Consider the following 71463-nt stretch of genomic DNA (forward strand, 5'->3'; position numbering starts at 1 on the left):
TAATTAAATTTAATAAATTTCCAAGTCAGAAATGGGTCTAACGTAAATAATACGAGGCTTTAGGGCTTCTTAGCCCTACACAACCCACAGATTGAATAAATTAACAAATTGAATAAATTGAATTGGAAAACTAAATTGAATCGAATTGTTTGATTAAATTTAATAAATTAATCTAATCAATAATTAAAAAATTAAATATAAATCATATAAACTAAGTTGACCGAATAAATTGAACAAATACAAAAAAATCAATTAAAACTGAACTAACCGATATATTAAATAAGTTAGAAGATAAACAAGACAAAAATGACGCCGTTTTATAAGCATAAAAATATCGTCGTCTACTCATCTTAAAGTTCGATCAATTCAATTAGTTTCGATAAAAAAATTGAATTGAATTAAAAAAAAATGAACTGAATCAATAATTTGAGTCGATTAGGTTTGATTAGTTCAATCAAACCGAATTTTTGCACAACCTTATCAGCAACACTTGCAACAAATTTCATATAAAATATTTTATAATTAAAATAAATATATTAACATATAATTTAGGTAAATTGTCTCATAATCTCTTGTGGTTTGAATCAATTGTTCAAAAGTTTTTGTGAAGGTCTCTGTTATTTAATTTTTTTGGCTTAAATGGCTCTCAATTAGTTTAATTAAAAATTAAGGCTATATTTTCTTTGTTTTTCAATTTTCAGTTTTGACTTTTAAATTCATTTTCAGTTTTCTATCTTGGTAGTTTATTTTTAGAAAATTGAAAACGCGTTTTCTTTATTATTTTGAAAAATAATTTCTCAAAATAAAAAATTAGAAAACGCGTTTTTTTTAAAAATTTGAAAATATTTTTTTAATGATATTTTATTCTATAAGTTTGACTATTCAGTAAATTATAAATATTTAATGTTAATATATTATTAAAAAAATATATACATTTTAAAGTTAATGAATTTTGTAATATTTTTTCTCATTATAATAATAAAATATAAATAAATAAATGTGTTTTGAGTTTTGAGTTTGTTTTGTAATATTTTTTCTATTATTTTATTGTTTTGAGTGTTTTCATTCAAAATAAACTCTAAACTAAAAATATATTTATTTATTTATATTTTATTATTATAATAAAAAAATATTATAAAATTCATTAACTTTAAAATAGATATTTTTTTAATAATATATTAACATTACATATTTCTAGTTTACTAAATAATCAAATTTATTGAATAAAATATTATTAAAAAATTATTTTCAAAATTTCAAAGAGAACGCGTTTTTTAATTTTTTGTTTTGAGAAATAATTTTTTAAAATGACAAAAAGAACGTATTTTTAATTTTTTAAAAACAGACTACCAAAATAAAAAATTAAAAATGAATTCAAAATTTAAAATTAAAAATTAAAAAATAAAGATAACACAACTTAGCTTTTTTGTGATGGGTCATTTGCATAGTGACTTTAATTAAAATTTAAATTAATTTAAATTTAACAATTTTCTCCTAATCTTTATCGCCAAATAAAAAAATTTAGAAAATTAAAGTAACTAAAAAAAACCCCAAGAAGAAACCCTAAAGTTGCAGGTGGCAACACCTGAGGAAGAAAAAAATGCATGTATATGTATTTTATAGCTTTCAATTTGTCAATATTTTAAGATAATAAAAATAATTTGAGATACAAAAAATTATATTATCTAATAATTATTGTATTAGTAAAAATTATTTTTAAAATTCTAATAAATAATAAGTGAAATTACAAAAAAAAAATTGAGATGCAAATGCAACTTACCCCCACGTCATGTCTTATGTATGCACAGGTTGGCGCGTTGGCCTTTCTTTTTAATTTATAATAATTCCACGCCTCCATTCCTCTGTTGTCCTTTTCGAAAATCACGTCTAGGCCGTGGCACCACAACTAATTCATGATTTCTCACGTGTCAAATAATGCACCTTTAAAAAAATATATTAAACTTATAGAAATACAATAATAGAAAATTACACAATCACAATACATATATCAACCAAATTATATTAAGAATTAATCTATTTTGCTCGATAGATCCATTGACAGAGTTATTGAAAGGTGCTAAAAAAACAAAAATATCCTATCATTGCCTTACCTTCTTGCTCTTCTCATCTCTGCTTTTTACATAATTAGCAAGCGACGATCGATGAAACGATTGTGAGGTCTCACCGATGAGGCAAAGAGAGCGACAATTGACGATTGTATCGACGGTCATGAGAAGGAGAGAGCAAAATGGGTAAGACAATTGTATGATTTGTAAATTTATAATTTGAGTGATGATATTTTTGTCTTTTTGACGTATTTCAATAACTCTCTAGATAGGTATGTCGGGCAATATAAAAGGGATTTTATATTAATTATATAACAAATCTCTTTGCTCATATTATTTATCTTAATAATTAATAATTCTTAATTATTATTTTTAAATAATGAATAAATGTGTATATATATATATATCTCTTAGAAAATTACACAAAAAGAATAAAGAGAATTCCCAGCTTCCAAACACGAAGGATTGGATCCGAGCTTGTGCTGACTGGTACGTACATGTATATATATAAGGAAGGAGGCATCCTCTCCCCATATGCCAAGTTCTCTGTTTTCTCTACTCTACCTCTCTCTCTGCGATACTCTCTCGATCCATCGATCGATCTTCTTCTGAAGAAGGTATGTTCCCTTTCCAATTCCCAATTACAGCGTCCTGCCAAACTTCAACCCGCCCATAGATCCATATCGATATATAGCTGTATATATAGTGTAGGGTTTGTTTCCGAAATGGAATCTACTTGGTGAAGTTTCCCTCTATCTCTGGTGTTGATTTAGTTCTGTGCATTAATACTTTCTTCTTTTTTCATTTCTTCTTGTTTCATCTGTTCTGAGCTCGCTGTTTCCTCTTTTGCATTTCATGATGGGAACGACCGAATGGATCCTTCATTTGTTTGTTGTTTTTTCGCTAGAGTCCCCAGATCTGTTGAGGTATATGCCAGTTGGTGCACGATCTGTTAAATGTACCGTGTGCCGGGGTTTTAGCTCAATGTGTGTGTTTTTAGTAACAATGATCGGTATAGAGGTTTGAATCAAGCGACTTTTGTTAGATCTGATTTAGTTACCATAATTGTGCCAAGCTAATTATGTGCAATTTAATTTTTGGGTCCTGTGATTTTTAAGAATTGGCATAATCAATGAACAGTACCTTGTTGTGGCGGATTTACTATTCTAAGAGACAACAAGTTCTCTGTTCTTTGATATTTTCTAATGTCATTTTCCACATTGAGCTAACAAAAAGACCAAAAAAAGACTTCGATTTTCCATTTCTTATCCGTGGTGAAATCTTGCTTTCTGGGGCGTACAGAAAAATCCGTTTGATTCTTCATGAAATCCTTTGGAAATTTAGGGGTTTAATTTCGCTAGTAATATTGAAGTGATGGATGATACGAGATGATAGAATCATTATATTATTATTCCACTAATCCTCTTCCTTCGAAAAGCAATAACATACAATTCATAGAATAGGTAGAGGAAGGAGATTTCGTTGTGGGTTAGAATTCTGTTTGCTGTGTTGTGTATTATTTATTTTCATTTCTCTAACTCTTGAGAGTAGAGGGTGAGTTTTACAATCACACCTTGAATCTAGAGAGATTTGTGTATCTTTTTCTCATATATGTTATTCTTTGTCCTGGTGCTAGATAGAAAAGGAAAATGGTCAAGATCTGCTGCATTGGAGCTGGGTATGTTGGGGGGCCTACCATGGCAGTGATAGCCCTCAAGTGCCCATCAATTGAAGTGGCTGTAGTTGATATCTCTGTTCCTCGGATTACAGCTTGGAACAGTGACCATCTCCCCATCTATGAGCCTGGTCTTGATGATGTTGTGAAGCAGTGCCGGGGCAAGAACCTCTTCTTCAGCACTGACGTGGAGAAACACGTACGTGAAGCTGATATAGTCTTCGTCTCTGTTAACACGCCCACCAAGACTAGCGGCCTTGGAGCAGGCAAAGCCGCAGATCTAACATACTGGGAGAGTGCAGCTCGAATGATTGCTGATGTGTCAAAATCTGATAAAATAGTTGTCGAGAAATCAACAGTTCCTGTCAAAACAGCGGAGGCAATAGAGAAAATTCTGACCCACAACAGCAAGGGAATTAACTTCCAGATTCTTTCTAACCCTGAGTTTCTTGCAGAGGGGACAGCAATCCAAGACCTTTTCAATCCTGACAGGGTTCTCATTGGAGGTAGGGATACCCCAGAAGGCCAGAAGGCAATCAAAGCATTAAAGGACGTATATGCTCACTGGGTCCCTGAAGAGCGGATCCTATGCACCAATCTATGGTCCGCAGAGCTCTCTAAACTTGCTGCCAATGCCTTCTTAGCCCAGAGAATCTCATCTGTCAATGCTATGTCGGCTCTCTGCGAGGCTACCGGAGCAGATGTGACACAGGTTTCATATGCTGTGGGTAAGGACTCTAGGATAGGGTCCAAGTTCCTGAATGCCAGTGTTGGTTTTGGCGGTTCTTGCTTCCAAAAGGATATCTTGAACTTGGTTTATATTTGCGAGTGCAATGGTCTTCCAGAAGTGGCAGAATATTGGAAACAAGTCATCAAGATAAATGACTATCAGAAGAGTCGCTTTGTGAACCGTCTTGTTTCCTCAATGTTTAACACAGTTGCAAACAAGAAGATTGCTGTTCTGGGGTTTGCATTCAAGAAGGATACAGGTGACACCCGTGAGACCCCTGCAATTGATGTGTGCAAGGGGCTATTGGGGGACAAGGCTCGACTGAGCATATATGATCCGCAGGTCACAGAGGACCAAATCCAGAGAGACCTTACGATGAACAAGTTTGACTGGGACCATCCTCTTCATCTCCAACCAATGAGTCCCACCACCGTGAAGCAAGTCAATGTGGTATGGGATGCCTATGAGGCAACGAAAGAAGCTCATGGCGTGTGTATTCTCACTGAGTGGGATGAGTTCAAGAATCTTGATTACCAGAGGATATACGACAACATGCAGAAACCAGCTTTAATTTTTGATGGTAGAAACATTGTGAATGTGGATAAGCTGAGGGAGATTGGTTTCATTGTCTACTCCATTGGTAAGCCACTGGATGCCTGGGTCAAGGACTTGCCAGCTGTGGCATGATGAAGATTCTCCAATCAATCTGATTCTTAGCACTTGTATTCTTGGTCTACCTTTAAATCTGTTTCTGATGCTTCTGGGTTTTGTCCGTGTGGAGGTTTATAGGTGTACTTTATTTACCAAATCAGAGCTTGTGTTTCCTTTTCTTTTCCTTTTTGTAATAGAACTTGATTTTTGTACTTCACTTTGGTTAACTTGCTATTGAACGGCGATATTATGAAACTCTCTCTCTCTCTCTCTCTCTCTCTCTCTGTTCTTAGTAATTCAGTAGGAATGGAGCTGCTAATAGTTCAGTATTATAGACTTGATTTTGTATTGGGGGATGTGAATTTGGCTTTCACTCTTTCCCTTTTCTTTTTTATTTTTTGTTTAAAATTTTGTCTAGATAGTGCTTAAATAACGTTGATGGATTGGATCAGATCTGTGTCAGCTGAAGAAGAAGGATGAGGAGTTTGTAGTTTGTCTTTTGATCTTTATTGGAAGAATGGTTCCATTGAAGACTCATCTTTTTTTTCTTTTGTTTTGTTGATATTTAAAATTACCTTTCTTTTTATAAAAAAAAAAGTTAGACGATTTAATTTCATACCATTCTGAAAGAATATTACTCCCACTTATTTGCAAATACCTTAGCTCCAAATTAGCAGAAACTATTCAAATTTACTATGATACTAGGCATGGTGCTTATTTGTTTAAAATTTATAATCACCAAACAACACTCTTGATGACATTTTTAATTTCTATTTAAAAAAAAAGACAATTATAACAAACACCGACTTTTAACTTGATCCTAACCTCTAAGTTAAAATTAAAAATAATTTTACTATTATATTAACACTCATTTATTTAAAATTTGCCTAATAAAGATTGAAATATAACCACAAAGAGGCGCCATTTGAAAATGAGTTTTTACTTAAATTATATTAATTTTTTTAATGTAAGAACCATCATTTTAGAAAAAAAACTAGATGTTAGACTTTTAATAAAATTGTGCATTTTATTAAAAAACTTAGTAAATTTCAGAAGATAAAATATAATTTATTATTTGTCTCAGAATGTTGCCAAATAAACACAATCACATCACGTGCCGAGATGCGAAATCTGAGTGGCATTCTCGAAATTACAAGGTAAAAAGCAGCCCCTTTTCATGACAGATGATTCAACGAAGCGCGAAAATAGTTTCCATCCTCGGATCACCGAACATTCTTATAAAACTCGACTCCCACGCTAACCATCATTTTCCCCGAATTCCCATCTCTCGTTTCTCATCCAATTTCTGTTCCAATTCCTGCCTTTTCTCTTCAGATCCATTCTTTTTGCGCTCAATTCCAATTCCTGCGCCCTCGATTGATCTCCTTTTCACGTTTCTCCGTGTCTTGTATTGAATTTTAGGGTTAGGGTTACGGAGTTTCTTAATTTTCTCAGCTCTGTCACTGTATCGATCCATGTTTTTGTGAATTCGGTTATTTTATTTTTCCATCGAAGTTCGAGGGATTTTTTTCGATGTGTAAATCAGTTTGTAGTAGCTTGTTCGGCTTATTGAAATTATTGTAATTCTCGTAAACTTGAAATTTTTAGCTGGAATAAAAAAAAAAAAAAAAATCTTTACTTTGATCCATGGAGTCTATTACCTGTCTTGTTTTGACATCCTGCAAATTATTCTTGTATTCCCTTTAATTATAGATATAGAATTTTTAATTATTATTGTTACTATTTATCTATATATTTCTTTTTTGAAGTTAGTTTCTTCATATTAAAATTTGATCATTTCATAGCCATCTATCATTTCGCATTCTGATCTGGACACAAAATTTCCGGAAATTGGAGGTAAAGCTAACTACTTTAGTTCAGTCATGCTGCAATTGGACTATTTCATAAGTCCATTTATTTAATACCTTTCCAACTACATGTCTAATTGTACTTTTGCGATTCCTGACTACTAAGTGTTAAAATGGCCATAGAACACTACAAAAAAAAAAAAAAAAAGCCGTTAATGGTTTGAGTTTACTATGGTTGCATGGGTTTTTAACCAGTACCTAAATTTCACATGATATAGCTGGTCTAATTATCTTTTCAGTTTACTTGTGAAGTCAATTGTTTGCATTGATGTTTCTTTTTTGGTCACATCTCTGTATTAGGGAAAGGTTGTGGTGTAGATACTTGTATGGTAGTCCTGTTCTGATACTTCCATTATTGTTGCATATTCAGAATTCTGATTCCCTTTTGATATCTGGGACTAAACTTTGATATTTTTTGTATTTTTCTATGCTATGAGTAAAGAGAAGATTTTGTATGGTCTTGATAACCACGGGTTGGGGGAGAAGAATTCATCATGCATGTTCATTTAGTGTGGGTGTCTTGCTGTTTTCTTCCCTGACTTGTAAATGGAATACACATATCTATGCCAAATAATGGTTAAATAAGATGCTTCAGTAATGTGATATATCCTATACTCGCTACTTATTCATAAGATATGCCTGTTTATGTCACTATGTGGAAATAAGTTGAATAGTAACTCATTATTGAAGGAAAAGTATCGTTAAGTCATGCTAAATCATGTATTATAATGTTGTAAGCTTGTTGTATGCTTACAGTGCCCTTATGCTATGTTTGGGACTAGGACTAGTGCCCTTATGGAAGGGAAAAAGAAAATAAATGTTTCTTCGTGTATCTAAAATGCTATACTTAAGACTCAACCAAAAAAAAAAAAAGGCTAAACAATAGCTATGCATAAGTAAGTTCACTTCCTTTTTATTTTCTTTTCCATTGGAAAGTCCTAATTCCTGAGATAGCATTAATATTTAAAGTAATCTGGTTAAGTTGGGCTTCATTTTGTGGCTTAATGGCAGAGTAACTGGAAGCAGCCAGATAAATTTATCTTGTGTGTGTGTGTGTAAAGCTGCTTTCTAGAGGTCAAAGCAGATGCTGTAATTCTCTATAAGATTGGGAAAGGTGCAGTGCAACTTGTGCTAATGAAAAGCCACACGTGTATCTCTTGACAACAAAATAGTGGACGGAAACTGATGTAGGCTGATGGCATACAAAATTTTAATATTTAAATATGGAAAAATCCGTTGATGTGAATTACTGGATTTAATAGTTTGACTAGGATGCTTGTAATAAAACTGTCTGTGGTGAAGAAAATCTTGCAACTCTTAAGTGACTCCTTATAATAACCACATCAGATTCATATTTTTTCCTAGTACAATATATTTGCCAAATATGAGACTGACTTGAAGTCCTTAAGAAGGCTTGAGGCAGAGAAGAAATGAGTTCCTCTTAAAATAAATGAAATCAAGTGGTGTTTTAGCAGTGTTTGGCTAAGATTGGTCTCCTACGAAAGACTCCACTATCTTCTGTAGGATTTGATTTCAGTACGACGCTGGCAATGTTTGTCAAGGTGGTAAACATGGAATAATAACTTGCATAAGATGAAGTGGGAGCTTCAATTTTGAATTAAGATAAAATATGTTGTCCATTATATTTGTTTGACCCTTGGTTCCCTTAAGTCATAATATTAAGTCTTTGAAATTGAAAAGTTCAGATATTCTCTCTCCCCCCTCCCCACCTTTCTTCTTCCTTTTTTTGTATATTATTATGTGGTAGGATAAGCCCCATCTTGCAAGTTATGGGTGTCTTTCCTTGTGTTGTTCATTTCTTTTTGACATCTCAGTTGGCTCCATGTTGTCTCTTGTTTAAACTGCAGGAATTAAGTGGTTTTATCTTTGCTGCATCTTGTGGATCTTGTTTTCTAAAGTTGTCTCATTTGGAAGGCTAAATGGTTTACAAACGACCTTGCCACGATGAGGAGTCTTTCGAGGTTGGTTTTAAGCACCCAAGACAAGAGGGACACTCAGCTCAGCAATCTCCCATTCTGGGCTTTTTGCCAAGTAATGATGGTCCAGCACTTTCTTCAGGTAACAATTGTTTGATTTTTTATTGCTAATGTAAGAAAAATACATTATTTAGGGGTAAATAGATTGAGTGTCATATATTACTCATGCTATAGTGTCAAAGTGAATATTTAGGTTTCTTTACTCATTTTCTTGGCACTTTCTATTAGGTATATTACTTCCACAACTGATATTTGTGTCTGAAATTATCTTTCTTATAGTCATGCTATAGATAAATGCTGTAAGGTCTTAGAGTATGTTGTTTCAGCCAACTGATGACCAAATAGCATTTCAAGGTTAGGATTGTTTTAGCATTTATGAACTCTTATTAATGAAGAAATGGGATTTGCATTCTTGTTGTTTTTTTTCTTTGTTGAATGGTTTTGTGTCATCTTGCTCTTGAATATTCCTTTTACAAACAACAACAACAACAAAATCATCATACCAAGCCTCAATCCCACTAGGTGTGATCGACTAAAATTTTTATCTCACCAATCATTTCTATCTATGGCTAGATGTTTTATAAGACCTTTATAACACATCATACTTAAGGGTCTCCCACCAAGTTCTTCTTGGTTTTCATCCTATTTTGCTAAAGACCCCTTTCTATCCATTCTTGTCATAGAAGCCTATGTTCTCATGTTAATCGTGCAGTTGCCACTTCAACCTTATAATAGAATAACCTCATGTTAGTCTTATCATTTCTTTTTTTATATCATGCTCATATTTTGCACATGTTGGTGTTTTACTACCCATGCCAAACAACAAAATTTGTCTTATCATCACCTTATAAAATTTTCTTTTTAGCCTTAATGGAATCTTATTATCACATTAAATCCTGGACACACTTTTTTAGTTTAACCATCTACAATTAATTCTATGGGTAACAGCTTCATTAATCTCTCAATCCTTTTGGATGATTGATCCAAGATGTTTGAACTATTTTTTTGGGGATTACTTGATTTTCGAGTTTCATGGTAACACCATCCATGCCTATAGTTTTACTAAACTTATTGCTTTACTTAAAATGTCTACCATCTAAAGTGTTTACATGTCTTGGATTTAGTATTCACACTGTCTTGTCTCATCCACCAAGACAATGTCACCTGCAAATAGCATATACCAAGGCAACTTTACCTGCATATCTTTAGTGAGTTTATTCTTTACTAGATCCTTGATGTAATCCAATTGTAACTGGAAAAGCCTCAATATTTTCTCCACATGTTTTCACATCTGTTTCAGCTCCATGATGTCTTGAATATCCTATATAAGAAATTTGGACTCCTTTCTTTTGTAGGACCGTCAATAAGATTTTTTTAGGGACTTTGCATAAGTCTTTTCTAAATCTATAAACGCCATACTTATGTCCTTTTGGTTATCTCTATATTAGGCACCTCAACAAGTGTATTGCTGCTATTGTTGACCTACTAGTTATGAGACCAAATTGTGTTTTAGACAACTTGCTTTCTCTTCTTAACCTTTGCTTAATAATCATATCCCAAAGTTTCATAGTGTGGTTCACTATCTTGATTCCTTTATAATTTTCATTCATTCTTATAAATAGGCACTATAGTATTCTTATAATTTAATATCTCCTTCATTCTTATAAATAGGCACTATTGTACTCTTTCTCTACTCAGCCAACATCCTTTTTGATTTAAAAATCACATTGAATAATTTTTCAGCAAAAAGGGTCACTTTAAATAATTTCATTAACTTAAAAGGTGCACTCTTCTCCCTTGCACTTCCATGTTTCTATTGGGATATTATTTGATTCAACTGATTTACTTCATTTATTTTCAATGCTTGCTTTGTTTTGTTTGGACATACATGTCTATAGAACATGCAATTTCTACATTCTTCAAAATTGCGAAGATGTTCCTACAGAACACTTGTTTCTCCACCTTCACTAAATAACTTCAAGAAATACTCTTTCTGTTAGGGTGAGGATTGTTCCGAAAAAACTGAATTTCCAAACTGAACTTATCTCGATTTCGGTTTTTGGGCTTAAATGGTTCAGTTCAGTTTTTTCCCCCCTAAAAATCAGTTTTCTATTCAGTTGTAGAAAAAAATTTGGTTAAAAACCAAAATAACCAAATTACATATATCCTTTGCAAAAGTACTCCTATATTTATAACGAATTCCAAATAAGCCCTTGTGTATAAATATGCTATTAGTGAACTGGGGTTTCTTTCTCCCACTTTCTTTCATTTGCAAAACCCAACACCCTCTTCTGTTTGCATTTGGTTGGCGTCTAGGGTTTTTGAGGCTGCAAACCAAAGTGGAGAATTTCTCTCTCTCTTTCTAACTTTGAGTTGGACAGATGATTTGATCTAACGGTGCCTCTGTCTGGATCAGAGAAAATGAGGGACACAAGAACAATCTATTGCTTCATACAAGATGAGGTGACATAAATGATTTTGGCGAGATACCGTTTCAGTCGTCATTTCTTCTGATTGACTGTTGCTTGTACACGTTCTCCTTTCTCAATATTTATTTTCTTTTCATCCTTTTCCAATTTCTGGATTTGCTCACATAGACGAGAGAGAGAGTGTGTGAATGATGTGTTCTGATTTTTTTTGCACTTTTAACAAATTGGATGGATTTCTGGAATGGATGGAATTGTATTATTTTTTGAAGCATTTGTAGTTCTGGCAGATTTTGATAAAAATCAGTTAATTTGGTATCCGCTTGGTTATTTCAGCTGTTTTGGTTAAATCAACCAATCGGTTAAATGGTTCTTTGGCTATTCTGTTCGGTTTTGGTTTACCGTACTAGCCATTTTGGTTTTTTCGGTTTTGTAACTGAATTGGACGTAGACTGACTGAATTTTCACCCCTACTTCCAAACTCTCCTTGATTGTCCCTTAGTCACTAATACTTTTTGTTTTCATATTTTATGCATTTCACTTGGCTCAAATCTCTTATTTTTTGTTCTCTTGCCTAGTTTATATATGTATCTCTTTCCCCATCTTTTGTGCTATGCCATCAGTATAAATTTTCTTAGGCTTTTTGTCCCTTTTTACAGAAACCATGATTTTATAAATTTTACCATCAGCATCTAGATTTGGACCATTAGATTGTTTCTAAATTTGACTGTTGAAACTATTACTATATGGATACCTGAGTATTTTTGGTGAGGCTTCTCTCACTTGTTCATCCTGTCTCTCTCTGGTTGTATTGTTGAAACTATAACTATATGGATACCTATGTTTATGCTCGCATTGCATCTTCATGACTAGAGTAGATCTTTTTGTGTTGCATTTTCAATGTATTTATTGTTTTGGGTTTTCAACTTGTATGTGAAGATGAAGGTCAGGACAGTGCTAGGAAATCTCAAGATGGAAATGTTGCTAAGGAAACTGCTTCTGAAGATTTCAATAGGGTTAGCAATGAACTTGAATTGAATGCTCCTGGCAGCTCCTCCAGTCTTTTTTGGGTCAATGGCAATGCATTCAATGAATATGCTGAGTCAGATGCTTCTGTTCATTTATCCTTCTTTCCACATTTTTTCAAACTTGACCGAGTAATGGAATTAGTTCAACCTCATGACATTTATTCATTTCTTCTTAATCATCCTCCTAGAAAACTAGTTTCTATTGGACCTGACCATCAAGCTAATGTTCCTGAAGGGGCCTCAAATAGATTCCATGAATCTTCTGCCAGTTTAGATCAGTCAGATCCACATATCATTCCTGGAGATTCTTCAGGCTCACGGGTGATGGATGATGATGACAATGAGGCAGGGCTGATAGGTACTTGTGTCATTCCCATGCCTGATATGGAGTCATCTGCATACAGTTGCTGTGCTGACAGGGGAAGGAGAAGCAACTGTAATTGTCTAGACAGGGGTTCTATTAGATGTGTGAGGCAACATGTCATGGAAGCAAGAGAGGAACTGAGAGAAAACCACCTTGGGCAGAAGGCGTTTGAGGAATTTGGATTTTGTGACATGGGGGAAGAGGTTGCGAGGAAATGGAGGGAAGATGAAGAGCATACCTTCCGAGATGTGCTCTCAAATGCAGCATCACAAAGTAAGAACATTTGGGACCATCTCTCGGCCACTTTCCCTTCCCGGACAAAGAAAGAATTGGTCAGTTATTATTTCAATGTATTTATGCTTCGAAAACGTGCTGAGCAGAATAGGTTTGACCCTTTGAATGTCGACAGCGACAATGACGAGTGTCAAAAGAGCAAACTTGTAATGACAGACAAAGAAGACGACACCGGGGGTGAATCTCTGGATAAAGCTCCTGCTCATTGTCAAGAGAATTCTGAAGAGGAATTCCTCAAAGGCATTGTGGAGGACAGTGGAGCAGGTACCTGTAAAGGTGACACAAACACTGTAGATACTAGTTGTATAATGAGCAACGAGGAAGGAGGATATACAGATGATGGTCTTTGAAGATAAAGATGAGGGGATGTAATGTGAAAATACGTAACAGAAATAAATAGAATGAGACATTTCATTTTCACGGCTTGCTATTACTTAAACATTGTAGGCAGCCGACTATTTTGAGTCGTTTCCTAAGCATTGCAGCTGGGGGACTTTGCCTGCCATAACATGCTGCATCATTGTCGTGTGTTTGTATACAGAGCAAAATGTCCCTCGAACATTGATTAAGAGTGGTACTACTAGCTAGTCGAGGCTTTGTCTTATTTTTCAACTCTTTAACATTCTGTTTCTATGTGTTTTATATTTATAGTAATTTTGCAACTTCATGAAGATGGAGGTGGTGTTATTAAGGAAAATTGTTTTGCTACAAGAGCAGAGCAAGTCTGGTTTGAATTAATGGCACAAAGTTACTCTCATGTACTCGCAAACTCTCAAACCCACAAAGATTTTGATTTTTCAACTGAAGTAATGCACAGGTGGTGGGGTAAATTATATCGTCACTCACTCAATTTTTATCATTAAGACAACTAAATTTTGATTTCTATTAAACTTCTATCCTCTTTTGTCCTCAAAATTAGCTTAGCTCATGACTAATTGTCATGAAGGCTTAAGTTCAAACTTTCTTATCCCTCTTGTTCTGAATATATTAACAATTGTTTTCTCAAGTTCAGTTACTTTTTTTTTTTTTTTTTTTTTTTTAAATTTCAACATTTTTTATTAAGGAAATTTGGTGTGATATATATGAATATAAATTTTAAAATTATTCAATACTAAAATTAATATAAATCCACAATCGGGTATTTTTTGAGGTATATTTTTGTATACCATATATCTGTTGACAAAAATTAAAAGAGGAACTGAATTTTATTACAAATTAAAGTTTAGTTGGGTGACAAAAATTAAATGGATTCACGAATTTTAGGGGCTAATTGAATAATTTACCCTGTACACATGGTTTACTAAATTTTAGTAGTTAATAGCTGAGTATAAATTTCTTTTTTACTACATAAGTAAACATTGACAATTATTATTTTTTAAGTGTACATCAATTAAAAGTGAACCATACAAAATCTTTGTGGGCTTACCCCCAGAGAGGTCGCAATTAAAAAATAAAAATTTTTAATTGACAAAAGTAAAATTTTTCAAATAATATCTTCCATTTTTATAAGTATCATAATTATATTAACTCATTAACTTTGGTCTAGTAGTAATTTTTTTATGTGATTTTTCATTATTAAAAATGTTTTTTTAAATTTAACGACATACACAAAAAAATTACATTATTTGACAAAATTTAAGTTTGCACCCCATCCTCGCCCAATTTGATCGCCCAATTTGATCATACAAGAACGAATTTGTGGCATTGTATTTATTAGTGGATTTTTTTGATGTCACGATTAATACTACTTGTACATTTAGGTTGACATTCATGTTAATATCCCATTAAACAATTATCAATACACTTCTCATTAAATCATTTTAGGTTGACATCTATATTGATACCCTATTAATTAATTACCAATATACCCTTCACTTGAATGATTTAATGAGGGGTGTATTGATAATGGATCAATGAAGTGTCAACCTGGATATGCAAGTAGCATTACTCTTGATGCCATACTTGACCAAATTGTTTTTTTTTCTAAAATTTTACTTGTGATGATACACAAAATTGTCCGCTAATATATTTATGAAGAAAACATACTAGATGGCAAGAAAGTCTTAAACTTTTTATTTTGGAGTTGATCTTTTGCCCCAAAAAAATGGTGAGACTATCCTAAGGCTGGCCAAAAAAACCATTCTGATGCATTTAGATATGGAGGAACAGTAAGAAAGCAAGATAACTTGAGATCATAATTGATAATGCTTATCTAGAGGAGAGATTATCTTCTATTTATAATAATTTAGAAATAATCCTTTGATTAGTATTAGGTTTTAGAGTGTGACTAGGAATGATAACCCTAGATAGATACGGAGGAATTAGGAGTAATGTTTATAGGAGAATAGGATTATTCTAAGTTTTTTTTTACAATTAAGACTAACTATAGATTAATGAAGGAAGTAATCTCGGATTATATTTGACTTTATCCTTTAATCTGAGGAGAAAATCTTAGTCGAATAAGATAATTTAATCCTATATTGGATTGGTTTAAGACTTTGTATTACATGTTCCTCTCTTTTTGAGGAGGAATATGGGTAAAATTGAATTTCAGGGAGCTTGAGATAGCGTAAGCGAACCTTAGAGAGTGGACTCGAGAATACTTTAAGAAATCCTGAAAATTTAGGGCTAGAATGAAAAACTAATAAATGTCAAGACATGTGAAAAAGGGAATTTAGGGAATTTATCAAAATAAAATGGGGTCCAAATGAGATAAATAAAACCAAATGGGGGTTACTTGAAATGAAGTGAAATAAGGTGAAAGAGGTAAATGTGTAATTACCCAAAAGTTGTGTGTGTGTGTGTTGCACCCAACATTCTTGCATAGAGAAAGAAAAGGAGAAAAAATAAGAAAAAAGAATGAAGGGGAAAGAGAAAGTCTTTAGAGGTTGTTAAAGAAAAGAATGGTCATTCGAGAAGAGCATCAGCCACTAAAAAAGGTTATTTGACAATTACTCAATGAGTTTAAACCCAAGGTTTCTCTGTTTTCTTCCATTCTTCTTCCGAAGTTATAATCATTTTTCTTGCATTTCTAAGACCTTTGAGATGGCTTTGCACATTTTATAGGAGCAAATGGTGTTAAAGAAACCAAAGCCGAAAAAAGAACATTTTGTTTGGCCTTTCGGCCAACCTATCATAGATTTTGGAGGTAATTTTGGTATGCCTTGTCTCATGATTTCACTAATTTGAGACTATAATATGATTCTACATTACATGTGTCTATCAAAGTAAAAACAAGTTAGAAATTGAGGTGTAACGTTAAAAGGGTGATGTGGCTAAGGGTTGAACTGTAATTCTAAAAAAAATACTATAGGCTTAGTTGCAATACATAGATTTATAAGGGTTGGAAGTGAAATACAATTTAACCCTAGGGGCCTTAGTGCAATGGAATGCAAGAGTTGTGAATTTTTGAAAAATAAGGTATTAATGCAATTACTAGAAACTATTGGGTTGAAGAGTAAATTGTTAAACGATTTGGAACCCTGTGCTATTAGAATGATTTTAGGTGTTTGAGTAAAATTTTGAAATGTTGGGGCATGACAACTAATTAGAAATATCATTCGTCTTAATGTCAATATTGCATGGTTTCAGCATCTTAGGATATTTCAGTAAAGGTTTTGACTTGTGTAAGTGAGATAAACAATGAACTTTAGACTTGGTTTGTTAGTATTGATATGTAATATGTAATTTCAAAGGATTACCATGACAACAAAGGAACATGAGCTAGCAAAAAATTAAAGAGATAGGTAAAGACTACCTAGGATGGACACTAGTTGGTGTGGTGCATTGCATATGTATTTGAATGGTTTAAAATGCATTTGTTTTGTTGTTTGTATACACATTTTGTTTGAAATGGGTTGATGAACATACGGGAGGACGATCTAGGTGTGTTGGCCATTAATGCTTACTTTAGCTATAGGAACTCTAAGATTGTGCTTTTGTAAAAGTCCTTAATCAAACGAAGGTAACTAGCCACTATTTGATGTAGTTTGAAATGACTATTCGAGGAAAAGGTTGGAAGTACAATAACTAGTTTGAAGCAAATCATTTGTTAGATCAACCAAGTCTTTAGTTGAGAGAAAATATTTTTCCATGTCACCAATGTGTTCATATTGCACATTTTTTGCACTCGTGCACCTATGGTATGCCTTATTGAGTTAAATGTACTCATGCCTATTTCTCCTTTATTTTGCCTTTTTTCCTAAACAACTAGTGTAGGAACCTCAAAAAGAAAAGAGGCAGTCACTAACTAACTAGATAAGTTAGATTGTAGGCATTGTCGAGTTTTGATGAATTGAGCGATAACATTTATTTACTCAATAAATGACATGTTACATAATTAATTTTGGGTTTGTAATACTCTAGGTGGAGGCTAATTACCAACCTAAACTAAGTTTAGGTTGTAAATGATGTATACAGGGCCTAAAGCCTAGTGAAATGTTTTACTTATGTGTTTTCTTAATAATGTGAATGATTTAGTCAGTTAATAGGTGTAAATATTATGATGTGCATGCATAGGATGAAATTTCAAAATTATTTTCAATTGTAGAATATGAAAAGCTCATATTCACTTAAAAGGCACATATGAAGGGATTACTTACTAGGGAGGATTCTTACATTTTTGCTGAAACTTTTCGTTAACTTGGTGAATGGGAGAACCATATCCTTAACTCCTAATTTGAGTACCCTTATTCCATAGTTCCCGATTGAGCATTTTCTTAAATGAATGAGCTAATGCTTCTTGTGATACCTTGGTATAGGATGGAGTGTCACAATTAGTTTGCCATTGCGTCTGTGGATAAACCCCTTTGTGGGTTGAGCCAAACCCAAGTAAAACTCCAAAGCCAAGGACAACCTAGTGAAGTGGACTGAGGTCGAGGATGACTTGGCAAAATGGAGCAAGACCGAGGGTGGCCTATTCATGTTTGAGTGCAAGGTCCACAACTTGGGCCTTATAAAATAAAAGGTTGTGTGGGTCATCCTAACACGACTAACCCCATAGTTAAAAGCCTCTTAAGGCTTCCATTTGTAGAAAAACTTCTCTTTACCCAGCTATTGCCTTTTTTGTTTCCATTTTTTCTTTTTACCTATTCTAATTTGAAAATTCTCAATCAAATGAAATCTCACTCTATCTCATCCTCTATCCCAAAAGTCTTGCCATGAGATCTTTGATTTAGATTAGTTCTTTCTTTTTTCACTTGGATCTTTGTAACATCTCTTACTCAAAATGGGTTTATGTTGACCTCTTGTGCCTGAAGTCCTTCTTATACTCTCTCTTTCTCTCCCCCATGTGCTTCCATTGTTGGTCTTTAGCAATGTAGTTAAAAATCTAAAGTAAGCAAAAAAAAGCTTTCTGTCTCTCACTCTTGATTTTTGTTGGAGATGGGGGTTTGAAGATTGGGGCCAGATAGTTGGTATCTTGGCCTCAATCTCTCTCTTTCCCCATTGGTTAGTCTCAATTTCTTTCATCCTTGTTCGATCTAAGCTTTCTAACTTGTGGTGACACCTAGTTGCAATCTCTGTGCTTAATTTTTCATCTTCTTCTTTGCGATAAAACCTTATCCATCAAAATGACCTTAGCAACAATGGTCACGAGCAAACCTTGAAGATTATTCATCTTTTCCCTTTGATTCACCATATCTCTTTCCTTAAAAATTCTTTTTGGCAAACCTCGATATCAAAATGACCCTGATAAGGAGGGTCATGACCTTATAGTGGTTGTGAGCCACCACCGACAATGGTCGACATCCCTTATGCATTTCACGTGACATGATAGATGCATCCATACGGGAAACACATGCGAGCAACGATCGAGGGGTTCAAAGCCCTAATGCTTGGTTTAGGGTGTTCCTTTCCTATTTGGTTTTCAAAACAATCTTATTCCACGCAAAGTTTAATTAATTTACTAATACTTTTGGTTAACTAATCTTGAATTTTGAAAGAACTAATGGATACCCAAGAAGAAGGTGAATTGGGTTTTAAAAGATTTTTCTTGATTTTAAACACTCTTTGAATAAAATTGTTTGGGCTTTTCAAATTATAAGAATTGATGCTTTAAATGTAACCTTGATATAAAATGATGTGTTATAAGAGTAAAATAAATTTAACACAAAAAGATTGATCCTTTTACAGTTTTAGAAATTGGTTGCTGAAAGTATTAAAGCTGGAATCAAGAATGTTGAAAAATGACTCTTGCTGAAGGATAAATGAAAGTGTTGAAATAAAGAAAGAAGTAAAGAATGTAATACACACAAACTTATAGCGGTTCGGCTAACGAGCCTACTCCACTCTCTTGGCTCCTCACCAAGAATTTATCCACTTAGCTTTTTTAGGCTCAGTTATAACCTCAACTTTTCATAAGTGCAGTTGTAACCTCCACTTTTCACTGACTCAACAATAACTAATATAATTGGTTTTTAAAGGCTCAACCGAAACCATTATCTTTTAAAGAATCAGGCGTAACCTCTTGCTTTTTCAAAGGATCAAGCGCATCCTCTTTCCTTTTAGAGATCAGGCATAACCACAACAATAAATAAGAAGATTACAATTTAAGCTCAATCGAAAAGCTCTCACAAGATTGAGATAAAATAAAAAATCTACTTCTCACAATAGAAAATAGAGATAAAGGATTGTGAAATAGATAAGCACTCTTTCTTTCTTTCTTAGAATGGAGATGATAACTTGAAGTATTCTTTTGGCTCAAGATAGTTGTAGGAAGTAGTAGAACGAATTTCAAAACTAGCAGCATTTATCTTCAACTTCATCTCCTTTTATAGTTGTTGTCAAAAGAATGAGATATCTGCAAGGATAGCCTTCTTTTCCATAAAATAATATTAGAATATTCAATTATCATGTTTATTGTTTTATGAAAATTTTAGTCTTTTCAGAGTCTAAACGATTCAATCTATGCCTTAAAAGCACATGCAACGACTAGTCTAATGACTATAAAATTTGAGTTCAGTAGCCATTCACTCAACTAATGAAATTTTATATTTGATTATATAAGCTTCACACTCGAGTATATTTGTCAGCACTCTATTATACTTCAGATACTCGATTGAACTCATTAGATACTCAATTTAACTTGAAATATAGAAAGCTTTCATAACATACTCGACTATCACTCACTAATAGTCGATTATCCATCGACAGACTTGATTGCTCTAAAAAAGCTCAATTAAAACCTTATAATCATTAACATTCAACTATGGGATCATCATACTTGACTAATACAAAATATATTCGATTATGCACATCTCTTAGTCAATTACTCTTCAAGACATGAAACTTAATATTTGATTATAACTTGGATCACTTGATTTCTTTTGAGATAGATGAAAATTTGCAATAAACACTTGATTGCAAGGAGCATTCACTTGATATATATTCAAATACACTCGATTATGCTATATGCTTTACTAGATTATCATTCAAACAACATATATTGTTTTGAATACCATCAAAACAACATCTAAGATATCATAAACATTTAGCTTAAATATAAAACTCAATTTTCTTAATATATAAACCTTAAGCTCAAATAAACACAAGTGTTGTTTATGAAAGTTGAATAAATCTAACTTTCCAAATGTATCCACTTGGTTACATAAAAATCCTTAGAGTAGCCAAGAAAAGGAGATATTCTTAAAACACATGGCTTTGAGAACAATACATATTACTCAACTAAAAATATCATATTTCTATATTCAAATAAGAATCATTTCAGCATGAAATATGAGATGCAAAACACATAGAAACATGATTTTTCATTCATAATAACTATATGAAATACATTCTCATGAAATAACCAAAAGTGAAATAACTCATAATTGATAGAATTGAACTAATATGGCACATACACCAAGAGGGGGGTGAATTGGTATAATTTAAAAACTTGATTTAAAACTTTAAAATCCTTTTGATTGAAAATAAAAATTCAATGCAAGTGATGATAATGAAACGCTAGCAATGATAAACAAATAAAAAAAAAAAACATAAGCAAGCGAGAAGACACAGATTTATAGTGATTCAGCCTTCCAAGCTTAGTCCACTACCTTAACTATCCATTAAGGATTTTAAAATCAATCTTTACTCTCAAACCCCCTACTCAATACGAGCAGGTCCTCTAGTCCTTAACTAGGTAATTTACAACCTCCCAACTTAATGGGCCCTCTAGCTACCGCTAAGAAAAATACAGAAAATGAAATAGAGATTCTAAGAGTATAACTCTTAGTTACAAGCTCTCTCTTTAAATGAATGATCGAGGCTTAAAAGTAATAGAATAGTAAGATATCAAAGCCTCTTAAATGAGAATACAGAGAGAAAAAGTTAAAAGCTCGATGTAACAGTGAAGGCACGGTCGTTCAAGATATTCAATATATTCCAGCAGCCTTCAATGCGTCTTCAACCACCTATTTATACTTGATGGTGGGCAAGATTGAATTTTGGACCGTTGTGGGTGGTTGGGCGAGCATTTAATGCGCCAAAAACTAGCCGTTATAAGTTTCTGAGAAACACATAGTCGACAAAGAAAATAGGTTAGTCGATTATTTTATCAAATAAAATTGGTCATAGTCGACAGACACAAAATCATAGTCGACTATTTCTAACATAGACTTTCCATAGTCGACAGATACAAAGGCATAGTCGACAAATGTTAAAATATGAAGAGAATTTTGAATTTAAAGAACAAAAATAGTCGACAAATAAAAAGACATAGTCGACTATCCTTACTTGATAGTCGACAGATAAAAAAATAGTCGACAGATGCCTTAAATAGTCGACAGATCAAACCAGCATAGTCGACTATCCTTATGCATAGTCGATTATCCTTAACAGTATAGTCGACTATTCTCAGGCATAGTCAACAGAATGAAACACATAGTCGACTATCCTTTTGAAAACATTGAAAACTTAACAAATCCTCATTTTGATTTTTTTGAAAGCAAGTTGAGATTATCAAAAGATATATATTTTTAAATGAACCATACTCAACTATACTTAAAATTTCTTCTATAGGATTTTATACCTTGCTTCAAAATTCACATATTAAAAAGTTATTTTCTCATTCATATAATCCATATTGTAGAGATTGATTTTCATATAGTCATTATCAAAACCATTTTATTACTAAGAGTAAAATATCAATAATTACTTGACTTTCATGAAATACATAGAACATTGCAAATATGCACTTTCATATTCACATAAACCATTCATAAGTCAAGCATCTCATTATTACTTGATTAACATAAAAACAAATATGTTGAGCACAAAATATGATACTCAACTACAAAGCATAACATATATCACAAAGATTCTCTAGTTTAAGCATTTTGATAACTCATTCATATTTATCAAACAAGAGCACGCATAAGTCAAAACACAATAGATAGCATTAAGATACTTTAACTCTAGCATCATGATTTTTCAAAGCAAGAGTACACATGAGCTTAGCAAAGCATATATAAATCTTTATTCTAAAAGTTTAATATACATATATCAATAATGCATACTTTGAGTAATTTTAGAAGAATAGAAACCTTAGGATTCTATTACTCAAATGCATGAACTTGAACATGAGCAACACTGGAAAGTATTACTTAAAACACATATAATGTTTAAGTTCTTTCTAGAACTAGATGCTTCTCATTCGAGTAATTAACCACTACTTGACTATAAGCTTGTGAAGATCTATTTTTAGTAGCTTAACCAAATAATGTTTGAAATCAATAATCCTATAGATACTTGAAACAAAGTATCAAACATTCAAAAACTCAAATGTTCTTTCATCTTAGAACATTGAGAGCCTTATCAAATAGATAATATAGGCTCTATAAAATAGAACTTAGGATCACAGCCTAAGCAAATGCATATACTCAAGAGCAAAGATGATTGATACTAAAGCATCAACAAAAACACACTATTTTTAGACTTAAGTAATGCTTTTCACATAATTTGAATGCTTAAGATATTTTTCAACCTCAAACTTACTCTAAGTGTCATGAAGATATATAACATTTATCCATGACACTAATGCATTAGGATACTTAGCATATCCCTTGAAAACTTAGAGTAACATATTAATATATCAAGCATAGAAATAAGATATATCACAAATATAAGACATAGTAAGGTTATTAGCATAACCTTAACATAAAGGATAAAACAACTTAATTTCTATAAATCAAATCTCAAGAACCACTCTAGAGAATATGATCATCTACATCAAAAATCTTGATGTCTAACACTTAAACATCAAATATACATTACTCTTAAATTTTGAGTAATGTTGTCACACAAAACACAAGCACTCATGCAAGATCTTTAAGATGGCTTCAAAGAGAGGCACATACAAATATATCAATAAAACATATGGTTAGAGCAAACATAACACATATAAGAACAATCATACTAATAGATGCACCTATCAAGGTTCCTTGACCTTACACATACTTATATTTTTAACATATCCTTAATCAAAATAAGAATACAAAACATATCAATAAGCCTATAAAAATATAATATAAGAAGGCATTAAAGTTTTGGCATAATGCAGTCATAATCAAAACATACATACAGATCATGAACTCAATAAATTTGTTGGGTTATCTAACTCTTGTTTTGTTTAAGTTAAGATTAAAAAACAATCAAACTAGGTTGAGCCAATCTTCTTTCTTATTAAATCCAATCTTATTTCTTTTACAAAACCCAAACTTACATTATTGGAATTATTAAATCAAAATTGTTAAAACCCAATCCTCATATCTTGTTAAACCTAACTTCATAGATTTAGTGAAAGGTAGATCTCCTAATTTAAAATGAGCCCAATAAATTAGTAAGCCTAATAAAATAAATAAAGCCTAGGACTATGTTTAACCCAATAGTTAGACCTACTAACTAGACTGGTGACCTGGTTAACCTTTACGACCCAACCTGAGAAGTTAGTGATGACATCACTACTTATGCTAGCATTGTGCTAATGTCAACAATGACATTATCTTGTTGATGTCAACAATGACATTATCTTGTTGATGTCATCACCATTAACGTTAACATAACATTAGTGACCAACCTTATACTCATCTCATTCTATTTTTCTCGTTTATTTCTTCTAAAAGGCTCATTAATCAATTAGGGTAGTCATTTTGGGTCATTGTGAGTATTTTAGTTATTCTACTTTTTCTTATTTATTTCATACATTGTTGTAATTATGTTGTTTAGGTTATTTTGACACATCTCAAGCAAGAGGCAGTTAAGGGGAATTCGACCTACAATAGCATTGTGAGTTAGGATTATATTGTGGTGCTTGTTGAATGCTTGCAATTACTATTTTTCTTATTATTACAACTTGCTTTTATTGCCAATCTGATCTTAATTATTCAAATTGCGTAAAATAGGAGTTCACATCTTATCATTATATGAAATAGTCATTTTGACCTTGCATCTGCATTGAATGTCATCAAATGATATTGAATGTGACATCAGCTTTGTATATGGACTAGATAGTTGAATATGAGGAAGACTAATATTATTGTTACTGTTGTAATACAACAACATAAACTTGTTTGTCTCGGGGAAGCTCAACAGAAAGTCAGTAGGTCCAAGTAGAAGAGCAAGGTTTGCTCAAAAGAGGTCATCCAAAGGGGTTTTATAGTACGGTGGCTTAGGAAGGGTCTTTGGGCGTCGATAGATGCATAGGGGTCTTCAAGAGCTCTATGTCTTTTAGTCTTCTGATCTACAAGGTAAAAGGCAATAAAAAAGCATGTGAGAATCTTTCTGGTGCAGGCCTTCCGATACTTAAGTCAAATATAGTCATGGTGCAGAAGACGTTATGCATATGTTGTGTGATGTGGATGGTGCATTCAGAATAGTAAGGACTCTTTGGAAAAGGTGTGCGCGGAAGAGTCAGAAGGGGATCTTTGGATCTGGGGGGAAAATGAGAAAGGTGAAAGGGTCAGGGGGTATTTATACCTCTCGGAGGACTGGGACGCATGGCAAGGCTAAACACGTGGCACACATGCACTGAGGTACATGGCACGACCCTTTAAGTGAGGGCGTCTGACTGTCACTGGGTTACGCTTTGGGAGGAACAATCTTTCAAGAGAGCTAACCCTAGAAGGGTCTTCAGAAGACTAGTTAGGCCTTCGGGGAAGTAGACCATGAGGGAGTCTATCTAAGCCTTCGAGGAAACTATTCCCCGAAGGTTCTTCAGAAGGCCTACCCCCCAAACTTCTTCGAGAGAAGAGACTCTCCTGGGCCTGAACAAACTTCTTCGGGGGAACCCCCTTCCTAATGTCCTTCAAAGGAAAGCTCATAGAAGGTATGCTACAACAATTATGATCATGTATTGATGGCATTGGGAGTAGTTAGTTAGACACTATATGCTAACTACAATATATATAGTTAACCATTAGAGCATCATGTAGCTAAGAATGGGCAAGAGTTTCTTTTGCCACTATGTTATAAATGGGTGAGAGTTTGCACTAGTGCTACTGCAAGGGTCATATATAGTATCAGAATCTCTAGTATTCTACCTTGGTCATGCTCTGGGATATAACACACAACATGCAATGAGGTAGGGATTTAGAGTAATTGATCTTTTATTGAATTGTCTTATAAATTTTAGTTGTATTGACATATTTTTCCTTATAAAAAATGATGATATTTGATAATAATGGTTTATGTTTATGATATGGAGATTTAACATTAAATTCTATTATTTAAGATGATACATGAAATTATGAAACATGAGACTTACTACTCTTAGCAGGACCTATAATCCATTAAAGGTAGTGCCAGTTTTTTTTTTTTTTTGGTAAAAAAAATATAATAACAGGAAAAAATGCATAAATGTCTACAAAAACAAGCTGGGGCATACCCCGCTAAGAAACAAGATACAAAACAAGCCTCTCACAAGAAAAGAAACAAAACTAACACTAAAACAACCTCAAACTTGCGAGGCAAAGAGAAAAGAACACTAGCAAAACTAGATAAAAGTGGGAGAACAACAACGACAGGTCCAATGCAAATTGGCGCAAGAGAGCATGAGAGGATCTTTGGGGAGATAAAAGAGCCATAAAGTACCGTCATGGAAACTCCTTCCAAACCGTGGAAAGGAGTACGAAAGGGGGATACTAAGGATAACCAATGACCAAGGATTGTAGGAGAGCCCACCAGAGGCCTCAAGATAGTCAAAAGGATGGAGGAATGGGGGGAGGGGAACTATCAAATCCATAAGTCTCCTACCTCCTTAGCCAACCCCATTTTGCAATGAAATTTGATGTAGGAGCACACTGTCAAATTCCATGGTATTAGGCTAGCTGACTACAGGGTGGAGAAAGAACTAGTTTTAAAGAACCGCTAGACTGCTGCAAACATGGCACATGAGAATGAAATAAGTAAGACAAAGAGGGGGAGGGGGAAAGAGAAATAAGAGAAGAGGATACACTTGAAACATAAATAAGCAACAACCGAAGACAGTCGCAAGAAGGGGGAAAAGATCAGAGGGAGACCTTAGCTAACAAACTTGCAAAAACCCCAATCTCATAGACGAAAAGATCAGTAGCATCTGGAAATACAACATGACAAAAAGGAAAAGAAGAAAAAAGGACTACCTCAAACAAAAAGACAGTAAATGCCAGAAATGGACAAAGCCCATACCTTGCAATGTACAAGGGAAGTGCAACGAAGCCAAGTGAGTCCAAATAGAGGTTTGGATCCAATAGAAAAGCTGAGAAGGGGAGCGCATGTTGCCCTAAGTGAGTCCAGGGATATTTATCACGTTGTTGTTACCAGACTACAACAATTAACATTTGTCTGTTTTGGCATTAGCCAAAGCAGAGTCCAGGAAAGAAGATAGAGGTCAAGTACCACTGGAAGAGATAGGCAGCAAGGGGCTCGACCCGCTAGCCAGGGGAGTCGAGGGGTTGAGCATCACATGAGTTATAAGGTCTGTAAAATAGAAGACAATCAAGGGGCACACGGGATCTTCCCCACGCGGGCCTTCCAATGCATAAGTCAAATACTAATATCTAGAAATGATGTGCAAATGTATGTAGATGTATGTATGATATTCCCAATATGAGCCTCTAGGGGAGTAGGCTCCCAATGAGGCTGGAGGGCCTGGAGGCATCTTCGTGGTGAAAGCACCTTGATGAGTGTCCTCCAGGAGGGTCCAAAAAGCTTTTGGAGCCATTGGGTGACTTGGGGTCGAGAGACTCTAAGTAAGCCCAAGGCCTTGACATGCAAAGGCTTGACCGAATATGTGCACGGCTTCTAGGAAGGGTCATCCGCAGAAACCTATAAAGGGGATGCTCATGGCACAAGGGTGCGTTGGTGTGTTGTGGTGAGGTTGGTGTGTGATAGAGGCCGACATGGGGCGCGAGTAGGTGCGACATTGTTAGAATAGAAGTGCTATAGCACACACCAAGAGGGAGGGTGGATTGGTATATTAAAAATTCTTTTGATAAATAGAGATGTCGTCTGTGAAGAGCACGGCTTCGTTTAAACCTCAAGACCTTGAAATGGTACAATGAAGTATCAATCGTGTAAAGACAATCTCGCTTTGATAATGGAAAACACAAGAATAAAAAATAGAAAATCTTTTTCAACGAGGGATTTAAATATGTGAAACAAGAGAGAAATAAAGGAATGCTTGAAAAGATAAAATGGAAAGACCACAAGCACACAAGAACACATGGATTTATAGTGGTTTGGCTTAACTAAGTCTAATCCACTACCTTAACTCCTCACTAAGGATTTTCAAGCAAAACGCTATAACTCTCCTATCACACCGAATAGGCCCTCTAGCATTAAGCTAGGAAGATACAAACCTCTTGCTTAAATAAGCAATCCCTCTAGCAAACCTAGGTAATAAAACCCCCTACTTTGACGAGTAGGTCATCTAGCTATACAAGCTAGGAACACAAGAAATGATACAAGAGATTAGTTTGGCCACTTAGTTACAATGTAATCAAGAATAAATACAAAGCTAAAAATTATGCTTTGAAAAAAATAAAATACAAGCCTTGACAGTAAGTGACTTAGGGCACAATTGAAGCACAACGATTGATGAGCACTTGGGAGCTTGTAGATAGATTTCTTCGGTGGAACGAATTCTTCTTCTTGACTTGCATTTATAGAGGTTTGAAAGATAAAACTTGAAATCATCCCGTTGCAAGTGGAAACACCATCATGGAGGAAGAAATTTTGGCCGTTAAAAACTGTCTGCCATAGAGGCTGTCGACGGTTTATCTTCAGGCTGTCAACATTTTAATTCAAATTTAAACAATTGTCGACAGTTTAAAAAAGGTTGTCGACAGTGTTGATGCATAGACTGTCGACATTTAGAAACCGAGAGCATAAAAAATATCTGTCGACAGTTTAATGATGACTGTCGATAGTTTGGGCTATAAAAATAAAAAACGGTCGACAGTTTATGAAATACTGTCGACATCTTTTCCCAAACAACTGATATTGTTGACATGTTCTTTTAGAACTGTCGACATTTTCTATTTATGATTTAAAGGGACAATTTGATTTACAAGGCTTCCTTTCTCCTTTTTCCTTTTCTTTGATTTCTTAACATGATATCAAGAAATTTGTTATGAATAAAATAAATTTGGAAAAACATATTTAAATGATGATTTTGATTTTTGAAAGATGATTTTTAGATTGAGACCAAAACGACCAAATATATTTTTCCAAACAAACCATTTGATTTGATCATTAGGTCATTCGAATTGATCGCCATCAAAACCTAAAGCAAAGAAGCAAATTATTAGACATGGCGTGGTTGGCGAGCTGAGGTTGCACATGGCACGGCATAGCTGTGTGTGAAGTATTAGGGCGTAAGCAGGTAAGGTAGAGGCATAGCTGGCATGCTGGAGTGCTCGTGGGGCCACGCATGGCTACGTGTGGGGCACGTTGGGCGCGATCGAGCCCATAGAGGACTCTTTGGGATAGGGTCATCGGGTGACCCAAGTTTTCGGGTCGGGTGCTCGAGTAACCCATATGGGTTTTCAAGGGACTCGTGAAAGTCTTTGGGGCCGAATGGGTCTTTGAGGCTAGATGGGTCTACGAGGCCATGCATGGCCACACATGGCTAAGGCTAGCGTTGAAAGGTGGTGGGTGTCTAGGAGAGGGAGTCTACCAGACATCCGAAAGACGTGCATTGTTTGGCATGCGCAGGGCTAAGAAGAGAGAGCTGGGGCGTGGCTCGCCCCTTTTATAGAGCCAGCTGCCTTGGGCGCACACTTCTTGAGAACTATTAGCATGCTTCCCAAGGACTTTTTCGAAGGGAACTATCACGAAGCCTAAGCTTGAGTGGGCTAACAATGGACTCCAAAAGCTATAAGCGAAGGCAAAGAATACCAAGCCAAAGGTTGGCAGATGCTATGCAATGCGCATGAGAGAATTTTAAGAGGCGCAGGGGCGGATCTAGAAATTTATGTAGGGGGAGGCTAAATTTTTTTTTTGAGGTATAAAATTACACATCACAAATTTTGGGGTGGGCAGGAATTTTTTTAGACTGAATTATAAGTAAAATTTATTATTTTTTACATTAAAAAATTAATTTTTATATTAAAAAAATATTTTTAATTGTGAGCTGCCCTGGGCCTCCAGGGTAGCTCACGCATGCATCTGCCCCTGAAGAGGCGCATAATTGCTTAAAGACGCTTTCAGCAATATGATGTTATGGATTATTTTAGACACAGATTATGTTTAGCTCATAGCTTTTTTGAGGAAGAAGCATTTTGGGGGGATCGCTCCCCAGAGTGGATATTTTGCGATAAGGAGCTTAGCAAGGAGGATGATTTGTCCTATCGAGCAGGTCATAGGACCTTAGATAACGTTAGGATTTGAGCACGAGGCACGAAGTGGATTCGAACATCCACATATATGAAATAGAATGAGAAGTCCACAAATACAAGGAATGGACTAAGGCGTCCATGAATGTTGGAAGCGCTTAAAAGGCTTAAGAGAAAAGACAGGCGGGGGACAACCCGAAATTCTGGCAATGACTATCAAGTAGTTTAAGGAGTTTTCTCAACTAATTATAGACTAAACGCACAAACCAAGCACTCCCAAATTTTAGGGTGCATTCCTGATCTCTCGTTTTCATACGAGGAACTTGCGCTAAAGAAATTCACATGAGGATGGACTGAGACTCTTTCAAGAGATTGGTCGATTGCCTATTGCTTAAGACTAGTGCTTGCATGTTTATATAGCTAAAATATATCATGATGCGAGTAGCATAGGCTTAGTGCTCATGAATACATTTTGCACAAAAGTAAAGTAGGAACATAAGATAATGAAATATAAAAAGGCGATAATGAGTTGCCAATAATGATGTGCAATATCCGGTCACTTTTTGGCAGGGACAACGCATTTTGCGAGTACCTATGTTCCTGCGAGCACACATGAGAACACAAAGAAAATCCAGCTCCTCAGTGTAACTAGGATGTCGACCTCCTCCAACTAGTGGAGGGTATTGTAGTTTTATATAAAAAAATTATAGAATGAGTGAAATAATTCCAAGGGTATTGGTATACCTGCCACGACACTATGAAATACTAGGCCCTAATATATAGAATATAAAATTCCAATAGAAATCTAGAATAAGATATAAATTGTAATACCCCGAGAGCCCAGAGAAGTTAGTATATATCGAGGATATTGTAAGGAATAAAACACCAGCTGGATACCTTTTGGGCTGAATGTTGGCAAAGAACTCCCAAGTTAAGCGTGCTTGACCTGGGTAATCCATGGATGGGTGACCCCCCTGGGAAGTTCGCGTAGGCCCATCCTATCGCTTGAGCGGGATGTTACATAAATTATCTTGCATTTGGTAAGAAGAGGTACCACTGCCGCTACCTACAATTAGGGGTAATGAACTTGCTCGAGTCCTTGGACTACCTTAAACCCACCGGTCTTGTTCATAGCCTAGTTGTGGCCACTATTGCCCCAAGGCTATGTTGGAAGGAGGACACCGACCCATAGAGTCACTTTGTAAAAAGGTTTGGTTGACAAGGAGCGGACGCACGATAGGAACTCCCTAGTGCAGTGGAGGGGGTGAGTACCAATGGACCTACACGAAAGAATATTTCCTAAACTCTATTCCTTCCATCGATTGGTGCACGAATGTGCAGGCCAAGAGATGTAGTCATTAGAGGGGGCAACCCTCGTGTTTGAGTCCAAAGACAATGGAATTGTCTCGCAGGTCGTATCTTGTGCCCACATGAAAGAATATCGAATGGAGAGGACAGGGGCCCATCTACCTACTGGCATTGAGTGTGCTCAAAGGCACTTATTTTGTTTTTACAGTTCGCTAATCTACGTCCATTGATTTATTTTGTTTCAGTGGTTCGGCAGTTTAGTGTGATGCCTGTGTTTGCAATAATGTCAATATTTTGTTATGACGGTTCGACAAAGCTCCTATCAAGATGCCTAGTTCCGCAACTAGATAAAAGGAAAAATATTTTTGTTTCAGCAATTCGGCGAAATGCCTACTTCCACAATCAGATGAAAGGATAAATATTTTTGTTTCGGCAGTTTGACAAAACGCTTACTTTCGCAATTAAATGAAAGGATAGATATTTTTGTTTTGGCAATTTGGCGAAACGCCTACATCCATGATTATGTGAATGAGTAATAGTTGTTTTTATTTTGACGGCTTAGCCCATGGCCCATAATAGCAATGCTTTTGTTTTAGCAATTTGGTGAAGCACCTACATCCACTATCAAATGATAGAAACATTTTTGTTTTAGCGGTTCAACAGGGCACTTACGTCCATGATCGTATCATTGACGTAGCTAAGCATTTTTGTTTCAGCGGTTCAACGGAGTTCCTACTAATGATGCTTACTTTCGCAACTAGATAAAATGATAGATATTTTTATTTCGGCGGTTAAGCGATACGCTTACGTTCGCAATCATATAACATCTTTTGTTTCAATGGTCCAGCAGAGTGCCTACGTCCGCTATCATATAAACTATCAATATTTTTGTTTTCGCAGTTCGACGAAGCGCCTGCATCCGTGATCATATCAACATCAATATTTTTCTTTTGGTAGTTTGTCTCTTCACATACATCCGCCATCAGAGAAAATATCCATATTTTGTTCTAGTAGTTCAACGAGATGCCTACATTTACAATTAGAGAATATCTAGATTTTGTTTTGGCAATTCAACGGAATGCTTATGTCCGTAATCATATCCTAAAAATAGAAGCTAACCTCATGATGGCGTCAAGGATGCCCTTATCCCATGATCTTTTAAGGCGTAGAAGTCGCTATATCATGTCGTGCCTTTTCGACTTATCACAAGATATCAAAATGCTGAGGAATCTCTCACGGATATAAAGATCTATTAATAGTTGGGATGTTTCTCCTCAAAAACTTTCATCTAAACTCTCATTTATTCATAATCATCTTATTTTGAATCTTGAATGCAAAAGATCGATATTGGGTTGAGCCTAGGGGTTTCCATCCTATTGGCTCCCCAGTGTGAACCATGTTACACTCTTAGTCTTATTCTGAATTGCTGCAAAAGAAAGCACACACGTATTTATGTTACCATATCATTTTCTTTTTGTTTTACAAACGTGCTTTGTTTTTGCAGTTTGGTACATGCACCTACTTTCACAATTTACAATGAGTTAGTTTCAAGTTAGTAATGTCTTCGCCTAAGGGCTTCTGACTTGTATCACAAACTTATCGTCTTTTGGAAATACACAAATTGTTTCAAACTGTTCGAGAATGGCGCTCATGAAGTGATCAACATAACATTGCGTGGCCTTTTACCTTTGAAACTTTCATGGCCAAGGTCATGAGAAACTCTTGTCGCAGTTGATCGCATTATCCCACCTTCACAGGGCTAAAGAAAACTTTGAGTGCCAAACATCTTCCAGCAAAGGGGGCAGATGCAGTAATCAAGAAACATGAGTGGTTGCAAAAATAAACTACTGCAAAGAGTGTTGATAATTAATCTCCTCTCATTAACACTTCATGCAGCTCCCTAACTCCTACCTCCACTTGAATGGGTAGGCCTTCCTTTGCTCTAGAGTTCCCTCAAGCATGGGGAAAGGCATATATGAGAAAACTGACAAGCCCGAGGTACTATGATACATTTGGGTCAAGATAGGATGGACTTAAGAAATCGACCGACCCAATCATCCCTGAGGAGGAAGCTGCTCCACTTTTTTAATGAATTCAAGGCTCGTTCTCCCTTAGGGGTCAGCATGATTAGGGAATTATTAACCTTGCCATCACATACTCGCTTAAAAAGGGCATGCATGGGAGGCATGTTTCCCAACCTTCCCACTTTCTTAGACTGGTTCCTTGCTTTGAAGAACATACCAGATACAAGATGGGGAGGTATGTTTTTCCCCCAACAACCAGCGTAATAGTGGGGGAAAAACCTTGGAGGCTTAATAATAGTAGGAGAAAAACCTCACGAAAGCTTCATGGTGCCTCCCTGGAGGATTTGGATCATGATTCATTGGGAGGCACTACAAATTGGGGTGGGACCGTTGAGATGACATCTTTACATGAATAAACCTCATGGTTTTTGTGAGGGATGATGACCTCTTGCTCGTTCCTACAAACGACGCCAAATTGTTATTGCCAGACTACAATAATTAACATTTTTTTATCTTAGGATTAGCCAAAGGAGAGTCCAGGAGAGAAGGCTGAGCAGGGGGCTCAACCCACTGGCCAAGGGAGCTGAGGGACGGGGCATCACATGAGCTATAGGGTTTGCAAAACAAAAGGCAATAAGGAGGCATGCGGGGATCTTCCCCACGTGGGTCCTCTGTACCTAATAAGTTAGATATTGATATCTGGAAAATGATGTGCAGATGTATGAATGTATGTATGTATGTATTATGTGTCCAATATAAGCCTCTGGGGGAGTAGGCTCTTGATGAGGCCAAAAATCCTAGAGGTATCTTCGAGGTGAAAATGCCCCGATAAGTATCTCTGGGTGGGTTTGAAAAGCCTTTGGAGCCACTAGGTGACTATTAGCCAGGAGACTCTAAGTGAGCCTCAGGCCTTGACATGCAAAGGCTTGGCTGGATATGTGCACGGCTACTTAGAAGAGTCAACTGCTGATAACTGTAAAAGGGATGTTCGTGGTACGAAGTGAGGTACAACTCGAGGGTGCATTATCGATTGGTGTGCGATAGAAGGCCACGTAGGGCGCCAGTGGGCACGACATGGCATGGTTGGCGCATTGTGGGGCACGCTGGGGTACAGACGGGTGAGGTAGAGGGGTGGTTGGTGCGTTGGAGCACTCATGGGGCCACACATGTCCATGTATGGTTGCGAGTGGGGCACGCTGGGCGCAACCGAGTCTGCGGGGGACTCTTCGGAACAAGGTCACCAATGGGTTTTCGGTTTGGGTCTCGGAGGACCCGGGAGAGTCTTCGAGGCTGGATGGGTCTGCGGGGCCACGCATGGCCAAGGTTGGCACTGAAGGGCGTTGGGTGTCTAGGAGATGGAGTCTCCCTAACATTCAAAAGACATACGCACTGGCTGGCATGCACAGGGCTAAGAAGAGGGTGCTAGTGTTAGTGTTGTATGCTTTAATACTAGATTTGGATAATGCTTAGTAGGCTTGTAATTAATATATTTATTGTATCTTTGTACATATTAATAAAATGACAGTTATCATCATTCATAAACTCTCCAGTTTGTTATATGAATGAGTTTTTAGATCTCCTATTTGAAAATCTTATTCTCAAGATGTTGAGACTATGTGACAAAATTATCTGATAACATGATTTCTTAAATGATTCATGATCCTTAGATTAATTGGATGGTGACACTAATTAGTTAAGTATGGATTAACATAGTATTTACTACCTTGTTTAGTATGAGATACTGATGGGAGGATGGTGTGTCACATGCCATATGACATGGAAATGTCTCTAGTAAACCTGTGGGTGGTTCTTAGGGAACAACCGTAACATCCCACATCGAGCGATAGGAAGGACCGGATCAACTTATCCTGATGGGCCTACGTGAACTTCCCAAGGGTCTCCCATCCTTAAGCTATCCTAGCTCAAGCACACTTAACCTGAGAGTTTTTTATCCACATTCAGCCCAAAAGGTATCCAGTTAGTATTGTTTCATTCCTTACTATCCTCGATATATATACTAACTTCTCTAGAGTCCCTTCTTAGACCTGACCTTGGGCTCCCGAGGTATTACATTCTTGTCCCTTTGAGCACATGATGTCCTTGTCATGTGACCTTACAACTGGTCCCTAATCTTCTCCCCTTTTGGGGCTACTATCCTAGAAGCCTACCAGGAGTTGCTCCTTGTTCAGGCCCTCGTGCCCCGGCCCCACTCCTCGCCCTCATCGGACCACCTTTTCCAAGGGTCAGCTCTGATACCACCTGTAACATCCCACATTAAACGATAGGAAGGACCGGATTAACTTACCTTGATGGGCCTACGCGAACTTCCCAAGGGTCACCCATCCTTGAGCTACCCTAGCTTAAGCACGCTTAACCTAGGAGTTCTTTATCCACATTCATCCCAAAAGATATACAGTTGGTGTTGTTTCTTTCTTTACTGCCCTCGATATATATACTAGCTTCTCTAGAGTGACCTTAGGCTCCCGGGGTATTATAACAACGCACTGAATGTGACACTAATAACTAAACACATGGCATAGAGGATAATGGTCATGTCGTCTAGTTTCGATAATATAAGTGATCTATAGATTAAACTAACACGGTTCTCTTATGTATTGGTGTGCGAGATTTACTAACGAGTCAAATCATCCAATTACGAGGTGGAAAGGTTCATCAATCTGGTTTCGTATTACTAGTGTATGGAGGTAGGTGCTCAATGAGAGGATTGCTCACCCTTGACCCTTGATGTAATTGATGGCATGAACGTCCTATGTGATCTATTATTAGTGTGAGGGGATAATCCTTGGCCAGGGAAGATTGATTATCAAGAAAGGTGCTTCATAAGGTGTCATCTAGTCACATTGATAAGGTCAGACACATAGTTACTGAGTTTGTGAGTTTATCACTCTATGGCTCTCTCTCAATCGAGACATTCGATGATGGAAGGATTATACCACATAATAATCGCCAATTGTAATAGGTTCACTTAAAGTGAGACTTCACTGTCACCTATATTGTTCTGAACCATTGTTAGGCGCTATCTAGGACCTCTTAGATCATCATCGAGATATGAAGAGATTCTTGTGATGGGTTAAGGTGTTGGTCAGTGCTAAAATGGGTTTTGGTGCTATCTGTTTGCTAATGGACAATGGACCTATAAAGTCACACACCATATAGTGTTACATCTGGCGTCGACATTGTGCACCCAATGTGTCTTGATTATGTCATTAAGTGTTACTAGTGGGCGGGAATCGACTCCCAGTGTTGCCTCAGCCAAAATTGGTGCGCTCCATGTTGCACAAAATTAGAAGAGGCAAGTGGTAAGGCAGGGCGATTAATTGAGAAGGAAAGGGAATTAATGAGGCTTGAATTTAGCTTGGCATCTTCTATTCTCTGTAACTTCTGCTTCTATCTTCTTCTGCCTCTGTTGAAATTATTTAAAGCGTGTCATGTGGGAAAATTAAGACACGGGTGCTAGTGATACAGGATCCTCGGTTTAGCACTGGAAGAGGTGACTGGAATGGTACAGACAATACGTTAGGTGTGGACAGCCTAAGACAACCACAACGTGAAGTGGATTGGTCTCAGTATAGAAATAGTTTTTATACCCTAACCTGACATCGGACTTCAAGTATTTATTTATTGTATTTCATGTGATTAAATAACGTGTTGCTTAAGTATCCAATCTGTATATAGTGTGTGTTTATGACTTCTGTTGTGTGTATTTGATGCACGTAAAAAAATTTAATTTTACCTACACCACCATACGTGTATATATGATATATTTTGATATATTTGGCTTTTTTCCTTGGCTCCAAAGGGTGGTACCTTAGCGGACAAATGTTTAGCCACAGGCATGCATCCCAAGGATTATGGGCACGCTTCCCAAGCATGCATCTTCGAGAGGAACTGTCATGGAAGTTATGCCACAACACACGCCATCTATGCCCAGCCTATAAAATCTCACTGGACTAACATTGCCAAAACCAAGCAAATGTCACCTAACGTCTAAGCTGAGAGATGACTTTCCAAGAAAAAGGACAAGCAAAGAACAAATGGTTGCGGCACTTTGGAGCAGCCTGGCAAAGATAACATCGATTAGGGAAAGGAAAATAGCGATTGAGCTGGTCCAGAATGGATAGACATTCCCTAATAGCAAGCCATAAGATAAACGCATAGGAAGGAAAACCAGACTCATGCCAAACAAGACGAAACCAGGGGACCTGATTTTGCCGAGCCTATAAGGCCCCCAACACAGATCTCACTAAGAAAGCACCATCAGATGCTAGGAGCCACCAAGGGCAAGCTAGGGAAGGCTTGACATCAAGGAGAAAAGGAGTTGAAAGACCTAAGAGGGGCTTAACTTAGGCTAGCACCAAGTGCCCTGCACAATAATATTAGAAACCCTAACAGTGGAGGGGAGATAGAATTGATGAGAAAGCCGGCGAGAAAAGACATCAACAAGCACCCTTAAGAGATGCCCGTGATCATGCCACAGAAACATCCTACGGCCATCACTCCCCTAAAATTAGGTCATAACATTGACTGATGCTAGGGGTGGCTTGGTTAAGTGGGACTAAGGCCAAGGGTGGTTTGGTTAAGGTGCTTCAAAGGCCAAGAGTGACCTGGTGTACATTTGTCACATTTGTAATTTCTGGGTATATCAGGAGTCCCCCCCCCCCCCCCCCCCCCCCCCTTTAAAGTTCATCAGTGTAAGCATTCAATTATTCTATGCAATTTCTTAATTCACATAAACTCTAATACCAGAATTTTAAAGTAAGCAGTTAAAAACTGCTCACTGTCCATCAAAGTAAGCAGTTAAAAAAACCACCCAATTCTCAAATTGACCATTGAGATTTTAGCCCACTAACTACTTTAATTTAATTTATTAATGATATTATGTGAGCCACAATAATAAGTCTTACAATCAGACACAAGCTCTGAATGAGAGTCAAATGCATGCTCCTAAAAATATCTCTCAATGCTCAAGTCAATACAGGTGAAAAGCCAAGAGGAGTGGCAGCCATGGAAGGGAAAAATGTAAAATTGTGACTGAAATGTAGAAGAAGAAGAAGAAGAAGAAGAGGAGGAGAAATTGGATAAAAAGGGATTTGAAGGAATAGAGAAACTGGAGAAGAATTTGCCCCTTGTTTAAAATGAACCTCGATTGTATTTATAGGCTTGATTTGGGATCTTATCCTTTATTTGGACCTTCTTAGTTCTTAATTAGACTTATTTCTGCCATAACCTTTGGATCTCATCACCACATCCACTTTTTAGAAGTAATTTAATTTTTAATTTCCCATTTAATTTTTCTTAACCATCTAGACGTTTAGGAACACACCAAGAGTTCAACAAAATTGAATCAAACTAAATTAAAGAAACTACTAATATTATACACACTAAATCTTTTAAAGATGAAAAATTATATGAAACTATTCACATTATCGATTTTTTCTTGTTTTTAAGGATAAATAGTAAAAAAGAAAACCCAATTTTTACTATATTTTTAAAATTAGCCTCAACTTTTAATTCTTTCAATCGGGATATCTTGCTTTCTATTTTATTTAAATTTTAGGGCTATAGTTACAAAATTGGAACATGATCAAAAAACAATGTTCGACCTGTCATTAATTAGTGGCAAAACTTAATAGAATCATACGAAAATGTAAAATTGAAATGAAATAAAAAAATTGGATCTCCCCTATTAAAAGAACTAAAAATTAAGTCTAAATTTGAAAACATAACAAAAGTTAAGGGTTGTTTACTTGTGAAAAATTAAAATAGTTTTCTAAAAAGTTTTTTTTACGGAAGATAAAAATAATTTTCTATGGAATAACCCTTGCTTTAAATTTTCTAAGTCACATATCTTTCATCGACACACATCCTTATCAGTCTCTCTTTTTTATTGCGTATCCTTTAGCTTTAGCCCTAGTTTCGAAAGGTCCTAAATCATCCAACTCTCATATTTTTGTAGATCCTTTGTGGATCATCAGTCTTTCCTTTGCAACGACCATTAATTTTTGCTACTTAGCCTTGTCTACAAAAACAATTACAGATCGAGTCTAAATATGTGGATTTCTTTTTTAATTCTCTTTTTTTCTTTTTTTGTTTCTTTTTAATTGTGGAATTACTGAAGTTGAAGTGACAAGAAACACGGAAATAATATAATTTTGAATATATTTTTTTTATTTTTTAAAATTTAAAACTAGTTTCATATTTGATAGAAATGAACGCACTTTTTATTTTTTTAAATTAAGAAAAAAACATTCTTAACCTGAAGTTTTTTTTATAATTTATTCAATAATGTACTCATAAATGCTATGAAGCATGAACCCATTTTTATGTATGCCCAGCAGCAAGTGTGGAAGAAACCGCCCGCGTGGTGCACCTTTGGCTTCCATGCAAAGCCAAGGCCGCCTCCTATATATATATATATATATAGCCTAAACCCACAAATCAAAAACATCCAAGAGAGAGAACATTTGATTTTCTTTGTGGCGAATTTCTCATTGCCGAATCAATCAATCTATTCACTTTGATATATACAACACTTTCAGAATGGTTTGCTTGGATCAAAAACTGAAGAGACCAACCTGGATTGGGTTCTCATTCTTGTCAATCCTTTAGGTTTCCTGATCCGAGAGTTCTTCATTGATTCCTCTGTTTTCCAGATTCAGCATTTTGCGGAAAATTTGAGGTTTGCTTATCTGGGTTTCCTTTTTTCTTGCTTGATCGAGCTTTGTTTCTTGGCGAACTTCGATGGAGGAGGATCAAGAACGCAAGCATCTGTGCAAGATTTGCAGCAAGAGCTTCGTCAGCGGCAAGTCTTTGGGAGGTCACATGAGGGGCCACTTGGCCTTGATTTCAGCTAAGAAGCATGAAGATCACTTTAATGGCACTGATTCCAATTTCGGGATTGAAGAAAATTCCAACAAGGATTTGGGGGTTTCTGATTTCTTAACCCAAAAACTGGAAAAGTTCACGACCAGTGATGATGCTCATGTCGGTGATATGGATCTTGAAGGTGCCTTTCATGGCAGTTATGGCCTTAGAGAGAACCCTAAAAAATCCTGGAGGATTTCTGGTGGAAAAGATGGTGATGATAATGTTGCAAGGAAAGAGAGCCTCTGTAAACAATGTAGTAAAGAGTTTCCCTCATTGAGGGCTCTGGCTGGCCATATGAGGCATCACTCCATGAAAGATAACCAATTCATATGCAAGCAATGTGGCAAAGGGTTTGCTAAAAAGAGGGCTCTGTTTGGTCATATGAGACACCACTCCAAGAGATCCAATGAGTCCATAGAGAGCCAATCTGACTACGAGGCGCCTTGTCCAATCCGAAAGCGATCGAGGACGAGGTACAAGATTACTGGGGAAGTTAATAATTTGTTCGATTTGAATTCATCTTCAAGTGCTTCTGAGATTGATGATGAAGCAGAAGAAGCAGCCTTGTGTTTGATTATGCTTTCCAGGGGTTTGACAAACTGGGTTGCCTTTATTTCAGCCTTGGATTCCAAGGCATTGCATGAAAGTGAGGAAAACATGGGGAAGAAGTTGGAGTCTAGCGTTTCATGTGCTGGGAATCCTCTCTGTGATAAGATTGAATCTGAATTTGGTGATCTGGTTTCTAGGTCGTTGAGCAAAGGTGATGGGTTCAAGAATCAGGAACCTGTCCTAGACGACGATGAATGTGAAATCAAGAAAGGAAGTGAACCTATGGATTTGGTTAGAGTTGGATTGGATCAAACAGAATCAGCCAGTTCTGATGTGCAGGATCCTGAATTTGCTGCAAATCTTTGGGATGGAATGGAGCAAGCTGCCTCCGTTTCTGGGACCCTGGAAGATTCTGAGAAGAAGTGGAATTACAGGTGCAGGACCTGCAACAAGATCTTTCACTCTTACCAAGCGCTTGGGGGCCACCGAGCCGGCCATAGAACTCTTGGTTGTGGCTTTGCGGTGAATAATGAGAGCCCTGAGGCAAATTCCAGCCTTGAACTGGGCAGTGGAGGGACAACCATCACACTTTCAGAGTTGAAGAAGAGCAAGGAGCATGAATGCCCAATCTGCTTCAAGGTTTTCCCATCAGGGCAAGCGTTGGGTGGCCACAAGAGGGCTCACTACACTGGATGCTCTGAAATCAAAACCAAAGAGCTTGCTGATGTTGGAGATGTTTTTTATCTTGAAAAAGAAGAGAATGGTGGTTTGAGGCTCAATCCATTATCCATGATGGGTTGGGAGCAATCTCAAGCTCGAGGCGCTGCTGATCTCTAATTGAACAAACTGTTTCCTGCCATGGATTTCTAACAGAGCTAGGTCTAAGAGGTTTCCCTTCTGCATTACAGCTTGTAAGTAGCTAATCCTCCGATTCAATTTTTTTTTTTTTTTTTTTTGCTGTTTTCTTTTTCATGTCTGTTTGTGTTCTCTCCCATTCTGAACTGTCTCAAATTTTGGAGAAGGGGAGCTCATTGTTCTTTCTTTGGAATTAAATCGAAGTTCCTTTCCCTGTAATGCTTGTTTGCATTACTAATAAGGTTGATTGGTTTTCTTCAAAGTTTTGAGATTTGGTTTGTCAATTATCATCCCAAACTTGAAGAAGATTGGAGCGGGATATCGTTAAGAGGGTCTTTTCAAGATTGGAAAGAAATCAGAAATTTGATTAATCCTTCCCAATTGGAAGTTGGTTGACAGCGATCCTTCATGCGTCCCTCAAAAACAATAAAAACACAACCACCATTTCAGTTCTAATGTCCTCTCTCTCTCTCTCTCTCTCTCTCTCTCTATATATATATATATGTATGTATGTATGTATGTATGTATGTATGCATAATCTTCTTGAGCTATATATAGTACCAGCCTGCAATATGGAGACGTGTTTTTTACTTTTTACAGAGGAAAAAGGCATCTTCATATATTATGCTAGTCCTGCAAAGAAAGCTCTCACCTCACCATCCATAAAGCCCTAACAAGAAGATAAGAATGGATCAAAATAAGGCTAGAATATTTTCTTTATCAAGATATAGAATGATCAAAATAAGATTAAAAAATATTTTAAGATTTTTATTAAATTATTTATTAAATTTTTTAAAATATACTAAAGAATACAAGTCTCATTTTTTGTTATCTGTAAGAATTAAGATATGTTTATATTAAGGAGGGAGAATGAGATAAGCATAACTGAAAAAATACAAATAAAAAATCATGTAACTTCTTTTTTAAACGTCGTCAGATAAGTTTAACAGATACATTAAAAATAATAAAAATATAAAAAAATTTTTATATCTTACATTTTTCTACCTAATTGTTTTAACACCTGGAGAAGCTAAATTCAAGGTCTCGAGAAACTTGAAATCTACTGGGCAACAAGGTGTTGGTTAAGCAAAGAAATGTGTAAGCATAGGAGAGAAAGCCTCCTCAAGAGCCACTTCCACTTGGGAGGGAGGACTACAAATAACATACATACTACAGCCGTGTATATTAATTACTCTACTACTAACAAACAAATCTTAAATATTGGCAATTTGGCATGGTGTGATCAACCCTTTTCTGTATAAAGTTGAAAATTTGATGCCATTGACTGAACTCGTGAAGCTATTTTTCATGGTAACTACTAACAAATTACTAAGGCTATATCACAAAATCCAATTACTGTTCCTCACAGTTCAAACAAATTTTACTTCATTTTTCAGTCCAATTTTTGGCTTTTTTTTTTTTTATGCTAATGTAAATGCAACTGAGCATCATGTGGCCAATTATGGGTTTAGCTCCAACAATGGTGTTGAAGCTTTTTCTTAATTTGATAATAATATTTTTATATATAATATCGTATATAAATATATCCTTTAACAACATATTTTAGTTTAGAAATTAGATTTTATTTAGTTTAGAGGGAGAAAGGGAAAGAATAGGAGAGAGAGAGAGAGGACATGGGATAATTTAAAAGTAAAATAATCAGGTTATATTAATTTTTTTAATGACAAGGATAATGTTTGCTATTTTTAAAATATGAAAGGTTATTTATGTAATTAAAACAAACCTCAAAGAGTAATTATTGGAATTTACTCTTTTTATGTGAAAATCCAAGTTTCTAACACACATTTCTGAATTCACTCCAATCAAAGCAAAACCCCTATAACTCGTCAAATTTTCTTGATCTTCCCCTTAACTCCTTTTTTAAATATTTATTTAATTCCATTTGGTAACCCATCAAGTATCTATACTTTTAACATATGTTTGCACCAGTTAAAATGAAGCAACTTTTTGTGGGGTTTAAGGATTCAAAAGTAGGAATCTGTTACTAAATGGTTTTGGCATATTGATATTTGTAGAACTTCCCTGCCTAAAGAATTTTCTGTTAGCATCATCTGCTGGTGTGACGAGGGACCTAAAAAGTTACTGATTAATAGGTTGCCCCAATCGTTTGTAACCAAGCTACGTTGCCCCGAAAAGAGGAGCCATTTTCTCGTAAGTTTTTTATTCCCATTTCAGACCCTATTTATACCAATTTTTTTAAAAAAATGTTCATTCCCATGTTTCTATTTCATATCAAAAATATTTCCCGTTTCCATTTTTGTGTAACCTAATATCCAAGGAGGCGCTTGTGTTACGAGTTAGGTTTGAATGTTTCCTTCAACACAAAACCAATTTAGTCTCTTCATAACAACATACGAGAGTAAGAATGCAAATGCTATCTCTGGAGAGAGAGAGCAATTGTGATACAAAATCGCAGTTTGAGGGAGGGTAGGGTAGCAGCAGCAGATAAGATATATTTAGATGTTGTGCTTCTTTCTACACTGCAGCATTTGAGTCATTATTCAGGCATGCTTTCCCCCGACCCCATCGTCATAGCTGAAGGGTAAAGACACCGACTTGAATGCTCTGTATTTTCCAACGTTATTCAAGTGCTCATTCTCCAACCTGATATCATATTATCCCTTTGCTTTACTCACTTTGATATGATGATATGCAGTCATAATCAAGTAAAAACAAAAACAAGAACATCCATACATACCTGAAGAAATTCCAAATGCCCCGGCGAATGATCTCCAAGCAGGCAACAATGGCTGTTAGCGCCTTCTTATGCAGGAAGGGTGCCTCATGGAACCCAAATACCGATTACATCCATGCAAGTCTCAACACCCCATTCACTACCTACAACAACAAATTTCCTTTATATTCAGCCCAGGCCCCCATCATCAGTTCATTTATTCATTAGAGCTACCAGATGTACCGTGCATATTCAGATCTTTTTCTACTTACTATCACTATAAAGTAGACATTTTTGTAGGGTACAAGCATAATGGGAGAGAGACTAACCAAAGATTCACCTGCTCTCTCTATTTGATTGAACCTGTGAAGAATGAACACAATGGCACAACAAACACCACAATATATGGAGCACAAAAGTACCTTCAAAAAAAACCTACAAAAATAAAGATTATTCTCAAGAACCTTCAAAAAAACCATCCTAAGTTCATATGATTCACAACGTAGTTTTCAGGAAAATGACATTGAACATTCACAAATTAGCCATACATGGCTTTCTCCTACTGATGGAAAGATTCAATGAAGCACCAAGATTGTTGAAATCAGCCTGCATTGAAGCTAACAAAGGCTTGTCAACCTTCACCGTGAGAGCAATGAGAGCATCCACTTGCTTATTCAACTCCTGTGCCTCCTTAACCACTTCCCCTGTTTTTGCCTTGCTGAATTTGAGCACTTCGTTGAATTCCTTATCCAGCCTCCTAAAGAATGCAGCCTCAGGTTTTCCCCTTCATCCAAAGCAATCAGAACCATAGTCTGATACTGCTCTGATGAACCTTCCTGTACCGCACCAACAACTATCACCTCGTCTTCACTGCTAATCTTCGTCGAATCTCTGATTCAGTTGTATCCGCTGGTCAGGCTGCTAAAGGCTTTGTAAAGGGTTACATTCCTCTTAAAGGAAGCTCTCGAAGCTTGCTTGGCCGAGGATAATGGATTCACTTGTCAATAATTCAGTATATCTTTCAACAAAGTTTTCAGATCATTATACTTCATGTATGCTTCCTGCCATTCCTGCACCATCTGTGCAGGAAAACTCCTTGCCAAACTTCATTTTCTTCAGCCTCCCCTTCACAGAAAATCGGACAAAAGTAGATCTCTTCAATCAGTTTGAACCACCAAGCTCTGATGTCAGCTTTTCAAACTTGAATCTCCTGATCTTTCTGCCTTTCTGCCCCCCTTGTTTGTGAACAAATTCCCTTTCTTTGTTGTTCTTTTATCTGTCAATGTGTTTCTCCCTCTCCACTCTTTTATAGACCTCTCTATCTTTCTATATTTGTCAATACATTCTTGTAAATAAGATGAAGAATGAGGGGATATGATTGAATCTTTTTTGGGAGAGAGGAGATCTGTATTGAGATGAATCTTTTTTGGGAGAGAGGAGATCTGTATTGAGATGACAATAGTTTACTTATGTCTGTCTGCTTTCTTTTACTAGTTTCTCTTGACTTTCCCCCTTTTCTATTTGGCAGCCTGACTTTTCTTTTTTTCTTACTCTCTTAATTTAGTAATTTTACCTTTTGAACCTCTAATGATGAATCAGTAATTTTTGGAACAAAATAAACAAAATAATCTGAATATCAATTTTAAAATGATATATAATTAACACATATATCAAATCAGGTTCATGACTCCAACACATATTTCTCCAAAAATTATCTTAAACCCCTATAAAAGCAACCTGATAAAAAAAACAAAAAATGACGTTGGTATTCAGAAGATTTGTTACGCTTGTTGCATGAAGAAAAAAGATTATGCGCTCAACTTTAGTCACGATTGTCCTATTTCTGTTGCAGTATAACATTATGGTGACTATTGTTAGATAACATCTCAAAATTATATTTGATTTGAGATTAAATCTCTCAGGTAGAAGCCCAATTAGTTTGTGTTGAGAGAGTTTTATTTTATACTTTTTTTCCGCACAGAACTGATGATTAGTGAATTATTTTATTGTTGCGAGATCATGGACGTGGTTTTTAAGCTGAATTGCCCTAAATTTTTATGTTATATTTTGCCTTCAATTTAGGTATGTGTGGTTTGCACGATCTTCCTACCAGCTACAGTTGTTATATAAAACCTTGAACTAATTAAACCCAAGTTAGGCAAGAACACATCCTCCCATGGTTGGTTAGTTACAGTGAACCCTTCAATCTGATGATAGTGATACAAGTTGGTTGGTCATTTTCAGTGAGCAAATGAAAACAACAGTAATTAATAGGATTCTCCTATTTTCTTTTTCTTTTTTTGCCTTTTTCTCTTCAACAATTTGAAGGTCCAAACTAACAGGGTCTTAGGAGAGTGAAGCTGGGACATCGAACAGGTAGGAGAGAGTAGTTGTTAGAAATGCTCCACCCAGTCTTTGTTTTAACTTTTGCCTCCCTTTGCATTTACTTGTCTTTCTCAGTAGTCCAAATCTAGATGACCTACTTACCATAATATAAGGAGCAATTAAAGCTAGCAATCAACATCTCCAGCCAAATCCATCTAGACAAACTCTATAAGGCATAAGTAGAACAAGAAATTTCAGATGGGTAAACAAACTGAAGATTAACTAAGTAAATCGTCGTCCAAACAAACAAATGAATTCGATGACAAACATCAATTCTCATCAACCATTTTTGCAGGGTCTGCTCTGTTTTTTTATGGCAAGGGTTGAAATCAAAGCATACATGAATCTCTCTATATTATGGTCTTTGAAAGAATAAATGAAAGTTAGATGCCATTGTTGAGCGGAAGATCTACAAAAAACGAGAGGTTAGTGCAAAATATTCGATGAAACAGAATACAAAATATACACGAAGTATATAAAGAAACTCCCCGGTAGTCACGAAGAACGCCCTCAAGGACAGATCCTTGAAAGCGTTTTTCGTGACTACCAGGGAGTTTCTTTATATTTTGCACTAACCTCTCGTTTTTGTAGATATTCCGCAACGAAAACCCAACCCGAACAGCCCAAACGTCCTCTCTCTCTCGGCCGAACAGAACCCCCTTTTGCTAAGAACGAATCTGCTCTACACAAAGTAGAGTCCACCAAGAAAACAAGAGATATCACAAAGATAATAGGTTGAAGAATAGGCTAACCGAAAGGATTTCTTCGTTTTCGCACACTCCAAAGCATTCGGCCAAGCCGAATAGATATGGAGAACAAATAGCCGCACAAAGTGGCAAACAAGATACCGCACGAAGCAAGAGATACGGAGTGAGGGCCGGCCGACAGCAAAGAGAGAAATGAGGGGTGCTTTCGGCGCAAACAAGAGGAGGTAAAGAAAGAGAGAGAGAGAGAGAGAGAGAGAGAGAGTCTCCAACTGAGCAAGAGAGGTTTATATAGGAGGCAGCTAGGGCTTCCAACAAACGGGATTGCACAATTCCAACAAACGGGCTTCCACAAAGCAAATGGGCTATCAGAATAAATGGGCTTGTACAAAGCGAATAGGCTTCCACAACAAATGAGCTTGTACAAAGCAATGGACTAGGCTTCTTTATTTCTTGAATAAATAAGCTAAAGCCCATATCTCCTCTAAAGAGATGATAAATAAATTTATGATCTAATTTTTAATTGAATTGTTAATAAATAGTGATATAGGTTAATGGTTCAATCACGGCCTGAACCCCATAAAGATTATACTTTTCGAAACATTGTCATTGTCTCAGGCCTTATTCGAAAACACAACCTAAGAGGCACTACATGGACGAAGGTAGGACCAAGGAGCTGAAGAAGCCTTTGTAGAGCTCTCCAAAGGAAAAACTAAGGGTACCTTCTTGATTTCTCTCTCAGGTTGTCAACCTCTCTCAAGCTGAAGAAAAAAAGCTAGAGAAGCTTCTTCCTCTCGAAGAAAGCTTTCAAATGCCAAAGTTGCGTTCCAGCCACAGACAAGCAAACCAGGAGGGAAAGAAAGGAAGCTGAGGGTGGCCATCTTCGAATTAGTTGCTCTATTTTGCTGTTGCATTTCTTCTTCCCTAGGATGCCCAAAACACAGAAAAACATTTTTGGGACCATACAAATAAACATATTCAAGTACAGAAAGAATGTACATGTTAATTTAGAATTTGTGTTATTCTTACCTTCCACAGAGATAAAACATCTCTTGATGAATGGATGTGACTGCGTCGTACAATTTCCTCAACTCAAGTTCCATCACCTAAGAGTGAAAACGTAGAGAGAGAAGCCACAATAAGTTAGTTTGATTCCTAATGCAGAAAGTCATCAAACGATGAGGAGGAGAAAGAAAGGAAGCAAATGTTGCTTAATGACTTGAAAATCTGCGTTTTTCTTTGCAACCTTGGACCAATCCTTAACGGCAACACCAAATTTCTAATCGAAATCAATGGAAAAAGTGACTGGGGGCTGGTGGTTGGCTGGCCAAAAATAGATCATATAGTGACCAGCCTCGTTGGTGGTGAAGGCAAAGTTACCATAATCCACACTATCCCCATGGTGAAAGACGTGCCCAGAGGGTGAAGTAACCTGTGCATTGTGATGGTGGTGCCCAAAGGGAGCTCATTGTTGTTTCTTTGGAATTAAATCGAAGTTCATGCTTGTTTGCATTACTAATAAGGTTGATTGGTTTTCTTCAAGTTTTGAGATTTGGTTTGTCAATTATCATCCCAAACTTGAAGAAGATTGGAGCATGCTATTGTGATGAGTAGGGGTGTTCAAAAAAACTGGTGCACCACGAAAATCGGTCAAACCAAATCGAACCGGTCGATTTTTTTTTTTTTGCAATCCAAAACGGTTTGGTGGTTGTACAAACTGCACGGTTTGCGGTTTGTATGATTGGCAATTTGGTTTAAGCCCAAAAAAAATATAAAAAAATAATATAAAAAATATATTATCATAAAAATCACCCTAACAGCCCCTACAACTCTTATTATTATAAAAATCACCTTATATTTTTATAATAATATATAACAAATTTATAATAATATATAACTATTATAATTGCCAACAGATTATAATAGTTTATAATAATATATAATTATTCTTTCGAATATTTTTATAATATATTATATGTTGTCAATAGTTATTTTCAAACCGCGGTAAACCGCACCCAACCAGATCGTAAATGCGATGCGGTTTGGCCACACCCGAACTAGACCGCGGTCTGATTTTATCAGAAAACCACACTAGCAGTGTGACTTGCTAAAAATGGTTCAGACCGACCAAACTGCACCGTGAACACCCCTAGTGATGAGGGTCTTTTCAAGACTAAAAAGAAATTAGAAATTTGATTAATCCTTCCCAATTGGAAGTTGGTTGACAACGATCCTTTATGTGTCCCTCAAAAACATTAAAAAACACAACAACCATTTCAGTTCTAATGTCCTCTCTCTCTATATATATATGTATGTATGTATGCATGCATGATCTTCTTGAGCTATATATAATACCAACCTGCAATATGGAGACCTATTTTTTCATCATTCACAAAGGGGACGTTTGTTAAAATGGGCAAGATAAGAGGTATCAAGATAAGGTTGGAATGCATTCCGAATCAAGATATGGAATGATCAAGATAAGGCTGGAAAATATTTCAAGATTTCTATTAGAGTGTTTGTTAAACTTTTTTGAATCCATTGATAATTGTATTTTTTCTTTTTATGTGTTTGTTAATGTATATCATAAGCACCAAGATAAGAGTTGTTTTACCAAAATATCCTTATTACCAAATTTATGATTAAAATAGTATTTTATGATTAATATGAATTGTCAAAAAAATTAAAATTAAAAATAAAAATAAAAATAATGTTTTATTTTATAAATTCATGTTCAAAAATAAATTAAAAAATAGTTGAAAAGTAAAAATAATTATTATTAGAATTACAATAATTTTACCTAAATAATTAAAAATGGCCAAAACATATTTTTATAATAGATAATAAAATATAAAATTAAATAAAATAATTTAAAAGTTGGTAAAATGAATTATATTAGTTAATAAAATATATAGAGAGAGAGAAATTTAAATTTTAAAAATCAATGAAATGAATAATGTCATTTAAATTTTAAAAATTGTCAAAACATATAACAATTTAAAAATGTATTAAATAATATTAATTATAAGACTTACATAAATAAGTTTTTTAAATAAATTTAAATATTTAAAATGCATTAAATGTCATTAACTATCATACAAGGGACATATAAGTAATTGTGTCTTATCTTGAAAGAGTCAGAGAAATTTATCCGAGTGGGGAGGTCGGATAAATTTATCTTAAAAGGGGGAGATAAGAGGTTACGTGAAGGTTTTTCCTAAAATGGTTAGATAAGCTTAACAAACACGTTGTAAAGACCAAACATCCAAAATGCTTCTCATATCTGATCTTTTCTCCATCTTATCTTAACTAACAAACACCATCTCTCTCTATATATATATATGTATGTATGCATGCATGCATAATCTTCTTGAGCTATATATAGTACCAGACTGCAATATGGAGATCTGTTTTTTTACTATTTACAAAGGAAAAAGGCATCTTCATATTTTATGCTAATACTGCAAAGAAAGCTCTCACCTAACCATTCACAGATAAAAGAGCTCTTCACAAACAACTGTAACTTCTATTGACAGCTAGGGTTGGTTAAAATAAATAAAATAAAAAAATATCAAAATAAGGGTAAAATATTTTTTGGACTATAGTTAAGATAAGATTGAAAAAAAAATCAAAATTTTTATTAAACTATTTGTTAAATTTTTTAGAATTCACTAAAGGACACAAGCGTCTTTTTTTCTTATCTGTAAGGATCAAGATATGATTATCTTAAGAGATGAGAGAGATAAGTATATCTAGAAAAATACAAATAAGAAGTCACGTGACTTTTTTTTTAAATATTGACATATAAATTTAACAAATATAGAAACGACAAAATTACAGAATACTTTTTATATCTTATAATTTGTTATCTATATTTTGATTAACAAACGATTGCTTTTAACAGCAGGCGAAGGCAAATTCAAGGTCTCGAGAAGCTTGAAATCTACCGAGCAACAAGGTGTTGGTTAAGCAAAGAAATTTGTAAGCAGAGGAGAGACAGCCTCGTCAAGAGCCACTTCCACTTGGGAGGGAGGACTCCAAATAACATGCATACTACAGCCATATATTAATTACTCCACTTCTAACAAACAAATCTTAAACAGATCATATAGTGACCAGCCTCGTAGGTGGTGAAGGCAAAGTTACCAGAATCCACACTGTCCCCATGGTGAAAGACGTGCCCGGAGGGTGAAGTAACCTGTGCATTGTGATGGTGGTGCAGCAGAACACGACACGATCAATTAATTTCCCAAGTTTATTTGAAATGACAGTGAGGAAACAAAAAGAGAGTGAAGGTAGCTACGTATGCCTTGGCGTCGATCTTGTGGGTATGGCTTGGCGAGGGGTGGGCGTCGTTTTGTGAATTGAAATGGATTCCTTCCTGTTGGTGGTGGGATCTCAGTTTGCTGCGCTGCAAAAGGGAGGAGTCGTTGGTTGCGTTGCCGTTCGATTTGCAATTGGAACATCAATCAATCGTCGGTCCACCAACAAGAACAAAATGGAAAAACCATCGACGGTTGGAGGGAAGAAGAGAGAAATGGAGATGCGGGGGATCGAACCCCGTGCCTCTCGCATGCAAAGCGAGCGCTCTACCATTTGAGCTACATCCCCTGTTGCCACCTGCCATTAATGGAATCGATTTATTTCAAAGAATAGATTTATGCAAACAACATCCATACCCTTCTCCGCGGACTTCTTTTACTATTTACGAGAAACAATCACCTTTTTAAAAAATTGCAGATCCGTACCCTTCACGGTGGATTTCTCGATTATGAATTTCCATACCTATTTTAATTAAACAAATTTAAAATGAGATTATTTGCATATCCATTTACATTCTTAGATAGTGATTAATATTTAATATTTTAGTGAATAAGTTAGGCTATCTGATCAGGACTCTAGTTTAAAAATTACTTTAAAGGCTTTTGTTAAGTCTATTACTTAATCTTTAATTAAAATTAATTAAGTTAAATTTAATTAAAAAATTAAAAATTAGAGTTGAAATCGCAAGTTCCTACCGAATTCTTTTCCTTATCTTACTTTCTTTTTCGATCACACACACACACGCGCACGTGCAGACACAATTACAATTTGGATGATTTGATTGAAAGCTATGAGAATCATATGTGTCTAAGTGTCTTGTGATTTTGCAGATTTGTTGGATCTTCGGTGAGGGTAATTTATAAAGGTCTTTGGATAGGGTTATCTAGATCGAAGTATAGAAAATTGGGATATGAATAAATAGTGTTGATGCTTTCTTAATAAGAGAAAAAAATATGATGAGAGAAAAAAGATTAAGAAATAAAGAAACACTTGAAATGAATAAGAACTTCAAAGTGAAATATGGCTTTTATAGGTTTTTTGTGATGCATTTTTTATTTTGTGAATGCTTGTATTTATATGTAGTTGGGTTAGAAGTTAATCAGAACAATATGGAATTGGAATTTTAAAAGACATTAAAGTGTATCGTAAGTCATAAGCAAAAGATAAAAAAAATAAAATAAAGTTGACCCTCGTTGACAAAATTCTCTACAAATTCTTTTTCTTTTCTCATCTTTTCTATTTTTCTCATAGATATATTATCGCTTTCATGATTTGGGTAAAGACTAATAGAATCGCATGTCTAAGTACTTTGTGGCTTTACATATTTATTGATCTCTAGCAAAGACGATGCCAACAAAAAAAAAAAAAAAAAAAACTTTGGATAGGCCTGTTTAAATCTAGATATGGAGAATTGAAGTGAATATGACAATGATAAAATGTTACGAATTAGAGAAAAGATGATAAAGAGATAAAAAATATCATTTCAAAGTAAAATATGGCTTTATAGGTTTTGTGATACATTTCCAATTTTGTGGATGTTTGTATTTACATGTCGTTAGGTCGCGAGTGAATGAGATTAATAGGGAAATGGAATTTTATATAAGGTACTAAAGTGTTTAGATTGAAAAATGCTTGTTTAATTTTTATTAGAAAAAGTTTAAAATAAGAAGTTTGATGAGCTAGTCAAAAAGAAAAAATAACGAATTACTCGTTATTGTCGTTTGACAATTCTCTATCTCTTTCTCAATTCCATCTATCAATGCAAGAATCCAACGATGAGTTCTATCATCGCTACTAACAACAATTATACTTTATTCAATTTTTAAATTTTTATTTATAATTAAAAAATTAATAATAAATTAAGTTTAATTAACATCATTTCTTTAAACAAAAATAATAACCCAAAGGACATTTACATACAATTTTAAACTATACGAAATTTCAGTGTTAGTAAGCAATTGATCCTATTTTTGTGACTATAGGAGGACAACGTATATTCAAAAAAAAATATATCAATAACTATTTTTATTTTGTTGAAAAATAAGGGGTTTAAGTGACACAAGTCGATTGTTGGGGGGGATTGTCGTAATTTTGCAAATTGACATTCCTTGGCCTCTTGCAATTACATCCGTACATCTTTGTCCGTCGCCGTGTGTGAATGTGAACGAATGAATGGCCGTGGTACTTGAGACCCTCCCCACCCCTGTTTAATGATTTGTATTTAATTGCTCTTCCTCCTGCCAGCTGATTGACAGCTCCACTTCACTTATTTATCATTTATATTTATATATATATATATTGTCGTTTTCTTGTACCATATATAAAATAAGACTGTATCGAGATAAGATTGAAATATTTTTAAATTGAGATATGAAATACTCAAGATAAGTTTAAAAAGTATTCTAAAATTTTTATCAAACTATTTGTTAAATTTTTTAAAATACACTAAAAAACATAGATGTCATTATTTATTTATTTGTAAGATTTAATATATGTTTATCTGAAGGGAGGAGTCATGCTACTTGTACATCCATTTTGTACATCTTAGGCTACATAAAGGGATATTATGACCAAAATACCCCTCACCTCCATGCACTTCACGCGTTTCATGAGGGACTTTTTTGCCATTAGTACACCTTTATGTAGCTCAAGGTGTACACAAAAGTATATCAATAGCATTTTTCATAAATATATCTAGAAAGGAAAATGTTATTGATACATCATTGTGTACACCTTAGGTTACACAATGATGTACCAATATCTAAAATGCCTTCATCCAAGGTAGTGAAGAGCAATGAGGCGAGGGATATTTATGTTATTTATATGTCTTGTGGAACTCAAGGTGTACATAAATGATGTATAAATATCAAATAAAAAATTAAATATTTTTTTTTAAATTGTCAAATAAATTTAATAAATATATTAAAAAATAAATAATTTAAAATATATTTTTTTATCTTACCTTTCTTAATTTATATCTGAATTGATGTATAAATTGAGGCCCTAAATATAAGAAAACTAAAACTGAACTCCATCATCATCCCCTTCCCCTGGCCCTGGGGCCGGGGCCTCGGTATCGCGATCGCTTGCTTAATTCTCTCCACATTTCCTTCTGGTAGCCCAACTCGGCTTTGACTCGGTTTATCATTTTTGTTTTTGTTGAAATTTAGCCAACAAAAACAAAATCAAAATTTAGAAAGAAAAAAGAAAAAAAAAAAAAAAAAGAAATTCCCGAGAGAGCGAGCGAGCGAGCAGCAATTCAGCTCTGACAAAGAAAGGAAAGCTGGAAAGGGGGAACAATGCCCCGTTTCTCTGTCCGCGTTAGGCAGCAGATTCTCGGATTCGTTGATTTCAGATAGATAATAATTAGGTATATAGAACCCTAATTTGGTGAATTTTGAATCCAATGCATTGGTGTTGGAGGAGTTTTGAAGCGGCCAATTCATCCATCGAATCGGAGGAGAAGGGGGTTTCCGGCGACTGCGGCAGCGGATCTGATGGTGCCAGCTCCGGTGGCGCTTTTCGGAGAGAGCTGTCGGTGTGGTGCCAGTGATAGGAGTAGGACGGACGGACGGCGACGATGCAGCTTCACTTCTCACCTAGCATGAGAAGCATAACCATATCGAGCAGCAACAATGGGTTTGTTGACTTGATGAAGATCAAGGTCGCAGCTCGCCACCTCTCTTACCGCACGCTATTCCACACGATCCTCATCCTCGCTTTTCTCTTGCCCTTTGTCTTTATTCTCACCGCTCTTGTCACCCTCGAAGGTGTCAACAAGTGCTCCTCATTCGGTACTATTATAAACATTCTTTTCGTTTCAGGCTCTCCTTTCAGATTCATTGATACGTAGTGGATGGATTGATTTCCAAGTGGTTGCGTCGTGTAGATCTTGATTTCCTTCCTACTGTTAATTACTTCATCCATGTGGTTAGTTCATTCTTAAATGTGCAAATGTGCATGCAGGGAGATCACAGGATTCGTCCCTTTTTTATTTATGCTTGGTTTGATTGAATTTGACTCCTGATTCGTTGATTTTCGATGCTTTTGCTAATTAGATTCATGTTGTTTGGAATGGGGGAGACCCGGTGTTGCTTCTTTGACTGAGCATAAATTCAATTCCTGGCTTTCTTTCCAAACTTCTTTTGGTCCATGCGATTGTAGATTATAGTGTCGACTTTTGAAATCTAATTGCAGCATTAATATCGCGTGTGTATTTTGAGAGGTAAGTTGGTGCCAACCATTCCTCCCAATTATTATTTCATTCGTTTCTGGGTCTTGCATCAAAATTCAGTCCACTTATCAGGTTATTCACGTTAACTAAATTGGGATAGGTCTGAATGTCCTTAATATGACTGGAGTTCTCTTTGAACTTGGAAATTGTTTTCTACTTTTGGTTTGGCTCATAGCTTAATCAAAACAGAATTTGTGAAACATATTTTAAATCTGTTAAAGCTATTTTGCAATCCTAATTCATGAACTTTTATGATATTTTTGGTTTTCATATTTTCGTTTGTTATGGTTTATTTTCTAAAGAAACTGAGTAGTCCAATTTTTGAGTTCAGCTTTTGTTCTGGGGAGAGAAAATGAGTTGCTTTTGGCGGTTTATGACATTTGACAGAGCAAAGTTATTTCTTCAAGTGGAGCTTTGGCAAAACTCATGGAACTTGTCCTCAGATAAAAATGCCATCTTGGATTTGACCAAAGCTAAATGTGGTAGAGGTTGCCCCATTTGTAGCATACTTATGTCTTTATCAAACTGAAATGAGATTAGGTCCTTATCTCCTTGATCAACACTATGTATTAACTTATTCATTTAGGTTTGGTGGATCTTGTTTCAGATACCTGTTTTCTGATTCCCTGTTGGCACCCCAACCCTCTTTCTTTTTCTATATCTCCTACCTTATTCTGTGGTTAATTGATCTTTATTTTTCTGTCAATGAGTTTACATCCAACCACAACACTTTCTGCATTGGTGCAGTCTTTCAATGTGTAGATTCTGAATTCTCGTGTGAAATCTTGTAAATGCATTTCTTTGCATGCTTTGAGTGTCCTTAGAGCATGATATATTTATGTATATTTGTTCCTTCTTTGAAGCCATTTGGTTGTCAATAGATTTGGGCAGAGTCCTATAGACTTGTTATCCTCTCCATGGCTCCTCACCACAGCACTCTTGTTGTTGTGCATGTGTTTGGGATTGATTTCAATCTTTCATTTCTTTTTGTCTTCCAGATTGTTTAGGCAGGCGTTTGGGACCAAAACTTCTTGGCAGAGTAGATGATTCAGAGGTAAAAAGTGCTTCTAATCCTTTTCAGTGTTTTTGTTTTGTGTCATGCCATGCCCCGTCTATCTTTTTGTATTCTTTGTTTGTGGATAAATAAACACACTCTCTTAATGTTTTTTTAATTGAATGTTTACCTTGATGGTGTTGCCACAGAGATTGGTTAGAGATTTTTACAAAATTCTCAATCAAGTGAGTGCGGAGAAAATTCCAGATGGCCTGAAGCTGCCAGAGTCATTTACTCAACTCATTTCTGAAATGAAAAGCAAGAAGTACAATGTGAAGGACTTTGCTTTCATCTTAAGGGCAATGGTAAGTGACGTGTCAGACATGTTTTCATTTTTCCCTTGTTTCCTTTTTTGCTGCTCAGTGTATTTTCGCGGATAGGGTTTCTTCATTTTGTCCTTGTCTCCATTTTCTCTTATGTTTCCTTTTCCCCCTTGTTTCCATTTTACTGCTCAGTGTATGCCTGTAGATGTGGTTTTCTTTATTTTGTTTCTGGTTCCTCCCAGCATCTTTCAATATGCTCAACTTTTTTGTAGGCAGAAACTAGTGTCATTCTCTGGTGATGCTTATATATTTCACACAAGTAATTGTAGTGTAGAGAGAAAATGCCCCAAGGTGTTGAACCCTGCACAAGCTAAAAGACAAACTCAAGTAGGGAGCCTATATATAGACACCCCAAGAAGCTCAGGTATAGATGTGGATATAAACATATAATAGCTTGATTTGGTTTTGGCCAAAATGAGCATATAGATATGGTGATAATATGAAATAGTTATATTCTTAATTATTTTCATTAGCTATGTCTATGAAGACATTAACTCAATTCAATTAATAAATTTAAGGGTAAATTACACTCAACACCCCTGAGGTTTGATAAAAAAGACAAAGACACCCCTAAAGTTAGATAAAAAGAAAGAGACACCCCTAACATTTGAGAAATGACAGAGATCTCCCTTGATTTTACAACTCTAGCCTCTTTATTGATACTCCACAGATGTTAAAAATTTTAATATGATAAAATATCCTCACATTTTCTCTCCCCTTCCTTATATTCTCTTTGTATGGCGAACTGGCCTGACTTTGGATCGGTCGTTTTCTCTGGTTCAACAATGGGTTAACCATCACTGGACCAGAGAGAGAAAGAGAGAGTAACTGTTGGATTCTAGCCAATTTATTGGATAGAGGAGGCTAAAGGGAGGTGGAGAGAAAATACAAGGGTATTTTTGTCATATTAACAATTTTCAAAATGATAGGGGGAAAGGTATTTTTGTTATTTCTCAAATGTCAGTGGTGTTTTTGTCTTTTTGTCTAACCTCAAGAGTGCTGAGTGTAATTTACCCTAAATTTAAACACCTTTCAACATACAAAAAGTACCATTATTTTATGAGTCATATAGAATTATACACCAAATATGAGGTATTTTCACAATTTTTTTGTATTAGAGCTACAAAATTTCACCCTAATAATTGGTATCAAACCTATTTAGAAATTTGGGAACAATACGGTTTGCATTTTCAGGGTTTTATCCAATTCTCATTTCAATAAAAAAAAAAAAAAAATCTGAATTTCCAGGGACTCTAGTTGCTGGGAGGGCGGGTGTGATTGTTCTCAAAGTTTTGTTTAAGCAAAGGGCCAGGAGTTTATTGGTTAATATGAACCATCGTCAACTACACCTTATCCCAACCAAGTTAGGGTCAGTGGCACATAATTCATAATGTCAATTCAATTAGTAATCATGCCACTTTCCATAATAGCTTGAAAATATACTAGTGTGTCTTATATTCATTTTACATGTTTGCAGCACAATAGTAAAAGATTAACCAAATACTAATTACTTGCTTTCAACTTAATTAGTACGCCATCACACTCAGTTATCAAACTCAACTTTAGTACTTTTGTCAACATTGTTTCCACAACACAACACAATAAAGCACAACAACAACAACACAACACAACACAATACAACATCAAACTGGCCCTTGTATATTCTCTTGCCATATTATCAATCAAAGTGCGTTTTATGAGATGGACAGTAATTACACCTAAAAATGAAACAATATCTTGTTTTAAATAAATAGGCAGTGAGGCACTTTGGATTCTAGATAACTTTTAATAAATCTTTTTTTTTTTTGGGGGGGGGGGTGGGGGAATCATATCCAAAAGAAGAATAGTTATTCCCAGCTGAGAGAAAACTTAGCACAATGTGAGATATTTGTGATACATTTTAATTATTTGCAACTTGTGCATCTATTTGAAGAAGGCCTTTTTTGGGCTTCATGACAAGCAGGTGCAAAATTTCTTATGTGTTACAATTAACTAACATTTGTAAGAGTGCTCCGCCTTTTTATGAAGAAACAGAGCGAGAGATGTGTGTGTTGGGAGCTTGGGGGGAGGGGGGGGGGTATTATTATATAAATTTATAGAGGAGAAATGAATAAACCCCAAATGTTTGACGTGATGGCCAGGATCACCCTCAGGAGTAGGTGGTCCTGCATCAGGTTGTTCCCCTTGAGGTCAGCATTAGGGTTTTTAGCTTGGCAATTGGATGCCTGCCTAAGTTATTGTGACTGCATGTTTTTGGGCATTTGAATTAGCAGAAAAACCATGTCCATAGAGCAAAGTACTGTCTTCATCTATACTACTCTTTGTTCCCCCTTTTATCCTCTTTTTTTTTTTTTTGGTGTTTGGGGGGGGGGGGGGGGGGGGGCTGATTCCATATGAATTGTTTCTTTCTTTTGTAAATTAAAGGGACAGTGTTACACTGCTGCCAGACCTACATCTACCTTACATTCTCCCCCCCCCCCCCCCAATGCTCTTTTACTTATCTTGAAAAACCAAACGTAGACCTTATATCAGATGACAAGTGGGCAGAAGTCCATCAAATGCAGGAAATGATTTTAGGGCTAGAGCAACTAAAAGGGCTAAAGATTTCATGCATTTCAAGTAAACTGTGCCCTATATAAAGATGACGTTGTTATGGCTATAACAAAAGTCAGAGGCCTGGGGCCTCCACTTACATTTTGACTGTCTGCTGTAGGTAGCCTTGGCATCTTGCTAGCATACACACGCCCTTTTTTTTTGGGGGGGGGGGGGGGGGGATTGTCAAGAATAACATTATATAACTGCCCAGGGAGAGTTTTTCTTTTGTATTGTTGCTCATCCTAGTTGTATGCATGAATCCCTGCAACTTTCATCTCAGAGGCTTGAATATCACCCTACATGTTTGCATGCAAAGAAGAGGAAAATATTAGATTAATGCATATTTTACTAATCTATCTGCCTCAATTATGTTTTGCTCCTTTTGTTGAGCTCAGAATTTTCTTTTCCCTTTGCACAGATGGAGAGATCTGAGAGAGATATCAGGGAGTCAAAATTTGCAGAATTAATGCATAAGCACTTTGCTGCAAGCGCCATTCCTAAAGGCATCCACTGTCTCTCTCTGCGGCTGACTGATGAGTATTCATCCAATGCTTATGCACGCAGACAATTGCCTTCTCCAGAACTGCTCCCTTTGCTCTCAGACAAAGCATACTATCATTTTGTCGTATCAACTGATAACATACTTGCAGCTTCAGTAGTGGTCACATCTACTGTCCAGTCATTTAAAAGGCCAGACAAGATAGTGTTTCATGTCATCACTGACAAGAAAACATATGCTGGCATGCACTCATGGTTTTCCTTGAATCTTGTTTCACCAGCTATTGTTGAAGTAAAGGGTGTTCACCAGTTCGATTGGTTAACAAGAGAGAACGTGCCAGTGCTTGAAGCTGTAGAAAGCCATTATGGTATCAGGAACTACTACCATGGGAATCATGTTGCTGGGACAAACCTCAGTGAAACTACTCCAAGGACATTTGCTTCAAAATTACAGGCTAGAAGCCCAAAGTACATTTCATTGCTTAACCATCTTCGCATTTATATACCAGAGGTAACTAATCATTGGATGTTGCATTTCCCTTTCCCATTTCTAATTGTCGGGAATCAAATGCTATAGTAAGTTCCAAGTTTTAGACAACTGTTTGAATTTTGATGCCGAGGGAAAAAAGGAACCTTCTAATGTTTGATTGGAACATAATGTGTGTTAGAAGGTTATAATGTCCATACGAGAGTTAAATAAAATAAATCTCTCCCTCCTTACTGATGCCCAGACACAAAACCTCTCCTTGCACTTGATCCAGAGGGCTAGTTTGATCTAACTACATTTCCTAACATGCCCAACCAACCCTTAAATGAAAAAAAAAAAGAGATGAATAATAATAAGAAGAAATTGTTGTGAATACTCATCTATGCTATTGCCAAAGTATTTTTCCATGAGGAATAGCGCCCCCCCCCCCCCCCCCCCCCCCCCAATCTGTAAATTCTGTATGGTTGGAGGCAGGCTGAAGATGCAGGTAGCCGATCTGACTACCAAGAGACTTCGCATTTTTTTTTTTTTTCTGGTGTTTGGGGACTGTTACTGAAGGAAAGCAGTTTCCTAGAATTCTTTTCAGTGGCCATTGCTGAGAATCACAATGTTCTTAGAGATCACTTTGCAGCTTCCTTTTTGGTTGGCCAGTTATGAATTACTGGCACTAGAAATTGTGTTATCTTAAAATTGATATAGGTGGGGTCTTGGACTCTCTTGGGTGGGTTTTATAGTTATTGTTTTTTATTCTAGATTGTATTGTAGATACACCTGAAATAAACAATTTCTAATTTTGTGCACTTGTTTTATCTATAATACCCCCGCGCACTGCTTCTGTGTATGTGTATGTGGGAGAAGGTACTAATAGTGTTGTCTACTCATGTTACACAGCTGTTTCCAAACCTTGACAAGGTGGTATTTTTAGATGATGATGTAGTAGTTCAGAAGGACCTTTCTCCATTATGGGAAATTGACCTTGTTGGAAAGGTTAATGGAGCTGTAGAAACCTGCAAAGGTGAAGATGAGTGGGTCATGTCCAAGAGATTCAGGAACTACTTCAATTTTACACATCCTCTCATAGAAAAGAATCTGAATCCTGATGAATGTGCATGGGCTTATGGGATGAACGTCTTTGATTTACGTGCATGGAGAATGACAAATATAAGAGATACCTATCACTCTTGGCTGAAGGAGGTAACTTCCAAGTGCATTTGTTTCTGTCAGGCTTGTGTCAGTTCATTCATCTTCTGTTTTCTTTTCTTGGTTCAAGTTGTAGAGCAGAAAGGTTTCAGGGAGTACAGTTGCATTTCAGCTGTGACAGTGGTCACACTGATAGTGTTCTTGGGAATCTAAAAATCTGATTGCTGTTCCTATGTTTTATTTTGTTATTATACAACTCTTTCTTTTGGTTCATTGTTTTTTCTTGTTTTAGTTTTATTTTGGGGATGGGTTCAGCAAACGGTGGAGTTATGTAAGGCTCTAAAATCAATTTGTGGACACCTTTTGATGTATTATGTGGCCTACAATTCATATAACTAGATAACTAAGCACATCTACTTCAATATTTTTGTGCAATCACATTTTATTCTGTTTTAAGGTTGTTAGAAGTTATTCCGCTGTGAATAACGTATAGAAGCGTAGGCCTTTTTCTATGTAAGGCTCCTTTTATGACTAGAAGGTCATGGGTTTGAATTGTGAAAACAGCCTCTTTGCAAAGCAAGGGTGAGGCTATATACAAAATGACCCTCTCCTACCCCCCATAAAGTAGGAAGCCTCATGCACTGGAATGCTTTTTTATAGCAGCATTGCTGTTAGGACTCATTACTTAGTGATATCATTCGCTAACCAATATGAAAATAATTCCTTGGATGTTATCTAGTAGAAAAAGAAAAAAGAAAAGAATTCCTTAGAATGCTTGGCAAGTAAGGGATGGATAATCTTTGTTTGTTAATGCTCTTAAAATTTCAGAATCTGAAGTCTAACTTGACAATGTGGAAGCTGGGAACTCTGCCACCTGCACTGATTGCATTTAAAGGTCATGTACAAGCAATCGACCCATCTTGGCACCTGCTTGGGCTGGGCTACCAGAACAATACCAAAATTGAGTCTGTGAAAAGGGCTGCTGTTATCCACTACAATGGGCAGTCAAAACCATGGCTGGAGATAGGGTTTGAGCATCTCCGCCCATTTTGGACCAAATATGTTAACTACTCGAATGATTTTATTAGGAATTGCCACATGCTGGAGTAGTTGATCGTCAAGTAAGGGAGCTTAAACAAGAAAGTTGGGACAGCAGATGGGAAGCTGGACGCATTTGCAGTAGTTCCTCTTGTGGTTTCAAGTTTTGTGGATTTCATCATCTGAGAAGAGAAACACAATATATTGGCCCAAAAATGGCCGTACATTCATGATCCTAATTCCCTGCCATCCCCCTACTTGAGGATCTGGGGCACCCCCAGTATGGCATGGGCCTGCAATTTATTCTTTCAGTCTCTGTGTAATATAGCAATCAGGTGGTGTAATTTTTTTGGTTGGAAGAGGACACGCGTGATTTGGCCCTCATGGAAGAGTAGTTGCTTTTTTTGCAGTGCTCACTGCTCAGCAACTGAAGAACGGAATAATCAGGAATCCATCCTGCTGCTGGTGCACGGTCACAGAAGAAGAGGTTAGGACCCACCCAGTCTTTTTTGAGGATTTCACATTAGCCCCGTTAGTTTCTTTTTTGGTTTTTCCTTTGGTTATTGGTTCCATTTTTTTTTTTTTTCCTTTTCTGGATTTCAAATCATTGTCATCATTCTTAGGTGGTAGGTTTCAGAGATTTACTGTCTCTTAGGTTACATTCCATTCCATTGGGTTGGGGAACTGTTATTGTTTTTGATTTATATATATACCGTTATTTGTTATGTACGAAGATGATTCATGAACATATATTCACAATGTGCAGAGAATTCTTCTTTGGCATTCTTTCAAAATCCTTCAGATGCCTGCCTGCCTTTCTGCCTTTCAATTCTTCTTGTTTAGATTCTGTATTTCTGATATGATTTTGTGAAGATGCATGTATGTATCATCATCATAATCTTCTTCTGCCTAGTCAAGAAAGTTGCCCCACTGTTGCCTTACCAACAACCCGTCAAGCAAGTTGTTGGCTGCTATTGCTGAGATGTTCTGATCAGTGTTTGCCTCCTAGAGAATGCCCCTGAATTAAGGCATTTCCTCTCTCTCATGACTCTGTTCAAAGGATACGTTATCTTCTTGTATTCTGGAATTTTCAATTGCCTGGTCAAAGATGATGGATGACATATTAAGAGCCTTTCTAGAAATAGTTGCGGAAGGACTTGTTTGGTTTGATGTCTCTATCCTTGTGGTCGCCCATCATGGTCTAGCCAGCCTGCCTGCCATTTGGAAAACTATTGTTTCAACCATTTGGCATTGTATTTTTTTTTTTTATTCACAATAATTTAAGCTATCACAACGGTGGTTTAGGTTTTTTAATGATTTGTCATTATTTTATATGAAGTTTATTTTTATTGAGTGGAATACTGGCTTTTATCGAATTTCATCTTTGAACTCGAGAGATTAATAGATTGAAAGACTTGGCACCCTTAAAAATAAAAGAAAAATATGGTGTTCATATAATTTTAAAAAAATGCAATTGGTATATTATTATGTACATATATTGGGTTATATAATGATATTAAAATATTTAAAATATCCCTTACTAAAGGTGATGAGGCGCAGAGACGCACTGAGGCGTGAAGGGTATTTTTGTCACGTGTAGTTCAAAATATACATAAATGATGTACTAATAGCATGACTCATAATTTTATGTCTTGATTTTATTACATGGGTTACACCGAGGTTATTTTAAAATTTTGCCTAGAAAAATTAAAAAGTAAATTGTTTTTATCAAATGTAGAACTTTTATTTTTTATTTTTTTAAATGTTTTTTTACATGTGTAACACAAACTAAATCTCCAGTTATTGTGTATGTAAACACTTTATTTTGGTGTTATAAAACTCTATCAATAAAGTGTTTTTATAAAATATTATTTTTACATATTGCAAAAACAAAAATTAACTATCTTAATGAGATTTGAACTCAAAGGTAAAATGCGTCTGATCCTATAATTTTGGTCATTGATTGAGACCCTCCTTGTACTTTGAAAATATTTTTATTAGTTCATGTGGTTTATTTTTATTGTTGAGACAATTATTCTATTAGTTTTGAGTAGAGATAATATTAGTTAAGATGTATTTTATTTAATTTTCTTAATCTATCTCTAATTATGATAAATAAATAAAAAAATAAAAAAGAAGATGTAGCATTGCAAATGGCAAAAAAAGGCCACTATTGATAACATTGTAAGGGAGGCGCAAGACAAGAGACCAAGATCTTTCTAATATTGGTTGAAAACATTAGTTTTAATTAAAAAATTTCTTCTTGTTGCTTTTTTTTTTTTTTTTTCTCTTCTTATTCTTATTCTCTCTCTCTCTTTCTTTATAGAAAACATTGATGGTTTTTGGAATCTAGTTCCAAATAAAAAAAAATTAAACCCATCAATGGGTTTAATTCGATCTCATTATTTCTAGTAATAGCACTTGAGCTTTTCAAATTAGAACCAAATCAAAATTGAAATTGATGACTAAGACAAAAGATGGAGCATCATTACCACTTTAATTCATCATCTCTTTTATTTTCTTTATTTATTGATTATTCTCATCTTCTACTTTCTTTTTCTTTTTCTTATTCTTTTTCCTCTTTCTCTCTCTCTTTGTACCATAACTCGCTAGCAACGAGCTAATTTTGGAACCCATTCCGTGATTAGAACCCTCGTTGAAATGTTATCGACAGTTAATTAGAACCTTAGTTTTGGGCTTGTGGATTTCAATGTTTGGGTTACTTTGATTGTAATTAAAACTGTTCATTCTAGATGAAAATGATGGTTGGATGTGAGCTTGCAACGACAAGGGGATGGACTTCGGTGATCGATCTGTTGGGGGGGCAACTAGCACCTGCAAGTACTTTGGCACTTGAGGGAGTAAGGGAGTAAAATGACAGAATATTAATAGGTCAGAGAGAAGAATATATCTTAATTTTGAAGAAAGTTAATTCATATAGAAAGATGAGAGGTCCTCCCGCATACATGCGTCGTGTGTTTGTAGGGTGATGGGACTGAGTATTTGAGGCCGGTAGAGATTCTCAGGTGATAACATGGTGTCGACGAAATCTTCATTAATATGAATGAAATCCGTCATTAATGATGATGAGATCTGCTATAAATGAGGATCAGATCTCGAAGGGCATGCAAACACCTAGCATAGGGCTATAATGATGTCATTGCAGGCTGACACAAGGTCAAGATTGAGCTGCGGGTTCAGGGTTGCGATCGGATTAGGAATCATGATTGGATCGTGAAAAATGGACCAAGATTGGGATGTGAATTAACGGTCGAGATTTGGTCAGGACGGTCCAAAAACAATCCACACAACCTTAGTTTTGGGGCCGTGGGTTGTAATTAGAAGCCCAACCCTAATTGATGTCTCAATAATGGTCATTAGTGGATTCATTTCTTCCCTAGCAGTGGCGCATCTTTAGGCAGTAGCCCACGGATCAATGGTTGGTGAGAGAGGGAAAGAGGAGGAGAGGAGGAGGAGTAGTAGGTAGAGAGAAAGTTAGATAGGGATAAAATCGTCACTTTACTTACTTTTTTTTAATAATAAGAGAGATAAATAATATTTAAAAAAATAATATTAAAAATGATAACGATGTCAATGTGATGTAATTTTATTAGAAAAAAATAAATAAATTATGTATCATTGTTTCATCTATTCAACATATTTAATAAAAATATGATATATTATTTTTTTAATTAATTTTTAAGAGTATTATATGAAATTTATTTTTTATTTTTTTAAAGACTTACTCGAATCTCGAATGTATGCAATAACTTGTAAATGGAACGTAACTAACTACCAAATAATTTAACCAAAAATTTGATGGATTTAACTCTAAATTCCATGCTCTTTCCACCCTGTTGTGGAAGGTCCAAATAACGCGTTAAGATCTGTCGGATTTTCCATGGACGTAGGGAGAGAATTTGTAGCAGGAGGAGGAAGCAAAGGGCCACCGAAACAATAAATCCTTTGACCGCAGATTTCGACGACTTTGAAAACTACGAAGCCGCCGCTTTTCTGGCGCCTTCTCTGATCTTTTCCCCTCATTTATCGTTTTGGTAAAAAAAAAAACAAAGGGAGTTTTTAAATTCATTGGACAAGTAGGGTCTGTGTCTTTCCTCCTCTTCTTCTCCGGCTGTTTTTGAACTTCTAAACACGAGAAGACCCATTTATTTAGTTGCTTACTAGCCAGTTTAAAACCCTATTTGGCTGTCAGCTCCTGATTGTTGGTTGATTTGGGTTTGGATGATTGCTGTTTGAACTTTTGATTGTTTTGGATTGGAGGTGACCTAGTTAAAGTTTTGGGAAGAGAGGGATATTACTTGATGATACCCATTTCAAACATTTGTTAGTGGTGGTGTCATATTTGTTGGCAATAGCTGTCAGAGATTCTGCTATCTGTCTCCTTGTGTTCTTGATTCTTTTTGTATTGTATTCGTTTTTCTCTATCAAAGTATTGCAGTTGAATCAATTCTATTTTTTGATAGACCCAGTAGGTATTGTTGTTTCTACGTCTTTTTTGGGGGACACAGAGAGAGAGAGATCAGAGTTCACTTTTTTCTGTTTTTCCTTTTCTTCTTTGTCTCCTTTCCATCTCCAGGCTTCCAAAATTAGGTTGCTTTTGATTGCTGCTTTCTGTTTTTAATTCAAACCCAAGTAGAGGTTGTTTTTCATTTGTAAATTCAATCACAAAGAGAGGGATACTTATTGACCAGCGAGAAGATTTTTTTTTTTTTTTCACCGACAATTCTAATCGGTCGTGGATTTGGGAAAAGACCTAAGATCCAAGATCCAATTGTGGATTCTTGGTGTTTGGATACTTGAAACTGGAGGATGTCTGGACTGCAAGATCAGGTGGAGATCAAGTTCCGGTTGATTGATGGGTCGGACATCGGGCCAAAAAGCTTCCCTGCTGCTACAACTGTTTCAACCTTGAAGGAAACGATCCTTGCTCAATGGCCTAAAGGTAGGTGGGTCTTTGATCCCATATGATTTTGAATTTAATGCTATATCATCTTTTGAGCCAGCAGATGCATGCTTCATAGTCCTTTGATGTTTATTTATAACATTATGGAACAATAGAGTGCGAGATTCTGATCTGCCTATACACAAGAAGAGAGGTCTAAGATTGTAATCTTTCCTAAAGTTGGGCTTTGACTTCAAAAGGTGTCCCATAAATTCAGTTAAGATCTTAGCCTTTGAAGCAAAGTTGGAATTCTTAACAGACCACAATGAATTCTGTTAAGATCTTATTCTTTGAAGCAAAGTTGGAAGTTCTTTACAAAACACATTGTTTCAAAGAGGCACCATCTTCAATTCTGAGGCAGGTGCAATTTAAGCCTAATGGCCAATCACTTATCAGATGAAATAGAAAGGAAATGAGCTGTTAGGTAGGAAATGAGATTGTTCAATGTTTGCATTGCTCTAAAACCCATGGAATAGAAAATTATTCCTTAATGTAATAATGTTATAACCATTCGGGGAAAGGCAAGCACCTTTATTCCTTAGTGACTTGGGAAATGATACTATGCTGATGAACAAGAATGATTTGCAAGACATGACAGAATAATTTCAAATTCACGCAAATCTGCTAGACCTCAAGCAGTCAAGTGAATGGCAGACATTTGTTCAACATGCTCCAGGTTTATGGAACTGAGATTCACGACACAGGGGGAAAGGCTTGCAACTGTACCTGACCTATTTGAAAGAAATTGCAAATGGTTAGTTGACTTGCAACAGCCATTTGCAAATGAATTCAGGCATGAAAGCAGACCTAAAGGGTAAAAAATTGGATGATTTCTTAAATCATTGGCATTTGGCCATTTGCCTTGTTTTATATGCTAAAGTATTGCTGGATATTAGTTGTTTTAAATCTCTAATAAAGAGTACAATTAGGTAAGTGCATTTGCAAAGTTCATATTTTATATTCGTAGCAATAGATTCAAGACAGTATGTAAAAAGATATCAGTGCTGGTCTATTCCATGCCAATAATAAAAACAATACACTTTACCTTATGGGATAGACAGATATGAGTTGAAATGCTGCTAGTTTCTCCTTTGATAATTGGTATGCCTTATGGAATTCTGACCACCAAGATTTTTTATAAGGTTTGCATGAGTTGTATCCAGCAGCTTCCCTGGTGGATTTTGTAATTCATTTTTTAGTTTTCCACCTGTCATTGTAACTATTTTATGATTTCTCGTTACTCATCCAAAAATCATTTGACCAGATAAAGAGAATGGTCCAAGGACAGTAAAAGATGTGAAATTAATCAGTGCTGGAAAAATATTGGAGAACAATAGAACAGTGGAAGATTGTAGAAGCCCATTGTGTGATATTCCAGGGGGAGTCACAATCATGCATGTTGTAGTTCAACCACCACCTTTGGAAAAAGGTATGACTCTTGTGAAATATTTGGTAATTTGCAATTGGATGAAATGTGCAATATATGTTTTCACTGTTGGTCCCCTTGGTTAAACAACCCAATGACATTGTGGATAGAATTTCATTTGTGTTTCTTAGGATATTAAGCTTGCTACTCAATTCTTTTATGCTTACCATCTCCTATCTAAGCTTTTAAAATTGATTTTCCAATTATTGTGTTAAAATTGATTTTCATATCTCTATGTAGCAGAAAAGAAATTGTCGGATGACCAAAACCAGTGCAAGTGTGTATGTGTTATATTATAAATTGCTGTTCAGAAGGTGGGAACACATCATTTGCAGGTTAGTGGGTTCTTAATCACTAATCTAACTGCTAGTGTCAGCTGGAGAAATATTGACCTGCTGATCTTTGTAATCCGCAGATAAAGTGCTCCAGTGTTGGTAAAAGATTCAGATCAGTGAGTGGCTGAATGATGATATAGTGGCAGCTCATGGATCAAACATTTCTTTTAGAAGATGGTTTGGAGTAGGTTTATATCTATGTAGCTGTTGCTTTTGCATTGGTCTTGGCATATTTTGTGTATTTTCAGGTTTTCTATATGTCGATATATGTGCATTCAAACTAGAGCCTCTGGTTGAGGTTCGGATTACTTTTTGGTAATATGATTTATATTGCAATTCTGAGCTCCCAATGGAAATTGCTTGTGTTTAGCATCCTCAGCTAAGGTGGTAGAGATAGTTGACATCCCCATCTATGTTGTGATGATTCTGTGCCTTTGTGCCTTTTATTTTATTTTATTTTTGGGGGGGGTGGGGGAGACAGGGAGGAGCCACGTGCTAGTGGGGGACAGGTTTTTGCCACATTGATAGGTTTTGATGACTATTTTACTTCATTTCTTCATTCCTCAGAAGGTTTATATAGTTTTGCTGCTTATTAGATTGGGGGAGCCACATAGTAGTGAGGGATAGGTTTTGCCACATCAATAGTTCGGATTTTACTCCATTGCTTTATACTTGAGAGGGTTTGTGTAGTCTTGCTACTTATTAGGTTAAATTTGAAGGGGTACTTCTTGATGCCCTATTTCTATATCATTTTTTTTTTGTTTTAAGTGTAATTGACTGATTTATGAATGCCTCCTCCTCTGTAGCTCAATTGTGATGCTGGCATTATCATCAGACCCTACCTGTAACAACCCGTATGATGACTTTAGCCTAAGTGTACAGAGCAGGTGAAGGACTGTCGACTGCTTGAAGGGAAATCGTTGACAGAGCCCATTGTGAGGTAACACTGTCAACAGCTCGATATTTGTTGGAGGATCAACAGATGTATTATAGATGTCACAAAGTTGTTGGCTTTTGGAGAGAGTCAAAAGTCTTAAAAGAGTTTCATGAAGTGGTCTACAGTTTGTGGGAAATTGTCAATAGTTGTGGACTGTAGGGCCCATCCTGATAATTTTTGAGGACCTTGCTGCTATGTTCAGTGGCTTTAATGAATGAAAAATGTGGCCAAATTTGTATAAGTTGTACCTTGCAATTTGGTGAGTAATGCTCGGATTGCATTTTGTTTAATCTATTGGGGATTTATTTAAGGAGGAAGGTGACCATCTGATCAACTTAAGGGGGTTGCTGAAGATCTTCCATTGCAAGGGATGGAGGTGTAATTTATGTAGTTTTTTTGCTCAGTAAAAGGGGTAAGGCCAATTTTAATGGATACTCTACATGGCAGCCTCAGTCAGTTCCACACTGACCCCTGGAGGGTGGTTTACGTGTCCCCATAACACCCCCAGACTCAACCCACATGGACTGTCTGAGAGATTGATCACACTCTCTGCTAGGCCTTAGTGGCAGTGTCATTAGCTCCTTCATCCCTTAAACCTAATTGGTAATAGTGGGGGACCACATTAGGACAAGTGGCAAGAATGCTCTCATGTGAACTCAACCACAATATGCTTTACCCGGGCATTGAACACTCAAACCACCTAGAGGTGCATGCAGCTTTTCATCTAAGCTGGAGGTGTATGCAGCTTTAAGTAAAGTTGGGAGGGCTTATAGGCTGCGGAAAAGGCCGGTG

At 35.9% G+C, this 71463-nt stretch overlaps 5 protein-coding genes, 1 long non-coding RNA gene, 1 other non-coding gene and 1 pseudogene across 11 annotated transcripts; 5 read left to right on the plus strand and 3 right to left on the minus strand.

Annotated features, from left to right (window-relative positions):
* Positions 1-2540: 2540 nt before the first annotated feature.
* Positions 2541-5377, plus strand: LOC127800577 (UDP-glucose 6-dehydrogenase 3-like). Of its 2 annotated transcripts, none has more exons than XM_052335276.1 (2): positions 2541-2683; positions 3703-5377. In XM_052335276.1, exon 2 carries the CDS (start codon positions 3716-3718, stop codon positions 5156-5158), a length of 1443 nt encoding a protein of 480 aa, XP_052191236.1. In that variant the 5' UTR covers positions 2541-2683; positions 3703-3715; the 3' UTR covers positions 5159-5377. The 2 variants fall into 2 exon arrangements, with proteins under 2 accessions (XP_052191236.1, XP_052191235.1); XM_052335275.1 differs by having other exon boundaries at positions 2555-2683; positions 3707-5377.
* Positions 5378-6330: 953 nt separating this feature from the next.
* LOC127799987 (AT-rich interactive domain-containing protein 2-like) lies at positions 6331-13711 on the plus strand. Of its 3 annotated transcripts, none has more exons than XM_052334329.1 (3): positions 6331-6979; positions 8859-9069; positions 12677-13711. In XM_052334329.1, the coding sequence occupies exons 2-3, from the start codon at positions 8931-8933 to the stop codon at positions 13447-13449; spliced, it is 912 nt and encodes a 303-aa protein (XP_052190289.1). In that variant the 5' UTR covers positions 6331-6979; positions 8859-8930; the 3' UTR covers positions 13450-13711. The 3 variants fall into 3 exon arrangements, with proteins under 3 accessions (XP_052190289.1, XP_052190287.1, XP_052190288.1); XM_052334327.1 differs by having other exon boundaries at positions 6332-6979; positions 12353-13711; XM_052334328.1 differs by having other exon boundaries at positions 6332-9069; positions 12353-13711.
* A 25999-nt stretch (positions 13712-39710) lies between these two features.
* On the plus strand, positions 39711-41824 carry LOC127800415 (zinc finger protein ZAT4-like). Its single transcript, XM_052335007.1, has one exon. The coding sequence runs from the start codon at positions 40005-40007 to the stop codon at positions 41514-41516; it is 1512 nt and encodes a 503-aa protein (XP_052190967.1). The 5' UTR covers positions 39711-40004; the 3' UTR covers positions 41517-41824.
* A 2087-nt stretch (positions 41825-43911) lies between these two features.
* LOC127800111 (uncharacterized) lies at positions 43912-47373 on the minus strand. Its single transcript, XR_008022721.1, has 3 exons — positions 47191-47373; positions 44254-47023; positions 43912-44159 (listed from the first exon to the last, which is right to left on the minus strand). It is a non-coding gene; the product is annotated as an uncharacterized LOC127800111 (long non-coding RNA).
* A 720-nt stretch (positions 47374-48093) lies between these two features.
* On the minus strand, positions 48094-51524 carry LOC127799802 (transmembrane emp24 domain-containing protein p24delta9-like; annotated as a pseudogene).
* A 332-nt stretch (positions 51525-51856) lies between these two features.
* TRNAA-UGC (transfer RNA alanine (anticodon UGC)) lies at positions 51857-51929 on the minus strand. The gene has a single exon. It is a non-coding gene; the product is annotated as a tRNA-Ala (tRNA).
* A 2752-nt stretch (positions 51930-54681) lies between these two features.
* On the plus strand, positions 54682-63821 carry LOC127800447 (probable galacturonosyltransferase 14). Its single transcript, XM_052335061.1, has 6 exons — positions 54682-55435; positions 56874-56929; positions 57079-57234; positions 60266-60856; positions 61724-62026; positions 62801-63821. The coding sequence occupies exons 1-6, from the start codon at positions 55222-55224 to the stop codon at positions 63080-63082; spliced, it is 1602 nt and encodes a 533-aa protein (XP_052191021.1). The 5' UTR covers positions 54682-55221; the 3' UTR covers positions 63083-63821.
* Positions 63822-66886: 3065 nt separating this feature from the next.
* On the plus strand, positions 66887-70080 carry LOC127800742 (membrane-anchored ubiquitin-fold protein 1-like). 2 transcript variants are annotated; one of them, XM_052335531.1, is made up of 4 exons: positions 66887-67973; positions 69238-69402; positions 69640-69734; positions 69815-70080. In XM_052335531.1, exons 1-3 carry the CDS (start codon positions 67841-67843, stop codon positions 69696-69698), a joined length of 357 nt encoding a protein of 118 aa, XP_052191491.1. In that variant the 5' UTR covers positions 66887-67840; the 3' UTR covers positions 69699-69734; positions 69815-70080. The 2 variants fall into 2 exon arrangements, with proteins under 2 accessions (XP_052191491.1, XP_052191492.1); XM_052335532.1 differs by having other exon boundaries at positions 66891-67973; positions 69643-69734.
* Positions 70081-71463: the final 1383 nt, after the last annotated feature.

This window comes from Diospyros lotus, chromosome 4, assembly GCF_014633365.1.
Source record: "Diospyros lotus cultivar Yz01 chromosome 4, ASM1463336v1, whole genome shotgun sequence".
In the NCBI taxonomy this organism is placed as follows: domain Eukaryota; kingdom Viridiplantae; phylum Streptophyta; class Magnoliopsida; order Ericales; family Ebenaceae; genus Diospyros; species Diospyros lotus.

Coding starts and splice junctions, on each gene's coding strand:
- LOC127800415 (XM_052335007.1), top strand. CDS start 40,005: ATGGAGGAGGATCAAGAACGCAAGCATCTGTGCAAGATTTGCAGCAAG.
- LOC127799987 (XM_052334328.1), top strand. CDS start 8,931: ATGGTTTACAAACGACCTTGCCACGATGAGGAGTCTTTCGAGGTTGGT. Junction 9,070..12,352: donor TGGTCCAGCACTTTCTTCAG/GTAACAATTGTT, acceptor TTGTATGTGAAG/ATGAAGGTCAGGACAGTGCT.
- LOC127800447 (XM_052335061.1), top strand. CDS start 55,222: ATGCAGCTTCACTTCTCACCTAGCATGAGAAGCATAACCATATCGAGC. Junction 55,436..56,873: donor CAACAAGTGCTCCTCATTCG/GTACTATTATAA, acceptor TTTGTCTTCCAG/ATTGTTTAGGCAGGCGTTTG. Junction 60,857..61,723: donor TTCGCATTTATATACCAGAG/GTAACTAATCAT, acceptor CATGTTACACAG/CTGTTTCCAAACCTTGACAA.
- LOC127800577 (XM_052335275.1), top strand. CDS start 2,564: ATGTATATATATAAGGAAGGAGGCATCCTCTCCCCATATGCCAAGTTC. Junction 2,684..3,706: donor TCGATCTTCTTCTGAAGAAG/GTATGTTCCCTT, acceptor GGTGCTAGATAG/AAAAGGAAAATGGTCAAGAT.
- LOC127800742 (XM_052335531.1), top strand. CDS start 67,841: ATGTCTGGACTGCAAGATCAGGTGGAGATCAAGTTCCGGTTGATTGAT. Junction 67,974..69,237: donor CCTTGCTCAATGGCCTAAAG/GTAGGTGGGTCT, acceptor TCATTTGACCAG/ATAAAGAGAATGGTCCAAGG. Junction 69,403..69,639: donor ACCACCACCTTTGGAAAAAG/GTATGACTCTTG, acceptor ATCTCTATGTAG/CAGAAAAGAAATTGTCGGAT.